Here is a 70,188-nt window from a genome sequence, read left to right as displayed (position 1 = left end):
CTATATATAGATGACTTTCATGTGAAGCATTCTTTGTCGTTTAATGTATGACTTCTATGTTTATAGATATTCTAGATATTCTGAACAAATACTTCATATTTTATTGTAATTCGCATTTCATGCTTAAATACAATCATGTGAAGTAAATTTTTAGTTTAAATAATATAATAGTATAATAATAATAATCAAAAACATAAAAACGTAGTTAAAATGATCGAACGTGGTGGACGATGAATTAGCAGGCTGTGGATACTACTCTACCGTATTGCATGCAACCTGTTTGTTGCTTTTATTGCGTTTGGCGTCTTTTGACCTACATTTTGTTTGTTTCCTCTTAGCTTGTAGTGTTTGTCAAATTCCAATACAAAATTCGCGATTGTTAGTACTTAGGAGGGATAGAAAATTATTGCCTGAAAGTAATCACAAAATAAAATCTTTATTGTGATTATATGAAAATGCATTCATGCTAGTTTTTGATAAACAAGTTTACTTCCGTTTTCAATTCATTAAATTGTCTGTGATATGGGCTTAAAAGTGCTTACTACTATTGGATACTACTTTGAAATCCAATTTAATGCATTTTCTGCACTATAGGTTTAGCTTAGCTTAGCACTTTGGCTTAACGTATATAACTTTGACTACATAAAATTTTTTTTTATTTCGGATAACAGATACATTTGAATTCTTCTCATTCGTTCTAGTAACGTTGGAAATTTTTAATTTTAAAAATTAATATAATTTTATTAATTAATAATTCACAAATAATTTTTGAAAAAAATATGTGTAATATAATAGTACAACTATACAATTTTGTATTTGTATTATTTATGGATTTTTATTATTTTATTTCATATTTCCAATCAAATTTCAACTTTGCCTATTTCGTTGTTCCTATAAACAACATTTTTTATCAAAAACACAATATTAAATGATCATTTTTAAAAATGCCTGTATTAAAGCAAAACGTGCTATCAAGTCTACCAAATCATTTCAATCAATCGGGTGATCAGTGTTTACCCGATGAAGCTCAAAAATCCCATATTTTTGTTGTCATTTGAACTGCATAATCCGGTAAAAACAACAAGAAACAAAAATATATCTAATCGATAAGACGCTACTCGCGAACGTTGGACACAATTCATGATAAATTTATCCCTAAAATCTAACATGTCTTTTGATAAAAAAAAAACCTGTGGCAATTCCCACTGCACAGCAAATCGCTCAATTATGTTTATCTATATCTTTACTTGGGTAAGCGCAATCTTGACTGGTTCTAATACCTTTGGGGCCAGCAGTGATTACGCATGGATTTAAAGCCGAGCCTAGTCTATACTCCGAGTCCACACCGTCTTGTCAAGCTTAATAAATATGACAAAAAAATACAAATTTTTAATTCTTAGCTGCTGGCTACGTTTCTGTTATCTTTATTATTGCTCAAAAATTGAAGCAACTAGATTACCTGTATTGATTTAAGATGATTTAGGATGTAGTCAACTTTCACTATAATCCGTAGTTCACAAATCACATTCAAAAATGTTTGCCATCTGTAAAAAAAAGTCGAGCCGTGGTACCAATAACGTCTGCATTTTGTCCAAGCTACGATACAATGATAAAAAAAATGCAGCAAAGTTATATAGAAGACTGAGAGAGATTCCCGTTTACTTTGTTTTCCATGCTGTGTGACTTCTAGAGTGGAATACCATATGAACAAGTAAGGCGGGCTTTCATCATAAATGAACAACTGCTGCACACAAGTAAGCGATGAAAAATATGTGAATAGTCTCGCACCGCAAAAATATCAAGACACAGAAACGCTGCCTATGTCGCAGTCAAAAGTATACGAGCGTGTACACGTATAACCGAAAATTATTGATTTTGACAACAGCGATGAAAATCGAAGATTGATTATTTTTGCCTCCATTGTGTGAGCCTACTGCCTGCCGTAAATGTGAGCATTATGAAAAATGCCGGCTAAGCGGTAGGACCAAAATCCGTAGCAGAATCCGTGGCATAGGAGAACGAAAAAGAAAAGATACATCGTCGAGTAGCAAAAATAAGTAACACCAAATTCTATGCATTTTCCGATTATTCAAACAACGCTCGAAAATAACATAGCACCCATTGAGCCTGGCGGCAATAGAAGCGTCGCCATGGAAGCTCCGATAGGGAAGGAAAATGGCGCACGAGACAGTAAGGCAACAGTAACCAATATTTTTTACGGCCTCTTCGACAAGAGCTTCTTTACCATCATTCATGCAAGAACAATGGAACGTAAAGCAGTTCACATAGATAGGAAGAACACATCCAGGGATGATAGACTTGCGCGAGCGCAAATAAACACGTGAGAGAAACGATAACGGTTGGTTTCGTAGGATTGTGCTGATAAAAAGAAGTACTCTTTTATTGCTAATATCGTTATTGTTCCTGTTGGTATTTCCAATGTCAACCGCTTGAGCCATTATGGCGCGGCAACCCATCGACAAACGCATTTCGGTGAGATGAAGCAGTAAAAAGAGTAAGATAGTAATCACAGTAAGGCAACAAGCGGATCTGGTAGACTTCATGTCGATGGCCGTTGTCTAGGGATAGCTCTACTTTTAAGTTTCTACTGCGGCTTCTGCGGATTCAATCAATCCGTCCTAAAAGCAGAAGGATACCATAGTCTCAGGATGACAAGACGTAAAGCGAAGTTTAAACAGTGACCACACGATAGAAGGGAACACAAGACCAATCATTCTAAGAGGCTTGTTCGAGGTCGCCTTTAAGATGCGCAGCATGGAGCTGTCGGATTTGGGCGAAAGATTCAATCAACTGACAAATCACAGGATCGATTTTCCTTTTTTTTTTTTTCATTTGTCTGTTCCATGTCCCCCCAGGTTTGGTGGCTATTTAGGTGACTACACCCCACGCATTCGATGCACTCGCTCTACTAAGCAGTAACAAAAACGCGCTGCCCGTGGGGCTAAGTACGTAGCATTCTCTTATCAGAGCGAACTAACAAGAAGATGATTAAGCACATTTGATCGAGTCACTATCCATCTACGGACACCTCCACTCCCTGTTCAAACTCTCATCCGAGTGCGGGTTAGCTCAACACTTTACCCGCACATTGTTTACCTCCCAACATTCCGCGCTCAGGTGCCCTAAGTACGTTCCCTATATTTCTTATCGTTATCCATACTTTGACCATCGAGTGTACGTAGCAGGTCTCGCAATGACTTATTTGTTTTTTTATTTCCTTTATTTTTTTAACTTGACAGGCCGTGTCGATTTGCGTGGACTAATCAATCAGTTTGTCAAATGCATCTTCATTTGTTTCACTTGCCTTCCTTTCCCTGACAACCCAATGCTTACCGGGCTGCAGACGTGTGTTTGCCATCACTTCAAGTACACACTACATTTTCTTTTTCTTTTTCTCGCATTCCCAATCATAGCCAGTGGACTTTAACAGAAGCCCGAATGGAATAAGAGGTGTTGGAAACCCTGAAGGATGTTCTTCTTATTTTTTTTGTTTCACTGGCCGATTTGGAGAATTGTTTGTTGAATTGGAATTGCCTACAAATTTTGCTACATATTCATACGCACATATACCACGGAAACACCATGGGGTCTAAAACGTTGTGTTGTCTGTTATCTGGTGGTCAAAGTCTAAAGGTTGTCCTGTAATCTAATATTGCCCATTCCGTCAAATATAGATCATCATCCAACAGGATTGCAAAATATTTGGATGTTTCCAACTACAACAATAAGAGCCAGCAAATGGAACAAAAGTTTGAATTACTTTTTAGATGTAATTCATTCGTTATTACACTTAACGTATCTGTCTTACAAGGTTGTGTAAGCTTCCAAATATTGATCGTACATTCGAGATTCAAGATCGATTAAAATATTATATAAATTTGGTGCAAATAAATATTTTGTTACCATCTTACACTGTAACCAACCACGAATATTCTGTTTATTGCCCTATTATAAAAACATGAACGGTACTTGAATGAAATCATGTTTGTCTAAGTTCCTAAAACTTCAAAATGCGTCCATGTTTCGAAATAAATCTGACAATTGTTCTTGAGACAATACATCGTTTTATTTCAAAATCTCGTTAGATAATATTGATCTCAGCACACAGGAAAACTATTTGTATGAAATATGATCCATTTATTATCGGACCAAAGATTTTTGAAGCATAGCAAAAGCTACGATTTGTATATTAGATATGAAAGAAACCAAAATCCTGCCTAAAATTCAGTATTATGACCATAACACAGCTCGTTCGATTTATTTACACGGCACTTAGCACCATATAATTCAACTAAAAATCAAAACCACTTATATGAAACAAAATTTGTAAGCATATGCTATAGTTATTTATTGAAGAAAGGGCATTATTTTAGTTTGTTTGTTTTTTTATTGTATCGTACTGCTAGAGACGGACACAACAGTATCGTAAGAGCCAAGCTAAAAAAGAACATAAATTCTTGCTTTAAAAATCCATCCCATTGACACCTGCCTCGGTTGCCCGGTTCACATTGTTGCCCTTGTCAATGATTCAAGAATACTTCTACTCACTGCTCACGACGCAAGACAAGATCGACAGTCGACGATAGTCCCGACATCACTTTTAGCTTACTGGATATCGAGTTAATTCTTGGATAAAGATAAATGAATATCAATTTTTGAATCTTCTTTTAATTTCCTGCTATCCTTTCCTCACCTACGTTTCCACCATCCGCTCAGTGACACCAATATCGATGTTCAGATTGTACCAAAAGTGCACCTGATACCATCTTACGCCATCACGGGCATAACACATTATGGGAGATTAAATGGACAAAACATGCTTTTGCCCATCAGTGCTTATGCACACCTGAAACTCGTAACAACAGTAAAGCTGATGTATCATTCAAATAAATTCAAATCATACATCACAGCAATTTGTAATTTTCTTCAATTTTACAGTCAAACTAGATATAACAGCTCATAACTAACATGTAATATACGTAGCAACATCTTTTAGCCGATTCACTCGAGCTTTAAGTAGTATAGTGCACATGCTGGCTACGAAGAATGACACACATAAAAATCAAACAAACATGTCAAAGAACCAAACATCGCCAACAACGAACTGTAGAAGGATGGACTCTGTAGACAAAGAATCTTTCCAGTACCGGTTTACGATATTCGATGGATCCGGTTGAATCCAACGGATTCAAATTGAATGTGTCGACCAAGTGTGTAAGCCGAAGATGGGTGCGCGCATATATTCCAACATGTCACTTTAGATTTCGTGTCCACTAGTGAGACGTGAGAATGACGTGATGTACCCATCGCTATTGCACCAGCCAGTCAGTTACGATATCAAGCGAGTGAGAATCAGCTAATCATAAGCAATCAGAACCCAGCGGGATAACCAGTTCGCTCTACGCCAGTTTCTCTTATTTGATGTTCCGTTTCCAGCATACCCGTTCCTGTGCGCTTGTGTTTCATTCTCTTCGCAGTCCTCCCGTCGAACTTGCCGTCTCGATTGTACCGAGCGGATTGATGCTGCGATCCAAGGAAGCTGTTTTTCTTTTCTTTTTTTTAATGTTACCAAGCATACCTTGGTTTTCTTTTATTTTTGGATTGACGCGTGACTTCTGCTACATCGAACCAATGTAGTCACTGTATTTTCGCTAATTGACCACTTCCAAGCGCTCTTGAGTTATGAGAACAATATTACGGACCCACTATGAGCTTTTTTTTAGACCTTTTGAAGACGTCTCATTTGTTTTGGATATCTTTCCATTCGATAGACAACCGTCGCATAAGCGTGCAACTTGCCACCTTGTTTATGCCGGCCTTCGTCAACCGGTCCAGTGGAGTATCCCCTTCTGCTAGTCGCCCCATGGTTCATTCCGTTGTCCACTGCCGTCTTGTGACCGATGAACAGTTTATCATTTGTATCCTTCATATCTTCTTAATTGAATTTTGTCCGTTTTCATCTCCTAACGGACAGCTGACGTACCACTTAGTTTGTTAATTACATATACAGTTGGAGGTGGAGAAATTCATAAGCGAGGTAAAGAAACAACACCAAACAATATTGATGTGATCAGTTGATGCTTTGCATTGAAACTTTGCAAGTATCCTCAATCTTCTCCTTGTGTATAATAGAACGAAGTGGAGAGAACACAATAAAATTTGCCATTCTTTTACCAGTCTATGAAAAGATGTGCAAGGCGATGTTATAGTCGAATAATGTTCGAGACGAGCAATTTTATATTCCACATGCATTTTTCATTCATACAATCATCTTTACAATTACGAGCAATTTTTTTCATGTATGAATTGACACAACAGCATTGGTTTTTATTATGCATCATCACTTTTTTCTGTGCTACTATTAACGTAACTTTTCGAACCCTTTCTCATCAGTCCATTAGAGCATCTTCCTTCTTTTGCAAACATTTTTTTCCTTTGTTTCATTCATACCTCGTTCATTCTCGTTGCGAAGATTCCTAAGTAAGAGATACCGAGACCCCTGTCATTTTCTGCTGAATGCACCAAGTTGTTTTTGTTTTATCTTCTTCACCCTGGTACGTATCCTCTCTTTCGCGCGTTACCAATCGTTCCGGCAGACGTACGACAGTTTGACGTGTTTATATGTTCAAGAGATCATCTTTGTCAATCTTTCACTACTTTTTATTTCACTCATTCCTATTCGCCACTTCGTTTGCTTCGGATATACCTTATCGTTCTTTTGTCTCTAAACTCAAACTGCTTTAAGGTATAATTACTTTCAGGTTTACTCTTCACTATATCACCATTCCGATATCGAGTAGATTTCGCACCATATTGAACGGACATGATTCTAATTGTTGACAATACGCCAAACGCACGTTCCATACCAGTATTAGGTCAGGGTGGAAAGCAATAAAAGGATTATTTTCTGTCTACAATTCGAATAGCTGCCAGCCGAAAATTTCTTCAAGGATCAAATTGTCGTGAAATCTTTTTTTCTTCGCAGCCCTCCTGTAGATACACGAAGTAAGGATTAACTCATGACGACATGTTTTCTGTCTTCTTTTTGATCATTAACCCAAACCCAACAAGTCAAATATGTGCTTTTGCAAAAAAAACTCTTCTCACTTATTAAATGTGTTACAGAATAAGCGAGAGAGACACAACCATTCAGTGATAACGAAAAGTAAAATATCCGTTGTTCTTGATGTGTCCATCAGAGACAGCATTTTGAGGTTTGTAAACTACACACATAAGTCAATCATTTCAAGGGTCAGGTAAGAGCCATCTTTTCTGAGAACAAAAAACTAGGAAACATTTCCTTTGGGAATTTGGAATCTGTGATGCTGTGCAACCGAACAGATACAGGTACAAGCAGATGGACAAAAAACTGGTAGACTGTCCATCAACTATCATAACAACTGTCACCGTGGTTTGATACCAATTTCCGGATATTTTATCATACCTCAGGTAAGTTTTAGAGTGGTGGAATCGTAGGAACAATGCACATAAATGAGATATTTCTATCGATCGATGCTGTACAGAGGAGATTACATCAATTCCACTGCGAGGATCAAACATCTGTTGGTGTTTTCGCCTCAATCAGAAACATTGAAGTGTAGCTATGAGAACATAATTATCGTCATTGAAACATTTCATAAATAAGTTTTTAATCAATTGTACTAACATACCATATCAAAAACCATATACCATATAACATGACAAAAGCATAAAAATGACATATGCCAATTATATACCAGCTATAGAATGGTATGCTAAACACATAAAACACATTAAGAGGGCAGTTTACAAAAAGAAGAAATTTTGATGTACACAAGTCATAGGGTTTTGTAATTTTCTGCTTTCTCTTTCCACTGACCTTTTATTGAAATAAAATGTATATATGTATACGAATTCGACAATGGAAATGACATTGTGCTTTAATTAACATATAGTATAGCATGGTTTAAAATACCTTATCCTACTACGCTAAAACTATCATCATCTACCTATCAACAAGCAGCGCCATTCGCACATTTCTGGTCGCACAGTTATTTTTTTTTCTCCATTGAATGTCGGCACTGTCAGCGAAACGAACACGGCATGGTGTGAAGCAACGGAAATAATATTAGCAGCAAAAATGTGCTGTCGTCTAAGTAACAACTTTATTCCCATCTTCGACGCGCTCCTGGTAAGAGCTACCTATAGCTATAACACGTCCCAGCAACGATAGGTCTGACCAATGTTTCCTGAGAACGAGTTTGGAAACTCCCATATGTACCTCTCCCCATCTCTCGCTCGTATTCCTTTTCGGAGAGCCGGGAACTGCACATATCAGGACCTGTACATGCACAATTCGCCACAACCATTGGTAACTGTTCCCCTCCGCATCTGCTACTCGTGGCTACTAGCATCCTTATGTTGATTGTCAGAAATGGATTCGCAGAGAAGGCGGATTATAAGATTGGATACGGCACATTCGTCCACCGTAAATACCATATTCTATTTGCTCCTTGGGGTCTCGGGCCGCTGCCTGTACCACCCTACTTTCCCTTGTCATCCAGCTTGTGTTGACTTTACTCATACGAGAACTTCCGCTGGCTATACTGGTTGGCGTTTTTGTTAGTGCTTCTGCTTCTGATGCTGTAGCGCGGTGCCACCGCTGTACACAACGGGCGTTTTAACCGACAACGCACAGGACTGAAATGGACATTTTCAGCGAGCATTGGAACCGATGAACGCAAAAAAAACGGTGGAGGAAAACACCAATCCATCTTTCGCTGTCATGTCACCTTCATATTCAAAATGCGTACATATTCATGTTGCTGTTAAGGTTGGTTCCTAGTTTCTTCTTTCTCACTATTTCGCTCAGTCGTTCGTTATTTCCAATGTTGCTGAATCTATGGCCTATCTCTTTCTGCCTTACGGCGTGCTACTACCGGCAGCATATCGCAGTTGGTTCTATCCCAATCTGTCACTCGTTCCCGTATCCACTCGATCTGTATAGCCGACGGCGTGTGTGTTTGCATGGTTGCAATATTTCGCACGTTCACATGTTATACTCACAGACTTGTCCAATCCTATCTCAACGCTTTGCTTTTTCAACTTCATCCCAATCCAAAATCTGTTCAATTCAGCACGCACTATTACACTCTCTTGTTATATACATGTCCAGAACTATCTTCAATTGTTGCATCGACGCAGCGTTAAGGTCTTTTGGAAAGAAATATAGCAAATAAAAATGTTCCTTTTTATTTAAGAAGCTGTAAATGCATATTTCGTAGACATTGATATTTTTTTATTTTAATCTGTTTTTCGTACTTAGAGAGGTGTACGATTGATACGTATATTGAACATCGAATGTCTGATCGATGGAAATGACACAACACACATGCATCATGGCGTTACTCTTTTGCACAACCTTTCGCAACTAGCAGCTCTTCTGCATGCACCACCATTTATCAGGAATTCTCGATCAGATCCGGCAGACAAGCTACCTGATTGGTCCAAACTCGAATCAACATCAAAACTTGAACGGAGCCACTTTACAGATAATTCCAATTATTTTCTTTCGTTTTGATCGTAATTGCTGATACCACTGCCAATCCAGCCATCCACTGAATGAATAACGGACAAGTACTCACATACTTCTCATTTAATGAATTGGGTGTTCTGCTTCCTGCATCTTATTCAAAATATCATTCTCCTAAACTTGGCATCTGTCTGATCCATCACATATACATCCGCGAAATATATTCACATAAAACCATGTGAGCATGTGCAACGAAATAGTACCACATCGATCTATCATACCGCTTATGATGAGATAACTGGACTTGTATCATATAAAGACCATACCCATGCGATGTACCCTGCTCCAATTTATATCATCTTGCAATGATTCCAAAGAGAGCAGCTGTCTGGATGATCACGCAGTGGTGCAGTTGGTGAAAAAATAACATTTTTTTTGCACGTAGCCATTGTTTATTCAGCATACCACTAAGAAACTAACGGTATCATCTTCTTCAAGAGTATGTATAATGTATATGCTAAATAGCTGGCAGATCGTACAACTCATTCAACTGGCGAAAAATACAACAACAATCTTGCTTTAGTGCAATTGTAATTCATTTATGCGATATATTATAAATACCTAATAAAATTCTGCACATTGCAAAACCTTTAATGGTAAAAATGGGATTTTACATTAAAAATAATCCATTCTACCGCATTGTCATTGAAATGATCTATTTAAAAAAGTGCATTTGTTTGTGGATCTTAACCAGAAACAATAAAATTATAAGAGGTTATTTATTAGTCAAGCCATTGAACAATCATTAATCAATTAAACTTCTGGTCAATTGAAGTATGATGAGTACAATATTTTGCGATTTTGATTAACATAGTAAATGATTCTCTATTATGTTTATGCTCTGTTTTATTTTGTACGTTAGTTTGAGCTTTGGAGCAATTATGATTGTTAGTTTTTACAGATTATATGCCAACAAAAACAAAACATACAGAAGCTGCATAAAACAAACCGAACGTCTTTCTTGAAACTTATTTATTTTTTACGAGTTGAAATACACCGCATTTAGCATGTATGTTTTAGTAAAAACAAGGGGGATGCTATACACGGGTTGTAACTTTTCAAATCTAGTTCAATTTGCGTATAATATGAAATTAAATTTTGTTTTTTTTGTTCAAAAACATTGACTTATACATTTTGCAAACACAATTTAATGCAATCGTTTTAAACGTGAACCTTGTTTTAAACACTCTTAAAATTAAGTTGGTTTTACACTTATGTTTTTGGCTCGTACCTACGTCGCCTTTAAGCAAGCTATAAGAATACTAATATTATCTTTTACAGTGTTCTTTACAAAAACCTACAAAAATTACAAATGTGCAAATTTGAGCTAACGAAGGAAACCAACTCGTTGAAACAAACTCATGGATAAAAATAACACAAAACATGTTTGCACATATACATAATTTGTCAAACGTGTACAAAATGTGCAGCACATTTATTTGCATAAAAAACATGTACGTTAAATTCCAAAGCGTGCAGAGTTACCAGAAGACTACAGCAACAAATCTGGATTTTTGTATTAAAATTGTACCGCTAATTATAATTCTTCAAAGTTCTCGTTTTTACAAAATGTGCCACAGAGTGTCGATTCTTTAAATGCGTGCAAAAACATTGTACAGCTCAATGTCGTGTAAGGGCTCCTTGATATCGGACCATTAAATTTGAACCTCTTTTCTGCCATCCAATCTAATCCAATCGCTGCAGCCATCACACAATAACGCTTCTGATTGGGTGACGAGCACCACTTTCTTGTTCCGCGGGACAGTAAACTTCTCTTTTCATCCAATGCCAGAAAACCGTATAAGAGAGCTCGCAACACATCACACTGAATGCAGCATATACGATCGAGTTTGCGAGAAAAAGAGCGTTCAGGGTGAAACAAGACCGCCACATTTGCTTGCAGGGTTCAACTTTTACCCAAGAGCGAATGAAAAGGCACTCTGATACCGCGCCAGTACGAAGAAACATCAGTCGAGAGATATATACGTTGCTCACTTCTCCGGCATGGCACTGTCGCGAGAAAGAGGAAAGGCGTCAACTTCGACGGGCACGCATGTGCTACGATGCCCCGATCGTTTACCGTGAATCGTTTTTGTGAAGTGACTCGTGACAGTGTCAGGTGTGGTTTTGTGCTCCTGATCTAGAAAAACCGTTGCGGCCGTTGTTGATGTTCTCGTTCGAAATGCGTGTACACGGGCAGTGATCATGAGTTGAGTTTTGTGCTAACACGTGCTTGCTAGTGCTTTTCAGTGCTATGTGAACGGGAGCGTTAGAATACCTCTACCAGAAGGTCTGGTAAAAAGATAAATTTAATCTGTCTCACGTTACCTAAGTTGCGTACCGCCAATATGATAGACATAAGTATGTACGGAAATCATTCTTCGCACACCAGTGGGTTTCAGAACAGTGATCTTGGGACTGGAGGCTACCCCTATTTCACAGCCGGACACCATCATCACCACCACTTTCACCAGCACCAAAGGCATCCTGCACCGGTCGGTTCGTCTGCAGCCGACGTAAATTGTTCACATCAAAGCCAGCAGCAGCAGCAGCAGCAGCAGCAACAACATCATACAAATTCCGCTAACAGCAGTGCGCATAATGGTAGCACATCTGCGAATCATAGAAACAGCAGCAGTATCAGTTGCAACTCTAGTAGCAACTCTACGGCGTCTTCTAACAGCGGCAATAGCAATACCACTAGTAGTGCAACCGCGAACTGCTCTAATAATACGCCCACGGTGAACATTCACCCGGCTTCGTATACTCACGCACCCCACCTCTACAGCCCGTCTGCGATCGAGTATGGCATCACTACCTCCAGCTCGCCGACGAACGATTTGTACTTCGAAAACGGCGATAGTCAAAGTGCTATTTATTACGGACCCGGGCATGCCACTGTTCCGGGCCCGTTCCAGGAGAACCGTATCATAAGCGCGGACAATGGGCTAAGCTACACAAACCTTGATTATGCCATGTACCACCAGGCACAGGCGCAGGATTGCGCAGACGCTACCTCCGGGTATGTTGCGCACCAACACGATACCAAATTGCATCTGCACCGCTACGGTGCGACCACCTTTTCTGGTGCTGTAACGGACGACGTGGTTGCCAGTGATCATCACCATCACCTTCCCCATAATCACCTTCAGCACCATCCACACATCGCCCTACCTCACCATCTTCCACATCCTCACAGCTCGGTTTCTCCAGGCATTGCGCCAGCTGGGGCCAGCGGATCAACTGCCACCTGGGGCCAACTGTACCCCGACGCGGTTGGTTCGCAACAGCAGCATTCGCATCTACAGCCACAGTCCCACAGTCAGCAACAGCACTCTGTTACACAGTGTGGCTCGAATGTTGCTACCTCTGGGAGCCTTCTCGAGGCCCAAGCTCTACTAAGCACAAGTGCTTCTGACGACGGAGACAGCAACAGCGGGGGAGGTGGGGGTGTTGGCGGTAGCTTCTCCCACCTACAACATCATACCCACCACCACCAACACCATCACCACCATCCCCACCATTCGCACCAGCAACAGCACCACCATCATCACCACGGTAGTCTGCCACAGCATAGTGGAATGCATGGTCAGCAGCAGCAACAACCGTCGCCGAATCCGCATTCGCAGCAGCACTCACAGCAGCAGCAGCAGCAACAACATCAGCAACAGCAGCAGCAAAATCAACAAAATGCACCGACCTACAAGTGGATGCAAGTCAAACGAAACGTGCCAAAGCCTCCAAGTAGGTATTATTTCGCAGCAAAATGTCAAAGTGTATTTACATTCCAGCCACAGCATCTGGATTATAACGATCCCTTCGGTGGGTTAGGGGCGTTTCGTTGTGCTTACCCAGCTTTGACATTTCCGTCGCAAAGCGATACATGTCCCAGCGGGAGCTGAACTCCCAACGGGTTAACCTCCGCTGTCGAATGTTGCTTCTTCGTTGTGATTTTTCCCTTCTCAACTCAACAATCACGCGCTTCGAATGCAGGCCGGCTGTTGGACAGCCGAACGACCGAATCGAACCCATGCTTCATGTGTCGAGCTTTTATTTTTTGTTTGCTGGCACAAACGTAAGAACGTGGTCAAGCTACCTTTCCATTGGACGCAGCTCCCTGCCTTTATCAGCGCTCCAGAATCCCTCGTAACGCTAGCACGGGGACCCCGTAAGGTACAATAAAAAATTCACAAGACACAAAAAGCGAAGCGAATGTCATAAATTATACACCAAAAACCTTCGATGCCGGTAACAACACACAGTAGCCTTACGGTAAAGGTGCCATAATTCAAAACACCCATACACCACTCACCTTCAGCACGCCCGTTATCGTTTGCATGCTGATAATGCACTTCAAAGCTGTAACATGAGAAACCAAACTACAAACACCAAAATGTGATTTTCAAGTGACGTCACGCTTCACCAATGTTTGATGATTGTACTCGCTATCAGACAGCGCTGGATCTCTTTTTCTAAGTCTTGCGGCCGTGTGTTTTGATACAATTGCGGACAAGATTGTAACGAATGTTCGCTATATTAGCACATGCGGAGCTCACAATGATCTAATGGTTGTTATCAAACGCACTTGATATGCAACACGCGTTTTACAACGAAGCTACAACGCGCATGTAATCAACTGATTGGCTGATTTATGTTGACTGAATAGTTTTACTTTTGAATAGTTGTTTCACATGGTGATGTATTGAAATAAAAAAAAAGAAACACCAAATATTAAATATCCTTATAAAAAACAAACACCAAAAAGCATGAAAAAAAGCATAAAATTTTTAACTAAAGGCATCATACGCATTAAAAATCATACACAATAATATGTGAAATACAGAGTCAAACGTTGTTACAACTGATTTGATCCGTGCTAATTAAAGTACGCCACAAGATGGGAGGTGAATAAACTAAAAATCGACCGCTGGCCACGGCACTGAGCCGTTGGAAAAGCACTGTTCGTACTTCTACCGTCTCTACGGTCGCGGCTCCTGGTGCGTGACTCGGGTCTGTCCCATTTGAATGAAATTGCCATTATTGTTGAACTGTGTAAGAAGCCAGGTGAACCCAGGGTACGTGTCGAGGGGAAGCCGTTTTCCTTAGCACCCCAAGGTCATTGCCTTAGCACCTCCAAGGAAGGCCGCATGGAGGTGACTAAAAACGAAAGTTAAATAAAGAACAAACACAGTCCGCCACGTCCTCGAGAGGGTCAAATAAATCCTCTCTGTAAATCCTTTATAGCATCCGCGATCGATTTTCCGGTTCGATGTAAAGCACAGCAGTCTGCGACATGACGAATACCAAGGTGGTAATTTACGTTCAATTGGACAAACTGGCCACTGTCAAAAGTGTCAAGCATTGTTGGGAGCAAACAATCGGCATAACGACAACGAGAGACCGCAATTTGAACGTCATTGGAAATGAAAACAAATATTGTTTCGTACAATGTCCCGCAATGATCAGCGTCGTCGTCCGTGTGCCATGTTGCTCATCGTTTTCAGGATCTATGGCTAGCTTAGTGCACGACTAAGCTGTGCTAGATGGTTTGAGGTGGTTTGAAAATCGCTGTTTCATTCGAGAAATGCTGGTTCAGATTATATGTGTGCATTAGCAAGTAAAGTATAACAACTTAACATAGTCTCGGCATATGTACAGCTATACATATCTAGAATGTGGCACGTACACACCAGCAAATTGATTATCATGATTCATCTGTTATGATATATTCTTCGGAATTGATTCGTTGCCCTCGGATGCAAAACATTCTATACGCGACCACTACATTCGTCCGACAAGCTGTCCAGTTCTGCTTTCATACGATCTATACGACGTCGTAACATGACACTATTCCTGAAGTGTCTGAAAGGTGTCGAATGGAAGCTATCTTTTAGGCGGTAACCGGTTTGCTCTTATTTACGTTTCGAGAACTGTATTCTTGCTGCACGGTGCACTGTCTTGGAGTAACACAACGCACCGTAAATATATACATGTGCAGGCAAGTTCGATTGTTCACCGCCAATCTGAACCTAGATCCTGCCTTGGGTCCGTCTAGACGTCGCATGAATCGCACACTTCCACGTATCGCATTGGCGGTGGCCCGTGGAAGTATAAATAGAAGATTTTATCACATCACATAATTACAATATTTTCACATCAAGTGACACGCAACGAATCGGTGACACCTTTCCCTTCGGTAGCGGCGCTTAGTTTTTAACACTCAAGTCCACCCCTCAAGAAGAGTGCAACGGGCAGGACGCAAAGAAACCTGTAGGTGGTTGTAGTTTTTTTTTGACTCCGTTATTCTTGCGACCCTCATTCCGATTACCTTAGCTGGCAGAGAGAGAGAATTTGATCCATAAAATAATTAGGGGCAATGTGGTGAATTTTTATTTTATTTTCATTCCTTACCGCACCGACCCTGTGAAACTCTTTGCTTCGTTGCCACGTGTCGTGCACAACACCGCTATCGCCAAATCCCCCACCAGGGATAACATTCGTTTTCATTCCTGTGCCGGTCGTAGAACGCGTTATTGGTGACCCGGCTTCGTGCCGAAGGCTCCATAAAGACTCACAAATAAAAAATAGAACGAAAACGCACAACTTAACTAAGACGGACTCACGAACCAAGTGGAATTGAGAGACGGATTTCCTTGACGCGCTTCTGAACGGTAGCCTGTTAGTGTGACTTTTTCTGGATACCTTTTGCTTTTAACTTCTTCTTTTTTTTGTTTTACTGAATACTATCCGCTAATGCGACACAGGACGCCAATCTACTTGATATGGCACCCTAGCCCAGGTGGTCAATCGACGGAGGGTGGATAGCGTGCCACGTTTTGGTACCATGGCAGCGTCGTTGGAATACTTTTTTTATACCTTGGGCAGGCTCAAAAGTCGATTGTTTCAATGGATGTGGAGCAATCCGAACTCCTAAGGGCAGAATCGAGAGCTAAAAATTGGTATAGGCTCGTACCAAAGCGGTTCCCTAGCGGCATTTATGGCATGAGCCAGCAAATGTAATTTGTAAATAACTTACTTACAAAACAATCTATAAGCCAATGGATTTTATTGAAAACAAATGTTACAGCCGTTCCTAATGTTACTGTCTGATATAAACAGACTAATGTGCAAAGAGATAAAATTTTTGTTCATAAAGCTGTCGACCCCAATACAACAACAGCTATAGTGAGCTTCTCCTCATTCGCTTTATTTTCCGGTTCTTGTTTCATAAGCTGTAACCGATAATTAATGATCCCATGATCAACGCATACGCTCAGATGATCGTTTTATCGCATTGACCAACAAGCATACTTGCTTGGCTTATCCAATGAAGGTCATTCCTGTTCTCGAACAGGAATGCAAAATAAAAATGAAAATTGAAACGAAAACAAACAAATCGATCACTATTTCACTTCTGGATTTAAATTTTAGAAATGAATTTTCAATCTGTACAATTGTAATGCAAATTTAGCACTAAATTTCTTTAAAGGAACATTACAGGCCGTTGTGATAAAAACACTCTGACTTGACACCGTAACGTAACTTTTAATACGACTAGAAGTAGATAACATATCCATGCAAACCGTAATCAAAAACGAAATATTGAATCATTTTTGTTGTCAATCGGTTACCTACCATTATCAGTTCAGCAGCAGTGTTTTCTAACAAAACTCAAACAAATATTGTTGCTTTGAATTCAAGCAAATCTCATCAAATCAATACCAGTTTGGTTTGGATGGAATTTCGACGAGAGTAACAGTAAATCTAATATGTACTGAAATGGAATAAACGAGTTTATTGTATGCCTTATCGAAGTTCGTCGATATTCGAGAATGCCGTAGCAAGTACCGTGACTACGAGCATGAAAAGTGCTAGCCCATGTTGCCTGTCATATGGCGAATTAATGTATTTGCCTAAACGAATTGGAACACCAATATCGTTTCTTAGTCTAGCAGCACAAAGACAATTTTCGACAGTCGGACAATGTGATACGTGCTTAATTCAATATTAAAATTATTTAAAACCGATGAATGAAAGAGAGAAAGAGGGAAAGAAACAGAGAGAAAGAGAGAGAGAAAGAGAGAGAGAAAGAGAGAGAGAAAGAGAGAGAGAGAGATGAGGGGTGGAAGAAAAAGATATAAAATGTACTAAACACTAAAATAAATTCAATGAAAAATGTTTAAAATTCATATTTTTATATTATATAAAAATATTAACTTAAATCGTTTGTATATTGCTAACTATTTTGAATTAGTAACGAGCTCTGCTTAGATGTAAAAATTTATAAAAAAAAATGTTTTTGCCTCAAACAACATCAGCCATAATCTCAGCTTATCCAATGCAAGTTAGAAAAAAATATCGATAATGTACAGTTGTGGTTTTTATGTTTAAATATTGCACTTCTTATTGAAAATAATGTTAGGTATTCTTATTCTATTCATGCAGCTATCATTGATAACATAGAATCAGTTCGATCAAGCGAAAAAAACCAAATAGTATAAATGAGAGACCATATTTCTAATAGCTTTAAACATACCTTGTTCTCTGATCGCAAAGCATAACAAGAAATACGTATCATTCGCGTACGGGGATGTGAAAAGGTTCCAGTGGCCACAAAATAGGTAATTCAACACCATACATGGTTTTGGTCTTTTTTTCCTAGGCGGACGGTGGTCATGAGCTGTAGTTTTATTTACATAACGTTATAAATGCCGTCACCGACATTTCAATGAGGACGATGAAGATCTTACGATCACATCACGTAACCGAAACGTTGGAAAACTATACCCCTTGCGCAGAGTTCGTTCCCCTCAACGATATCGAATAAACCCGGAGCGACACGCGACACGAACGAGTTTATTGTTTATCATAGATCGTCGTTCAATATCACGAGGCTTCACCAAGTCAAGTGGCTTGTCGTTATCGAGACTGAAGCTCGGCTTACCAGAGCCCAGAATCTTCCACATTGTACCGCCACGACCAAAGGCCACACGTTCGATTTCTGCAATCCTTTTAATTTCGGTTCGTTTCTTGCACATGGTCGGTCCTGCACATCCTCATCTTACCTATTATGAGCCACATTGATCTAACCGTTGCGCCATCGTGTTGACTTAGCTGAGCGCACAGCCTCAAACTATCGATTACCGTTCAAATAAAAAGCGCTTTTAGGGGTCCATCTTCACGCGACCACGGGATGCTGTTTGCGCAAGCTGTATATAAGCTAAATTCGAGCTCGTACCACCCTGGTACAGCGCTCTGTCAATATACAAGATGAAATTCCATTCTGGTCGCTCCGCTGCCAATCAAACCAATCACCAATCTTACCAGGCATACCTCGCCTTGATGAAAAGCCGGCGGGAAACAATGCGCAATTTTACTGGCGGAACGTTTTTGTTGAAGAATTTGTGAACAAAATACCACAACGACGTCGTCAAATTTCTAAAGTGCATCGAAGCTCATTCGCATTGCTGTCGAAATGGTAACATTGGAGCTACATTAGCATGTTAAATAGCACGAGCAGCGATAGCGTTTTCCTGTAAGCTGTTAAATGCCCGTAAGCACTAGGGCTCTGGCGCGATCCCATTATCCTACGGAAGCCTGCTGCCAACAACACCCGACCGGTCTTCGATGTAATCCCGACTTTCGCCAGACACCGCCAATCTCTCACGCCCTCCTCTCCTATTCATCACGATTGTAGAGTATAATCTATTAATTAAGCCTGTCAGTCGCTGCACACTTGGGTCGTTGCGGCCTGTCTGCCTGTCGCCCTGTAAATTAGCGCTTGTTTTAACTTCAACAAGTTCACACCTCCGCCATACACCCTTTTGGTTGGCCTTTGTTTATTTATGGATTGGCCAAAAGTGATACTATGATTCCGAGACATAAGCCAATAACGGCAAACCTATGAGAGCAAGATATGATGAACTACCAGTATATTTTCATACGATGTTTCAATTCATTCGAACAATGGCAATGGCAACAAATTTATGACAAATGACTTAAAAGAATTACTTTGATCGCTAGCTCAAATTTCTAAGTACACTGTTTACGTTTACATACATTTCTTAAATTTATCTTTGATACATAACTGCAAAATATCTAACAGATAACAACGAGCCCAGTATTGTGTAGAATCAACTCGCTGTCAATTGAATTGTTAGATTTACTTGGCCTAGCTTATTACTACAATTTCTATATTTCTTTACTATAAAACACAACATGCAAGGAACCGTTGACTAAATGCTATTACAAATGTATGTGGCATTTTTCCCGAACAACGCTACTGCACATGGATTTAGTCAATGTTTCGCGTGCCACTCTTCTATATCTATTACAACTAGCCCATTCAAAACGATTCGTATAGGTTTAAACAACACCAACATGCTTCACTTGTAGCTAAAATTTTTTTTGTCTATGACGAATCCTACATGTTTCATTCGACCACATCTCAATGTCTGATACGATAACTTCGGACGAATGTACAAAAAATCCAAAATGCTCAAAATCAAACGATTGGAAACAGTAGCTGCTGGGCTTATCAAAAGGTAAATGTTTATCACAAGTACTGCAGCACACCACATGTCTAAAGCACCCGTAGGTGTGCAAAGGGATGGGGAAAAAAGAGCTCAGCCATAGACAAGTAAAAAAAAAATACCTTAGCTTCCAGTAATCGCCCAACTCATACGCTACGACATGGGCAACGCTAGCGCTGTAATCGCGTCGCGTTGCAGTAGGACATAATAAAGTGTACCAAATATTTGATTTGCTTCCGATAGATAAACACAATACGCCACTGAGAGGAATGACAACAGAAATCCCATAAACGCTCAGGTTTTGCCAAAGTTACGGACTTCTAGCCAGCGTATTTGTTCTGATAGTGAATCGAAGGTATCGTAATGCGACTGTGAGTAGTATCGATGTTACTGCTCACTCCATTTGGTCTACGGATTGACATCATGTCAAGATAACGCACGCAGTGCTTCCTGCCCGCGATGTACGGAGTAATCGATCGAATACTGGTTACAAATTGAAAGGTCCCCTAAGAACTGCACCCTGTTGCTCGATAAAAATTAGATTGAGAGCCACACAAACCACCAGCGTTATACGAATGCATTGCAATCGTTTCAGATAAACTAAAAAATAATCACGCCATTAATATCACGAATCAAAGCATTCAGGGATGTGTTTCTGTCTAATGCAAAGTATTTAAAAAAAACTAACATTCGACCAAAACAAACTGCTACACATCGGCATTTGTTCCATTACATCCGTTTTTTTAATGATTTTACCGCGTCGCATTGACAAAACGTCATATTTAGGTATATTTTAAATTTACTTTTCCTAATGTTGTTCCTTTTCCTTCATTCGCTCTCTCTCTCACACACACACACTATCTTTTTCTCCCTCTTTTCTATCTATTTTATCATATACAGTGACCAAGCCCGTACCAATATCAACGCCACCGGAATATCACATCCCCGCACATGTTCTCGATCCTCTCCGAGGAGTACCAAACCATGCAACCGTAGGTAGGTATACAAGAATGGATGGTGTATTAGAAACATCAATCCGAATTCCATTTTCAAACCTTATATATCAATCAAACCAACTAACTATATAACATTTTTCTCTGCACGCCGTACTCCTGTCGTTTATCTTATTCGTCTCTCAAACCATACGATCAATAGTAATGTGTGCATTTTTTTTCTCTTTTTGGTCATATCATGATCGACCACAATTTTTCAGTAGCTCCTACCACTGTGTCGCCCCACCAGTCAAGCTTTCTGATGAACAATAACAGTACGGGCCGAACTAATTTTACCAACAAGCAGCTAACAGAATTGGAGAAAGAATTCCATTTCAATAAATATCTTACACGAGCAAGACGAATAGAGATAGCAAATGCTTTGCATTTAAACGAAACACAAGTAAGATTTAAAACGAGTTTGACAACATAGCTCAACCATTTTTTTTTTGTTTTCTTCTACCTTGCGAGAGAGGTTGAAAAACATAACCGAATGCAAATCAGTCATGCTTCACGTTTAAAGTCCATTTCTTTATCACCTTTCCGATCGAATTCGTACAGGTAAAAATCTGGTTCCAAAATAGGCGCATGAAGCAAAAGAAGCGTGTTAAGGAAGGTTTAGTCCCGCCGGAAGTGCAAAGCCAATCGCCGAAACACTCCGCCATCATCAACGATTCCTCATCCGTGGGCTCTGCAGCGACAACGGCAGCGGGAGCAATTACGACTGCCCCTGGAACTACGATCTCTTCAACCCTGAATGAAAGCAATGAAAATAGTCGCGAATCAACCACCATCTAGAATGGCAGATTTCCCAAAGCATACAGAGACTCTCTTTTTCAGTTTTCTATCCTATGTTTCTAGTTTTCATGCTAGACTTCAAGCCCAAAGTGTTCCAGTAAGGTTCAAATGTTTAAATACCTGTTTGTTTTGACTACTGTTATCAAAATGAAAAAGGACGGAGCAAATTGATAAGTCAAATTTAATCTAAGGACTTAATAACCAAACTCACCAAATTCAAATAAAACTTTGTCCTACATTCAAGCACTTTTATTCTATTTCTGGATAAGAAAGGCACAGAACGTCCATCGATCAGTTACGTCCAAGCGCATAACCTGTTACTAAAATGAATTTGTTCAAAATCTAGTAAAAATAATATCCGCTGTGAAATGACTTGATGCACACGTTCAATGGTATGCGGCTTTCAAGAAGCTAGCTGGTATGAATTACTACTGAGGTATTGTAAACATTAACAGAGTACAATATAATTGAATTATTTGTTTCGATACACCACATGCTAGTCTTTCGAAACGTAAGTGACTAAAACGTTAGCTCGATTATTCTATTATTTTCCATGCGAAATAAAGGAAACTAACTAGAAAACCAACACAAATGGAAACGGATAGCTTCGAAAAAATGCAATGTTCCTCTTTGCTAGATATTAAAAGAACCAAATGTTTCCTATTTGATAATAGACTTACAAGCAAACCCATGCACATGCGTCTATAATCATCTTACGGTGGTTTGTGATGATTGAAATGCATTTTTCTTCCTAAAATCGTAATACTATCCCAGGGCAAGAAAATGTGCTTTAAAAAGCGCATATAAACTCACTTTATTTTATTATCTTGCAACGTAAGATGCATTCGTTACAAATTCATAAACTGAGAAACAACACGAATTTGTTCGAATTCAGTTTAGCACTGGTTAAAAAAATGTTAACAATAAACAATATACACAGCAAAATGAAACCACTATTTGAGCCTATTCTAAGAAGATTCCTATCGAATACAAAGATAAATTTAAGATAATCAAAATCACATGGCTAACATAATATATTTTAGTAAAATCAAATGTATAAGAGTTCTTATTTGGTGTTGACACATTCATCTTCTGTAACATGAGCCTCGTTCAATACATTAATGAATTGAGTTCGAATACAACTAAAGGCAAAAATCCACAATAAACCATCAATATCTGCACTCTTGTTAAAATTTGCAGTAACTCTGGAAAACCCTAAACTATACAAGGAAAATGTTAAAATTGGATACTGATATTGATGATATTGATTGAGGCAGCTGCACACATTTGGTTTACACAAAACTGCAGGACTGCGAGTAAACAGCATCTTTTTCGCCCTAGCTGCTTTTCCCATCATTCAAATACATATAATTTTTTTAGCGTTAATCAAGCTAATTTTCACAAGTCCCTCTCCGAAAAATATCCAAGTACATAGCTTTTTCCTTAAATATAAAAAAATGTTAATATTTTTGTCCTTTGTGTTCTTCGTTGTGAAAAATTAATACTTTTAATATTTTGAAATTTTTAACCCAGGGCTGAAGCAAACCCTTGATGCGGTATAGGAAAAGAAAAAGAAATAATGAAAAGGCAGAGAAACCAATGCTAAAAGACGGGGTAGAAGTAGTGCCAATTTTTGGGGTTTTCCCAAGGCTATTAGAACAACTGGTGGATTGCCGTTTGTGGTTAGGGGCATTTTTGTTACTTTGGGGATCTTGAATGTCAGTTCAAGTTTAAATAATATGAATTTTTTTCTAAAATGATATTCTGCAACGATTGTTGCTTACAAGTTAATTTCATGGATAGCAAATATGTTTTAAGTTATTTGTAAGTTATTTACACCGTAAATTAGTACTTTTTTTTAAATAGCCGCACTTTTAATTTCATTCATATTGACCGAAATTGATGTTCTTCTCCGTATTTTGATAGTACTAAATTAGTTTCTTCATGTATGAAATGACGCAAACTAAAAACAATTCAAATAAACAGACAGTGAAATTTTTATTTTTGCATCAGTTATTGTGCCAATGGCATTGCGCATTAAATTCAATTTGTTAATTCAAATCAAACAGACTGCAAATTGTTTATTTAGTTATTGTTTTTTTACAAAAAAGTCTAGTATATTATTACACATTTATTTATTTTTATAAATTTATTAATTTTGTCTATTTTTTTAAATATTTTCTGTTTATTTGCAAAATTCATCAACATTGGCTCCAAATGTAACGTTAATCATTACGCCCTGTTATTTGGATATGCAACTAATTGGTAGTTGCTATTCAACATTATATAGAAATGTTAAAAGAGCATGTTATTGTTATTTTCATACTTACGATCATAATGAAAGTAAGGGAAAACTAAACAGTACGGTTGAAAAGTATTTATACCAAATGCACTGCAATTTTGCGTCTGAGTAAAGATATAATATCAAAAGATTTGATGGTATGCGATTTTTAACCTTTTTTTTCGTTTGGCTCCTCCTCTAGATGCCTTAATGTTTTCAACTCTTGCTGTTGAAACCGGATACCATGCGCAGAACAATAAAAGACCGGTAATTCGGTAGTAAAATCGACACAATTTTATTGAATGCTGGTACATTTGGTGCTTACAGCAGACAGTCTATGTTCCACGAAATATGATACTAAACTGATAACGGTGACAGGTTGAGCTAAAGTGTCAAACTTTACTCTTTTGGCTTTGCTGTCAGTACCGGTAACCTGACCTGTTTTTCTGCTAGGCTTTGATTGCATTTTTGACAGTACGCCGAGACTCTGTTTTGTGTTGTCAAAAATGGTGCATTAACAAAACTACAAAGTGCGAATTAAGGTTTAGATTAAAATAAGATACAACCGCTCATGGCTCAAATGGGTTGAAATTTATGCAAGGTGTAGGTCTTGAGTTAGATTCTTAGCTAATATCAACAATTCATTTTCAACTGTGGCCCAAAAGTTCTGCGATAGAGACGATACGCGCAAGCTTATCGATTTTTGCATCGAGTAGACACATGCTCTGAATTTAGGATTTATTCGTTTTCACAAGTCGTAGGTTTTGTTATTCCGGCTAAAAAATGGTACACTTTTGCAAATTATGCCAGTTGTTGCATAAAAATATGGACTTCATTCAGTGCGACGACTCAAATGTTTGGCTGTTAGAAACTGTGTTTTCAGTTAAGGTAATGAAAGGAATTATGTTGCGACGTTCAAAGTTATAGCTTTATTTTTCTTATGCCGGTTTTCACAGATAACACCATTTAATGGCCGTGTTGAACCCATCTGTAGCAAATGCATACGTAAATACAACAAGGTAATGAAGGATCTGAAAAAAACCAACAGAGGTTTCCCCGTTCCACGACAAGGAACTGAAAATGACAAGCAGTCCAACGGCGATGTAGAACAAAACATACAGCATCCAGACTCAGAACAACCCGCATCACTGAATCCGCATACCCAGCAGTCGGAACCGCATTCATATATGATAGATGATGAAAGTAAAGAGCTTACGTTCACAGGGCCGGCATCTGATCAAACCAACGGTAGTCAGAGTGGCAATAATGGAATTACGTTGAATATCAGTGGTGATGCTGCAACAGTCTACCGGATAAATATGGGAGATACACAAGAATCTTCCGATGAAGACACTTCAGATGGAAAGAGCAGTATCGCAGACGAGGATGACAGTTCAGAAGATTCTAGCGAGGACGAGGATGATGACGAAGAATGCTGTAGTGACGATACAGACGATACCAGTTCTAGTTGTAGCAGTACCAGTAGCACCGGAGCAACTTCCTCGGGAACGGGAACCAGCATGCGACTCGAGGAGCATATCGAAGGAACTTCAGGAGAACAAGGTCCCCTGTACAATTCGTATATGGAAGAACCTGTAATGCAAAACCTCCCAGAAGGTAGCCTTCTTCAAGGACTTGCTGTTGAAGAAGCCCAAGTTCCAGGAGAAGACAAACATTTTCCGGACAAAAATCTCATAACTGAAGATCTGGAACCACTTCAATTGGATGAACAGTTACCTAAAGTTGAAGATAATGCGGACCAGTTACAAATGCAGCAACACCAAATGCGACTACAGGAACAACAACAACAGCAGCAGCTTATGCTACATCATCAGCAACCGGATGGAAATCATGAACAGCAGGATCAACAGCAAAATGTAAATCAACAACAGGAACAAATACAGGATCAGCAGCAGGAACTACAACAGCAACCAGAGCTAATAGAGGGAACACAGCTCCAGCAAACGGAGAATGATGCAGAAAAGCAACCACAAAATGCTGAACTGGTCAATGAAGAACCGCCTAAAAAACCTCGCAAGCGTAAGAAAAGAAACGCAGGAACGATACTAACAAAAAATTTTGCATGTCAAGTTTGTCAGAAACGATTTTCCAAGGCGATCTATTTGAAAGTGCACACTCGTACACATACTGGAGAAAAGCCGTACGCTTGCGATATTTGCTTCAAAAGCTTTACGCAAGCTTCTAGTTTAAACACGCACAAGCGGTTGCATTTCAACGTAAAACCATTTGTATGTGAAATTTGCAACCAGCAATACACGAGTGCTGGAAATTACAAAGTTCATCTGCGAACGCACACTCAAGAGAAACCATACTCCTGCAGTTTCTGTGACAAACGGTTTAGCCAACATTCGAGCAAAAAGATGCACGAGCGAGTTCACAGCCAAGAAAAGCCGTATCCATGCCAGGTGTGTTTAAAGGCATTCAGCAACGTTAGCAACCTGACCGTACACATGCGCATACATCAGGGGCTTAAACCGTATAAATGTGAAAAATGCGACAAGTGTTTCGCACAATCGCAGACGCTGAAAACTCATTACATTTCTGCACACACAGACGTTCGACCGTTCCAGTGTGATCTTTGCCCTAAATCATATGCCACCCTCTCCAATTTAAATAACCACAAACACACGCATCTAGACGAAAAACCATTTGTTTGTGAGGAATGTGGAAAACGGTTCACTCAAAAATCTTCCCTGAAAACCCACGCACTTTCTCACAACACTGAACGGCCTTTTCCGTGTGACGATTGCACAAAGTCGTTCAACACGCAGGCGATGTTAAATACACACCGGCGAAATATGCATTGCGCCGAGCGGCCGTATCCTTGCACAAAGTGCAATAAATCGTACGCACAAGAGACGAGGCTTCGACAGCACATGCTAAGCCATGCGGATGTAAAGCCTCACCCATGTCAACTTTGTAGCAAGAGTTTCACGACCACAACCAACTTGCGTATTCACCAGCGAGTGCATTCTGGTGAGAAACCATTTGCTTGTCCTACGTGCGGGAAATGTTTCTCGCAGAGGTCATCGTTACGTACTCACGAGATTCTACATTTAGCACCTGAGTTACGCCCGGAACCTTCAACACCAGCCGGAGTTGGGCAAGGAAAAAAGAAACGAAGGAAAAGAATCGAATGTGGCCAATGCGGAAAAGGATTTACGTTACAGAGCCGGTATCGCAACCATATGAAACAGGCACACCAAAGAGACATGAATGAAGATGAAGAACGAGAAGATAAAATTATGAGTCTAGAAGCCTCCGAGGAGAGCGACAAAGAGACCGAAGAAAATGCGATTGAGAACAACGGGTTTAACGAAGAACAAGAACTCGCTACCAAGGAAACTAGCATTCAGTCACAGGAAGCCAGCCAATCACAGGAAATGAATCACAGGGATCAAGTACAGCCCAGCGACGAGGACGATGATGATGATTTCGATGATAACGATAATGACGATGGTGATGATGAAGATGACGATGACGATGATGATGACGACGACGACGAGGATGAGGAAGATATAGATAATGATAATGACGAAGAAGAGGATGAAGAAGAATTGAACAATACCAATGTTCCGTTGAAGGAACAGTTCCATTATGGTCAGATAATGTCCGAGCAAAATTAGCTTGTGTCCATCCCAACGGGCCCCGTTATCAGTTTGTATGATTTACCCCTCTCTGTATCTTTAGTGTATGTGTCAAAACGCATCTAGACAAGCTATTATTCATTTAGAACTAGTTAGTGTTATATATTGGCCAAGACCAGATCTTGATCTCTTAGCAATCAATAATCCCATTGAAACATTAGTTAAAGCAGGTTCCAATATAACTAAAACCCTATTTTAAGCTTAATCACCACGATCGTGGCCACAGCGTAAAAACGCGCTTTAAAATGGTCCGTCGTGCTAGGACGTGCAATTATTCTCATCCTCAAATGATCATTGGATGATTTCTAAAGAATTTCCTACATCTAAGGATGCGTATTTTGAAATCGGACAACCTTGGAATGTGTATCTAGTTGTATTTATTATGACAATTTTTATTTTAGATAAGGTTATATCTAGTAACATACACCTATATTAAAACTACATATGGTTTGTTCAATGGGAATCTGAAAGAATAGAAATCCGTTCCGTTGCAAAAGTAGTGAACAAACTTTGGATCCGAAGAGCTCCACCGATGTTCAGGGATAATCACGCAATCGCCATGAGATGATGTAAAAATTACTTTTATTCAATAGTTTTTAAGTGTACATTTGACCTATGTTTTTTCTGTGGGTAACCACAGCACACTGATATTATTTCGTTCAAAACTTCCTGAAGGCAAACTAGTTATAAATGATATCATTTGTTTATTATTTATAAACACTTCACAAGACGTAGTTTGCATCAATTGCCACAGGCAATGAATAGACTCCAATTTTTTTCGTATATACGGGAAACATATTTCATGGCAGAGATAATATTATTTGTGCAATATAAAAATGAACATCGTTCTTATATTTTATGTAATAATGTTTTATTTGCGTCATTATCGACGGACCATTGTGTTGTGACCCATGCGAAATTACTATGAAAAAATCTTCACCGTTTTACACGGTTTCACATGCGCTTTCTACTTGATGTGACCACCATCGCGAAGTTTCGTCAATAATGTGTCGACATCTGGTAAAACAGAGCCAGCCTGTCGTACCGGTGGATCTTCCACAGACACAACTTCGATGCGAGGGGAAGTATCAACGCCTAGCTCTTTAGGGGCGAGCTTTTTGATCGGTTTCTTTTTTGCCTTCATTATATTCGGTAGTGTTGCATAGCGAGGAGTATTTAAACGTAAGTCAGCACTGATCACTGCCGGCAGCTTAGCTTTAATTGTTTCCAATCCTCCATCAACTTCCCGTACGACCATTAGTGTATCTCCTTCTTTCTCGACTTTGGATGCAAAGGTTGCCTGGGGCCAATCCAAAAGCGCAGCTGTCATCTGCGCCGTCTGATTGCAATCATCATCAATTGCTTGCTTACCCAAGATGACAAGATCAGCTTTTTCATCTTGCGCCAGTTTTGCCAAAATCTTTGAAACATGAATTGGTTGAAGCAGATCGTACTCTTTTCCCGCCACTTCAATATGAATACCGCGGTCTGCGCCCATAGCAAGTGCTGTTCGTAGCACTTCCTGAGATTGGGAAGGTCCAACCGAGACGGCTACTACTTCGGAGGCGATCTTTTTCTCCTTAAGCTTCACCGCTTCCTCAACCGCAATTTCGTCAAAAGGATTCATCGAATGCTTAACACCCTCCGTGATTACACCAGATTTATCCGGTTTAACGCGAATCTGTGAAGGAGTAGATAGAATATTTCATCATGGTGAACAAGTCAAGCAATAAGATTTCCTTCATGTTTGAAACTCGTAGCAAAAATGTTGTGTAACGTTCGTAGTTATAGCATCTAAGGAATAGATCTCCACGGTCTTATCACTATTCATGATAATGCAGTTGTTGCCAGTGTCGATGCGTATCTGATGAGTTATCTCTCCAAGTCGTTGTCTAGCTCAACGATCAAAGTGCAACGAGGATTTCACTATGTTTGTGCCAAAATAAGTGCTTACCTTTACCGCATAATCAATTACACGTTTTACACCAACTAAAACACGCGACATGTTGTACCACCTGGATGTTCACAGACTATTAGAAGGACAGCCAAGTTCACTTGATTTCCAAATTGTTTCAATTAACTATACTGTCGTCGGGTGGTATGTTGGCACTACCGGGCAAAGGTCTTTTTCTTCTATTTCTTCTTACAACACGCCGGCGTACGTTCTCCTACAAGTCATCTACCAACGAACAAGATGTATTTTTTACCACGGAAGTGTTGATAGTTCATGACAGTAAATCTGCATGAATATTACAAATAGTTACATTTAATTTAATTTATGTATCATAATTTCCTATTGATAAAATTTATATTCCAACAATTTTATAAACACAACACACCCGCTAAAAGCGTCAAATTTGACAAATATGCTTTTAAAATAAATCGCGCTGTCAACTCGGAAGCCGTTTAATGATTTATTTCGCCACATTACTTTTGTGCAAGTTTGTTTCGCGATCCTGTACTCACCATACCATATGATGATATAGCATAGCTTAGAATGCATAAATTACTAATAAAATAAAAAATGCTAATATTCGAAGACCAAAATAGACGCGGCACTACCTTTTTTCCGTTTATTTAACTGCGACAGATTTGACACACGCATAACTCAAATTTACTGTGACGTTCACTGTGCCAATTTGTGTTTTCATAGAGTATGTGCAAGTGTATATGCATAAGCCAATGCTAAGTGGAGTTTTTTTCTCTTTACGATTGCCGTAGTTAACTATCATACACAAACTTTGGACACCTCGTATCTAAAGGTTACGAAAAAAAAGTTAAAACAATTGTAGCAATATAGCACTTTGAAAAGAAAAGATCAATCTGATTCTATTCTAACAGATTTGATCATAGTGTTCAACGTTGCGTTTACTACTTATCAGTTAGTTTTCACCATTAAATGTAATCTCTATTAATCAAACACCCATCAAACACACCAGCTTCATTGCTTGTTTTTGTGCACAAATGCGATTGTTACAATGGCTAGTACAGCTCCGTTGGTAATGCGCTTGGTTGGTAGCTCAATAAAGATTGCGCATCGAGCAGGCGGGATTATTCGCGATGTCATGTGCCGTGGTGATCTGGGTATTGTCGAGAAAGGAAAAGACGATCTTCAAACCGAAGCCGACCGATCGGCGCAACGTTGCATAGTCGCATCTCTTACCAAACTTTTTCCCGATGTGACCATCATTGGAGAAGAAGGGCCCAGCGATTTAAATGTAATTATTAGATTGTTTATTAGAGCAGAGGATTATTTCAAAGCATGTTTTTATTTCAGGTGCCAGAAGATTGGTTGATTACGGAAAGTAATGTGGAATTTTTAGAAAAACATAAATGCCCTGAACCTTTCGTCGATCTGAAGGAATCAGATGTAGTGATTTGGGTGGATCCGTTAGATGGCACTAGCGAATACACCCAAGGCTTCCTCGAACGAGTGACGGTACTGATTGGTATCGCAGTCAATGATAGAGCTGTCGGTGGGGTAATACATCAGCCTTACTATAAGGCTGATTCCGGTGATGTTGGTCGCACTATCTGGGGCTTGAAGGGCTGTGGTACTGGCGGTATTTTGCCTGTATTGCCGCCTATGGATCGTTTTTGGGTAACAACGACTCGATCACATTCCAACGGTATCGTACAATCTGCTCTGGATGCTTTGGCACCTGATGAAATATTACGTGTTGGTGGTGCGGGTTATAAGGTTTTGCAGCTACTGGAAGGCAAGGCGCATGCATACGTGTTTGCAAGTGCTGGATGTAAGAAATGGGATACCTGCGCGCCAGAAGCAGTTCTAGAGGCCAACGGTGGAAAACTTACCGATATGCTTGGACGACATTATCGATATGGTAGGGATGTAAATTTTCCCAACAGCAGTGGCGTATTAGGCTCTGTGGCAGGTGTATCACACGATGACATTCTTTCAAAAATACCAGTTACTGTTAAGCAGGCAATGGACACGTCTTAATATAGTTGATTTTGTTGAGATAATCAATACTTTATTTTATTTTTTATGTCACATTAAAGTTTTGAATCATACATGAAACACCATACTATATTACTGTGCTCATTATATGAAAGATAATCCCTTCACTAAGGTTGTATTTTGGTATCCCATACAAGTTAAGTAATATTTAAAACCACATATGATGTACTTGTTCAGTCATGTCTTTGCAGACAAATGCAATAATCACCGATACCGAGATGGTAAAATCGACTCCAATGATAGCCACAATATTTGAATATCCCTTAAAACTACAAACAGATCGTTCTAGTAGAAACTATTTTTTCTGAGATATCTAATCCGTTTACACCATATTTAGATTCACATTGCACCAAGAATATTTGTATGCATATATATGCATAATTTCATTATAATCGCGTTGCTTCCTTCTTATAGTTTGGAACGCGCTGTTAGTTGCATCAAGGATCGTAGTTCTCGTCTCAAAATTTTGCCACTCGCATTTTTAGGTATCTCGAGAACAAACTGCACTCCCCCGTGCAATCTTTTTGCTGGAGAAGAACGCACCGCCACGTACTGTTTCACGTCGGCTTCTGTCAGATCAACGCCAGGTTGTTTGACGACGAAAGCCAATGGAAGTTCCCCAGCTATCTCATCTGGCATTCCAACAACACCAACATCTTTAATTTTTGGATTAGTCAATAAGATAGCTTCAAGCTCTGCCGGTGGTACCTGGTATCCTTTGTACTTGATTAACTCTTTCAATCGATCAATAATGAAAAAATCACCATCCTGATCATAATAACCAATATCGCCGGTGCGAAGCCAGCCATTTTTGTCGATTGTTTCTTCAGTTGCTTCCTTGTTTCCGATATATCCTTTCATAATTTGAGTGCCCTTGAAATATAACTCTCCTGGCCGATTGGGACCTAGCAACTTTCCCGTATCAGGATCGACCACTTTCGCCATTGTTCCAGCTTGCAGTTTTCCAACACTACCTGGTTTGTTGCAATCAGTAGCTTGTATAAGCATTGCGAGAGTTGTTTCACTCATGCCATACCCTTGAAGGACATGTTTAACGCCGATTCGTTTTTTTACCAAAGACTCGGTGTCCCTGCTGAGCGGTGCGGCACCGCACAGTAACGTGTTGATGCAGCTTATATCATAACTGTCGACCAGCGGATGCTTCGCTAGGAAAACCATCAAAGGTGGCACAATAAACACAAAAGAGCACCGATAGTTTTCAATGCAACCTAAAAACAATCCTTCCTCAAACTTTGGTAAAGAAACGAGCTTCAACTTGTTGCATATTACATTGATCAACGTTAAACATCCGAATGCATGAAACCACGGTATAACTCCAAGTACAACGACAGGTACCTCAAATGATTCCTCTAGTTTAGATAGCAACCATACGCTCGCCATCACATTCTTCTGCGTTAGCTGAACTCCTTTCGGTAAACCTGTTGTTCCAGAGGAACACATAATGAGGGCCACATGTTCATCTACATTCGTCGGTGCTATTTGAAAAGAATGCGGATTTTTAGCGCTTGTCCTTGAAATAAAATCCTCATAAAGCTGTACGTTTTTTCCGAAATTATTTTCTTCTCCGAATATAAAAATGTGTTCGATAAAGTGACGATTTTTTTGTGCTACTGCAATGACCCGCTCCGCAGAATGTGGGGAAACAAACAATATTTTCGGCTTCGATAAATTTAGTGCATGATCGAATTCGCCTGAAATAGAAAACAGATTTGAAAGTATTGCAATCTTTACGAAAAATTTAAAAAACATTATCTTCTTCGTTTACAATCATGTTCTCTTTGGTCTAAATGAGTATTTACTTCTCAATTGGCTAGTTAATTATCTTATCTATCACAGTGTCATGGTGCTAATCCGCGATGATATCAATGAGCAATAGAACATCACTGTTATCTCGAGTCTTGTGCCAAAAATAATTGGTGCCTGATAAGCGATTTCGGAGTCCCAATCTCCCCCTTCCAATTTACTTACGTTCAGTGTATGTAAGATTGATAGGAGCAACAGCAGCGTTGAGAAAGAACGCTGCGTAAAGGACAACCGGAAATTCTAAGCGGTTTTCACTGATGATTCCCACGACATCTCCCGGCTGCAAGCTTGTATATTGCCGAAGTTCTTCTGCTAAGTGAACTGCATTCTCTAATAACTCGAGGTATCGCAATTCGCTGGAATATACACCGTCGATCTGAAAATTTGTAACCAAAGCAAAATGCGATTGTCTTTAATCAGATTCAAAAATTCATTACGGCCAAAGTCTAACTTTAACAAATGTACACAACAAGCAGAAGCAGTTCAAAGAAGAGTAAAGGTCGTTTAACGTAAATAACTAAAATTCTTACCACCGCGACACTATCACCATGGCGCAATAATCGTTTCATCAAAAACATTCCTAGAGAACCACATCCTTCGGTAAGATTGTTTGGCTCAGGATCACCCGAGAGAACCAAATTATCACTGCTTTGTCTGTCCATGACTTGGTTTGCAATAAGCTATCTGTTATTCTTTCAATGCTAGTACTTCGGCAGAACTAAGAATTTGAAACGGAGGGTTGTTTTGAGGCAAACAGAAATGCAATGCTTGACATTTCGCCGACAAAAACAATTTGACACTTGCCATTTCTGTTTAGGACTTACGGTCATCGTTACCGATCCCGTAAATAATTGAGGCCTTGGAGCTTAGGTTACAGATTGATACATGAGAACCCAAGAAGCTGGACTCTTATAACGTACCGTAATCAATCCTTGGCAAAGATGAAGTAGTCACTTTTTCTGTTGACAAGATGTGTTTTCTTACATCATGTTTGTTTTTATAAATTTTGAATTTACTTTTAAATAATGCAACTGGCTACTTATGTCATGTTAATTTTATCCATTATTTAAAAAAAATACTCGATCTGATCACAATGCATTGCAATGTGTTCTTCAACTGGAAAAGTTGAAATATCTGCTTTGGATATGAACCACTGGTACTTTATCCCAAGAAATCAAACGCAATCTTTTTTGAAAACTAAACAAACTAGTTTCGTTCCGGTTGATGTTGCTTTTGACTACGATCTTTTTGGAAAAATAGGTGGTCATTATTTATGCGATTTTTTTATGGTTTTGCTGATCTCAATAGTCGTTTCGAATATTGATGACTCTGTTTCACTTTCAATTTCTCTCTGTTATTGCTATCTGCAATCATTCTATATTTTTCACGAATCATGCGAATGCAATTATTCTTTATTCCACAGATTCCTTCACCTAACCCTTATAGTTTTGTAACCTCTTTTTCCTTTTTTCCTTGGCTACATCATCATGATTTGATTTTATTTCAATCCCTTTTTGTCGTCATCACTGTCAACCTTTTCTTCACATACCCTTCACACATTTCAATGAACCCACTGGCCAGTCAATCTTTCGACCTATTTTGTTAGGTTTTCATCACTCCAATTAACAATACTTACTTACTTATCAGGCGCTACAACCGCTTTGCGGTTTTAGCCTGCTCGAAGAGAAACTGGAACCGCTCGCGGTCGAGCGCCGTCGTCTGCCAATCGTTACACCCGGCCTTTCTGGCGGACGCATCCACGCCATCCCAGTTTGGGTTTATCACGTCCATGGCCTACTCTGTCCATGTAGGCAGCCTAAAAGTACTTTACGGGCTGGGTCGTCCGTTGCCATTCTAATGACATGGCCAGCCCACTGGAGCCTGGCGAGTCTAATGCGTTGCACAACAGTCAGACTATCGTACAGTTCGTAGAGCTCGTCATCGTATCGGCTCCTCCATTAGCCTTCCACACATATGGGGCCAAAGATCCTTCTGAGCATCTTCCTCTCGAACGCGGCTAAGAGGGTTTCGTCAGCTTTGGACAAGTTCCATGTCTCAGAGACGTATGTGAGCATTGGAACTATCAATGTTTTGTATAGTTCCAGCTTCAACCGTCGCGACAGGTTTTTTAAGTGGAGAATGACCTCAATTTCTTGGTGAAATTTTCGGCTTTGGGCAAGGGAAACGGTGTTGGAAACTCAGCAGTTTGTTGAGAAGAGGATTTCATTTTCAGCCAACGTAGACGTCTTTTAACTTTTGTGTTATTTTATTTTTACACTAGCTGATAAACTCGATTTCATTCGGGTCGACGTAGTTTTAGGAAACATAAAGGGTCATTTTTACGTATACTGGTGTAATTCAATTTTTGGTGTGTGTATATCCTTTATTCTCATTTAGTTGTATCCATTGTCTTTACGTAATTCGTAGCTTCGTCTTTCAAGGTTTTTTATTTCATTTAATTCATCTTTCTCTGTTGATCTTGACACATCTTATCCAATTGGCTATACCTTGCTTTTTCAAACTGTCCTGCACTCCTTTTTTAACAAATCTACCGTTTAAACCATCTTAGCTATCAAGGAAAGGATTATATATCAAATCCTTTCTTCTCTGTTTGTTTCGCAGCTAACATTTCTCTTCATAATCTTCGCTTCATATGATCAACCCGTTCTTACCAAAAATTAAATTTGCGTCATATCAATTTATTTGCATAACAATGAGGAAAAGTAGCATGTGGTTCCATTTTGAGCATGTATGACGATCAAATTCTTTCTACTTTTCTCTCTCTTATTCTTATTTCGTCACTGATGCTGCCTGGAAACAATTTTTCATTTCTTTTATATTTCATCACGTAACACAACACAATTTAAAATTGAATCTTATTGAATAAGGGCATAGCGTTATGTACAACAATATGTTGAAAAATAATTTACACTTTTAAATTTTGACATGCGTGGTTAAATCAATGTCATTTGTATTCAACGATTTTCAATTATTGCGAAAGGGAATGTATTTAAGACCCCCTACTGTTTTATCCTTTGAGGGGGCAGGAGGGTTAAGCTTTTTACAAACAGATTTATAAAAACATGTTCAGATAAATTGGTCATCGTTTGAATTTTGTATAGTTAATAACAGACCTACATATTATTTCATAATAAGGGCAGCGAATGGTATAGAAGTTTTTTCTTCGGGGTAACTGAAGCTTTAGTTTCTGCTCGAAAAGTTAAAAGGAGCATGTTTGTCGTATTGCGGATATTTCGGTCTTCATTTTTATTTTGCCCCCCTTTTTTGTGGTTGTGTTTTTGTGTTGTATTTTTGCCCTCTTTTTTGTGGTTGTATAGAACCCTTCCTTTTTCTTGATCGGGGCTGCCGAAACTTTTGATTTTTTTATATATATTTAAGCGATTTAAGCGTATAATATACACTTTTGGGAGGGGGGGGTTGTATGGGAGCCCCCCTTTGTTCTTCATTGAGGAGGCTAAAATTTTGTCAATATCAGTTTTAAGTAATAAAACATCTACGTACCAAATTTCAGCCAAATCGGACATCATTTGCATTTTTAAATGAATAGTCGTGAATTGGGGTTGTATGGGAGCCCCCCTTTTGGGGGGCTCTAAAAAAAATAAAAAAATCAAATGCATAAATCCGAGACCATCATACACCTATGTACCAAGTTTGGTGCAAAACGGTTCAGTGGAAACCCCATTGAAGCGCGCACATAGGCACACACACACATATATATATATATATATATATATATATATATATATATATATATATATATATATATATATATATATATATATATATATATATATATATATACATATATATATATATATATATATATATATATATATATATATATACATATATATACATATATATATATATATATATATATATATATATATATATATATATATATATATATGTGTATATATATATATATATATATATATATATATATATATATATATATATATATATATATATTCATTATATATATATATATATACACACACATATATATATATATATATATATATATATATATATATATATATATATATACAAACATTCATTTTTATTTATAAGATTGCACATTTGAGCATCTGTTTTTCTATCGGCGCTTGAATTTCTCTTTAAAAAAATGTCAAGAAAGATTGGTTGATACAGTTTTGAGCATATTTAAATTTAGTGGCTGCATGGGAGCTTCAATGTGCCATTCCTCACTATTAATAGAGACCAATAAAAAGCGAACGTGGCTTATTTCAGTTCGTGTTCTTGACTACTTCCTGACTGGTCTTGACTGTTCCTGACTACTTTGACCGTTATTCGTTACTAGGATTACAGCCGCTTTTTTAGGCACCACGTCGCGCAAGCATTGTTTAATGCTTAAGATACTAAAGGGCGAAATCGAAGCACCACATGTGCTAAAAGATATTAAGCTATAAGCACCTGAACGATCTTTGTCAAGAAGGCAGCTAAAAAAAATAACGCGATTAAATGGCTATCTCGCAGAAAGTTCACTATGGCCTGCTATTTGCGCAATATACATAAATACGGTACTCAGTTAGATTTCGCCGGTAGAATCCGCGAATTCAAAACAGAACTTATTGTTTAGTTTGGGTAATAGTGTAGCATATTGAATGGCGGTTCTTTGAAATATTGCTCCGTTGGAACCTGTATGTGAAACAAATAAATAAATCGATTATCATTAGTATTTTGAGTTACTTTTTCAAAAAATAATGCGTCCCTTTCTCATGTGCTCCCATGAGGGAGATGAGTAGAATTGACTCTATGTATTGAGAAAAAAAGGAATACATTTCAAATGACACAGAAGTCATTTATAGTTTATATCTTTTTTAAGTAATACAAGAAGAGAGATTACATGGGAGTCCGCTTTTCCTCTACACTGTAGGCCACTCTAAGTAACGAGTAAGAAGTTTCCTTAATAGATCAATTTAGAATTTCTAATTTTGATCACTCATCTTTTTTTTCGCTCTTCCAACAGAATTAATTGGCTTTTTAATCTGTTCTTTCTACCCAACCCGCAAACCTAACGCTTCTTTTTCTTGCCTATATCATATCATCTGAGAGATTTTGTAACACCCATTATTTTTTTCTCTTTTTTCCGAATTACTAATTATTGAACGACATACTCTTCCAATAGTACGATACACCCACCCGTTCATAGCAATTTCTTTCTACTGAACCTATGGCCTCTCTCTAGCCATGTAAAACGTTAAACGGTCTGTCCATACCTCATACAGTCTATCGAAACACTTTATTCATTATCCTAAATGCTATCTTACAATCTATTCTATTCAATTTTTTATGCCCGCGTTGCGTCCTTTTAGTGACGTAGGAGCAATTTTTTGTAACTATTTAAATTTGTTGAAACCACATTGAGGAATATATTTCATATTCTCGTTATAACATGTTTAACGATGAGTTTTAATTATCAATGTATTTTAGTGTATTAACCGACGAGCGAAGTTAGAAAAGGAGTTGGCTCAACCATTTGTAGGCGTCTTGAAATTGAGTTTTTTTTCGAAAACGAGTATCTTTTTACCCTTTGTGATGTTAAATCACACGTTTACCATTGGTTTTGAACGACTGTTTAGGTTTTTCGAAAAGTGATATATTTTAAATTTTGTACGCGGCGGCTTGGTGTTATATCACCGGTCGGAATAAGATACATAGTTTATATTTAAGGACCTTTTATTCAAAATCAATGCATTTTTTCATTTTTCACAAACCATGCGTATCTTTCTGAATTTATAAAACATACCCGTAAAATTTTCTCAATAATACATTTTTAACATATTAACATTCGGTTGGAGAGAGTGAAAGTATAAAATATGCTAGATTATGAAATAACATAAGAATGTGTAAACATTATTTGATATCCAACTAATCATGCAGTAAAATTTTACAAGCTAGCAAATTTATCTATAAGTAACTAATTACTGAAATACAAAAACCAACTAATCAATCATAGATTAAATTGTTCGTCATAATGGGTATTAAAAATGGCAGCCTTTTGAAACTATTCATAGAAGCTTCCAATATATGGAACAATTATTCATTTAAGGTTCTTGCACAGTAATGGAATTTTCAAGCAGATATAAATAAATGACAACTTTCCTCTTTATCATAACATTTCCATTTTTTCTTCTGGCTGTTGTGTAGAGTGATCATATATAAAAATATTGTCCTTAAAATGTAATATATTACGTATGATAAAAGATAACGTTCCTTTCATTCCTCATAAAAAATTACACACTTGCAAAAAGTGTTATTTATAAAACTTAATACATCTTTTATATTTCGATACCTTTAGATACATCATCAAACTGAGAGCCAATCATTAGCCATCATCGTCTTCCACCTCAGCTTTGATGCTACCAATTGGAAGTAGCATACGGTCACTCGAATTCAATAAGTCTACTTGCTCGGGTCCGGGATCAGATATTATATCTAAGTCATCATTAACAGTCTGGATATTTTTCTTGGCCTTTACCAATCTTGGTGTTATCCTTTTTTTAGTAAGCCCAGCTTTTTTGGATTTCTGATTCTTTCCCGTTTTCTTATTAATGTTTGAAGGCCGCCTTTTATTTACAGTGGTCAACACTGCCTCCTTCGGTGGTCGATATTTTTCTCCAATATAACCGGAACATTTAACAGATCCACACAAGCAAATGCGTTTGCTGTTACCCAAACTTTCCAAATTATAGTTGAAAGTTAATTCTTCACCCTGTAAAAAAGAACACAATCATTTAAACTGTGGTTGAATAAACCAATTTTCAATCAATTTTTAAAATTAACTCCTTCACAGTTTTGCCCGAGCAGTGCTCGTTTGATTAAACTTTATTCTTCCTCATTTGCCTTGCGCGCATTTATTTCTTCACTTTTTATGAGAATACATAGATTTTCCATGAATATATGTGTTGCGATTTTTTACTTTTATGTTTAAATCGTAAAATTTTTGTAAATTACTACAATTTTTTGATGGAAGGAAATGCCCACCAGCCATGGACTATGCGAAATTATAGAATAAGAATGAATGAATTATGTATTTATGAACTAGAAATTTAGTTTTGAGAACAATACAGCCAGGTCGTCAATATAAAAAATTGAACTCTTTGACTAAAGTTACGAGAGTGCAAAGTTTGTTGTTCGTGCAGAAGCAAGTGCGGTAAAAAGCTACACAAAGAAACTAAATATTATTATAAGACATTTAATGGTATTACTTATTCCAGGCAAAAGAAAATTACGATGAAATTTAAATTATGTTAAAATAAAAAAATAGAATTCATTGATATTAAAAAACAATCAAGCAATTTTTAACTAATTTTCTGAAACTCTGAGTCAATTATCATTTTTTTAGCATACAATCTCAACAAAAAACAATCAAAACTTTTAATAATAAAAATAAATTAATAAAAAAGGGTGACAATTTTTTGACCCTTTTTTTCAAAATTGAAGGACTGTGAAGGGGTTAATAATACGTTCGGGTCAAGTTAATTTCACTATGAGCTCAAATATTTTCCTCGCGCAAAAACCATTTTCAAAAATAAGGGTAATTATTTTAACCAATACCACGCGATTTTAAAATAATGAAATATTGTCTTTAAACAGACAGTTCCTTTTGATATTATTTATGAAATAGAAGAACAAAATGAACAAAACCTTGGACAAAAATCAATATGATCTGGGAAAAACGCTATGGGCGCTCAGAGAAGTAAACTCGCCATCTTTTTGTGGGACACGCGGTGTAAACGTGTTAAACAATTAAATAATCTCTTTTCAACTTACCGCTTTTATATCCTTTATCGCAAATAAGCCGATGACACGCAATTCTCCTATCGTCCATTTCTGAGTTTCACAGTTTGGCTCGCAAGAGTGATTTATGAATCGAGCCACGTTTCCTTTAGGACCAGCATCAATCGTCATGTCGGGTTCAACAGTGAAGAAATAAAAATTCTCTTCTTTTGACGATTGCATCGCCTTGATGCGTCGATCAAATTCCTGAGAATTTATTACTTCGCCGATATACTCAATAATGAATTGACCACTTTGCAAATCATCAAGCGCAACCAAGCCGAATCCTTTATCAACAAAATAACGGACTTCAAGTGCAGGATAAATGCGCTTGGCAAAACGTTGGTTTGAACAGCGATCCTTTGCCGGACAAGTATTTGAACTACATTCCATCATAATTGCACGATTTATACATGATGACGTCGGACCACAGGGATCATCATCTGTCGGTTTACAGTGACAAACGTAGTCTTCTGACGTATCATGCTGTCGACTAGCGAGCGGTGGTTTTAGAGGAGGAATATAACGATTCACCATAATCTTTGCATACTTTGTAGGGTTTTTCTGATTGTGTTTCCTGTTCAACTGAGGCGACTTCTTCATTGTTTCTAAGATCTTGTATATTTGCATTGCCTCGATCATTGCACGACGATATTTTTTTTCTATATTGCCTGTTTTTTCTCTTCCCAAATTTTCAGAGTCTTCTTTTTTATATAGATACATTCGCCTTCGATTCATCCACGCCATATCATGGGAATCGAAAAATTTCACACATATACTGGAAGGATTATGTTGCAATAGTAACATCTTTTCTGGAATTTTTGGAGGAGGTACTGTTATTGCAGGCCACCAGCGAAACTGACCGTATTTGGCAACCACTATCTCATTATATAATGGCATTCTTCCAGATTCGCATTCCTCGCAGGAATACTTTCCATCTGGTAGCGAGACTGGAAGGCATTGTCGATGGAAAGATATCGGACACGTCTCGCAGCAAATTAAATCTCCTCCGTTACAGCACAAAAAACACCAATTAACATTCAAGGGTATTTGTTCCAGGCTATGCTTAGGGCAGATCAACTGAGATGTGGTAAGTAATTCCGATCCAGCCGGTACGCACGCCTCATCGGGATGATATGTAGCCGGACATTTGATACAGCGGATTAAGGGAGCTTTCGTCACTTCCGCTGTTCCTCTAGCATTATTTGACACACACGTATGGCAAACGTGACAAGGACAAACAATTACTTTTTCTTTTACCGTACGATACTGGGGATACAACTGCAAACAGGAGATATGATACTGGTGAGTACAAGCGATGTCTATGCATTTATATTTCGTTTCTGCTTTAATTTCGTCGTTTTCATCATTGCATACGAAGCATTTCTGCCAGCTTAAAACGCTTTTATCATTTGGTGTAGAGCATTCATCACAAAGAAAACGCTTGTCGGCAATAAGCTGCTGCATGGTTATATGTCGCATAGGATCGTTTGTCAAGCATACTAAATGCACATGGCGACGACACTTGGTACATTTTGTGACATTTTTAGGACGATTACAAATAAAACACACAAATCCTTTTTGAACACCTTTAAATAGATATTTGCGATCAAGCTGATAGATGAACTTTTCTTCTAAACTTTGTTCTTCTTTTTTAATACGAACCGGAGGAGTCGACAGTTTTGAACTGGCGTTGTTGCCATTGTTCAATGTCAATTCTTGAAGGCCTAATTTTTCATATGACTTCCGCAACACTTGCATTCGTTGTCGACTGACAGTACGTTGAGTACCACGTCTTGGATCTTGCTTAAGACAACATATCATTTGCACATATTGTTGTAGCTTTTCTTCGACGTCACGACTTGTGTGCCCATCAAATAGATAAATCCGGCAGAACATGAGAACATCATTGTATTCGATTTGATTGAAAGAAGTTGATTTTATAGCATGTGCATCCTGATGAACAGATGTTTCATTATCATGATCTACATTTTCATCCAGATTGTTTTGTTTTGCAGACGTCGAGATTTTCATCTTTTTTGCTTCATTTTGATCATGAATTGTAGAAATAATTGGAAGTGCATCATAGGCCGGACTTTCTGGCGAATCAGAACGTTCTCTTTTTATGGCAAATCCCAGTTGTGTAGCAGATTGGGTTGAATCGTGAATTTTTCTACCATTTTCTAACCGCGAACGGTTTTTTGATATATTTAAACGCGCCTTATCCAGACTCACCTTTGTATCGAATTTGTTTAAACGCTCCGCAATGGGAATTACAGTGAATTCTTCTGCAATTGCACAGGCTCTGTACCATATCTTTGACATTTTGGACCTTATTGCTTTTCTCATGTCCTTCCCGAACTCCAAGTTTTTGATGCTATCGCAGTATTTGTCTGTTCCTTCGAAGGGTAGCATGCAGTTTTCTTTTATGGAAGCTATCAAAGCTGAACCCTTATCACTAAAAAAGTTCACTTCAATTTCCATTTGTTTTTTAACGCTATTACCCATGCTGTTCTTATTCTTTGGTCTTGTGCGCACGATGCATGGCCAGTGGAGTTTTTTCTTCGATAGTGAGCCCCAACATATGTCTCCTTCATTGTACCTGCAATTCAAATCCATCGAGGCATTGTCGGCATCAACACATTCCAGCATGCTATGATTTTTACTGTCGTTTGCATTAGCATCAAGGTCTAAAAATCCGTTTTCTTCCACTTTGCCCACCTCGAAACTCTCGTCCATGTGAATAATTTGAATTTCTTCCATACTCAGCAACTGCTCATCCCTCTTTTCTACCGCAGGCAACATCATTCCAAGGCATTCATTTAGCTCACTCGTTTCCTGCTGAATACTGTATAATTGCGTGTTGCTTGAAACATTTGTTAATATTTTAGATACAGTTTTTGCCGCATCGTTCATTAACGGCGATGTCAAATTGTTAGAGCCACGATCTATTTGCTCAATTTTTGATTTTGCTTTTTGAGGTGAATTTCCAACGTATCGCATCAGCTCAACAGGGACATAATCAATATTTTCCTTCTGCTTTTGATGTCTTCCATAGCGACTGACTCGTCGATCTTCATCTATTTTAATTTCAGTCCATTTGGGACTCAAAGTAGTCACAAGTTGTTTCATAAGATATCGGGTAGGAGATCGCAGGACACTATTACTATTCTCATCGGTTTCTATTTGACCTCCATGGGTTTGTTTTTTTACATTTTTCAATCCTTTCTTTCCGTTGCTTAGTAACTGCTTTGCTATTTTCTGCCCTTTTGGCGTGCGTTCCTGAGATTCAACACGTTTTTGTGCAGCGGCAGGCGAAAGTAATAAAGTTTCATCATGACTGGAAGTTTGTGCTAGACCGAACATGAAATAATTTGAATGCTTTTAGTTACAAGTTGCTATTGTAATTAATGTAATGTTCTCACCTTTTGCCCTATCAATGTTGAATTCCGTGCCATTTCGTAATGGTATTGCTTCTGAAGTGCTGTTAGACATAGTTGAAGCCAGCAACGAAGCTTCAGCTTTCTTCGAAATTGATTTGGTATTATTTCGACGCGTAATTCTCGAAACCTTTTGAACAATTTTAGTTCTCATTTCCATCTTTTTGATCAACCTGAATGTAAACAAATTGTATTCATCAAAGATTATAATAAACTTACGATACTGTTATTTACTGGATGCTAGAAAATTTATGTAGAAATAATGACTACTAAAAGATTAACCATAAAATCTTTATTTTCATCAGAGTACCTTACGCCAATATTTCATTACGTATGGCGTTCTAAAGACCCGCCAAATTAGTTCTCAATTGATGCTAGTGACGGATATGCCAATAACAAACTTGCAAGCGATAAAAATTATGCTGTGTCTTGCTGGTAAGCAAAATTACGCGAAATCTTCGAAACTAATGTGACGAAGCAACTTTTCTCATTCTTATTCGCGAGGGCACAACGCATTTCAACATGGAATACTTACGATTCACGAATCCGACCCTTTCTCGGCATCTTGATTGAGGCGTCCTTTTTATGCGATCCCAAGCTGCTTGTCATAGAAGGCAACGATTTCCCACCAAACTTATGTAAGTAGTCAAAATAAAAATGGTGAGTATAAAACCAAACACACTAGAAGCAACACAACAATGTACACAATTGCAAAACAAACTGAGACCATAAATAATATAAATCAAGAAACACAACACAAAATATATGCTCCGTTTCCGCGCGCCGGAATCTCAAATGATGTCAATAGCTGACGCTCAATGATGAAAATCTATTTGACAACATCCCGGGCCAAGGTTTTTATAGCAAAGTTGTGTGTCGAATTTTAAGACCACCATGCTAGATAACATTGATTTCTGTGGCTTTTAAGCATACTTTCGCTTTTGATTTATTAAGTGTTAAGTTTTTGTTGTTGGTAGTTTTCATATTTCTCTTGTTAGGATTGTTTATGAATTTAAATGTTATAAACATGGTTTTTAAACAGATATTTGAATACAACAAGATGGCGACAAATTGTATGATACGAATTCTTCAGCATTTCATTATACAATCTTTGTATTCGTCTTGATTTTTTAAGTGTTAAAAAAATATTTCAACAATTAGAAAAATGCTTTTGGAGCATTATGTTAAAAAATCAAATGTATCTTGCGATGTCAATATGCCTTGGAAGTTGTCCCCTGGTCCCATGGATGTTTTGGCAACCAGTAGATAGATGATAGCCCGGACTATGAGGATAAGGGTAATCAACTCAGCTAATAACTGCACCTACACGAGTGATTGGAATACAACTGAAATACACCACAGAGTTAATTTACACCATACATGTGAGACTGTAGTTTGATTGAAGTCCATATCAATTTTCACCAACAACTAGTATAAATGTCCAATCCTATGTCAATTTGGCTTATTACAACAAGACAAACCAGGTGGTGGTTATATAAGCAGAAATGGTCATATGTAACTAAGGAAATGTAGGGACATACATTTGTAGCAAATTTATCCACCAAGAGCAGGATTTCAAATATAAAAAGCTCTGGCCTTACGCTGTTTTAGTATTACGCGACAACACTGAGAGTAGCGTAATTCGCACACTTAATTGAGACTTGTTATATATGTAGGCAAATGAACGGGTAACTTTTTGTCGCATTTAGTTAAGATTAATTGTTACATAGTGGCTTATATTTGTAATGAAATTACGGGAAAGCTGTGATGTTCGATTATAGTTTAGATAAAACAAATTGGAGAAACATCGCTTTAGTATAGTACCAGTATTTAGTAAAGTACCAGTTCCTTGTCACTAGCACACTGCCATAAGAACGTAATCAGTGAGCCCGTTGCATTCTGTAGGGCCACACAAAATAATAAAAATAAGGAGCGTAAAATGCGAATTGAAAGTGAAATAATTCATGGACCGATTTCTACTTTTTAAATACCAATTAACAATTGCGATTGCATTCCCGTTACTACTGTAAATGCAATGTAACTTCTAGTTGCTAAATTGTAATTTTTCAATGTATTACCCTTTTTTATGTTACGTTCCATTTTTCTTGCAAATATCGCATTACGTCATTATATTTAAAGAATAATAACAACACATTTATTTAATACATAATTATAGTCAAATCGGACCTATCCACATCAATCGTAGTCGGTGGTGGTTCCTTGTTAATGATGTAAAATCGCCATATGAGTAGGCCTTCATTAACACCGTGCAACAAGATTGGTACAAATAAAATCCAATAACTTGCTCCTAATGAAGCTAAACCAGTTGAACTGTATGGTATTTGTATGGTGAGCGTATCCGTGATGGCTATATTATTGCTAAGAGTGTTTCCAAACAAAGCCCCCCACATTATCATGGTAAGTGTACCAGATGCTATAGTCACCCCATTCCAAATGTACATTCCAAAAACGCTGAAAATTGGCTCCACCGGATTGAAAAGCACATTTATAATGGAAAAACTAACTGACAGTGCTGCAAAACTTATAGCTATTCCTAAAAAAACTACAGTTGAGACCCAAAGTCCCGTGTTGATAAAGTTGCTGCGTTCGAAAACTTCTTCACTTTGTCGGGTATATGACAACATCATTTCATCGATGTACAATTTCGTTTTTGAAGTTCGCGCTGGGCAGTCCAACGGGCGTAAGCCCTTTAAAAGTCTTAAAATCTCATCTGATCGACTTTCCTCATCTGCTTGGCAGCTATATGCACAAACATATTCATGATATAGACATGTTACTAAAATAATAAAATAATAAAAAGTTATCACAATTAGGATATAAGCAATATAAACTATTATAAACATATAATGATCGAATAGATATTGGATGACAGTGAGCCAACCGTTGAATAGATGTATCTTACATGCCAGATCGTAGTATCGTGGATTGCGCAGAAAGTTTTGTGTTAAAGAGCCTGCAAATAATCCGTAGTTTATTTCACTATTTTTATAAGCATCTCTTTCGTAAGCTTCAGCTGTAACCTAAATTGAAAAGTATATCATGTATTACATGTTATAAAATTGAATGGAATTACAGTATAATACCCAATAAGGAGTACAAAGTGCAACTATGAGAGTGGCCAACGAAACACACGATAGAATAAATGTAGCAAATAAAAGGTTCCATTTCGTTTTGGCCATTTTGGGATGATTATAAATTAAAAATTACTTGTTTCTTCACTTCGTGTAAGCCTTTAGTATCCTATTCGCATTTTCAAGTGAATCACTTTAACGTTATATTTTCTGCAAGTAGCGATCTCATTCTTCATATCTGTAAAACTGAGTCATATGTGTCGAACGAAAAAATGATGCTAGCGGTTGGCTGTTAGCGCACTTGTGAGAATCTGATAAGAGTTTAATTGGCCATTGAGCACTGATAGCGCACTGTTGTGTTGTAATACACATAGGGTGGATCATACGGCTTTTCTTTTTAATATTGTGTAAGATTCAATATTTAAGTTGAATTTTTATAGATTCCTGTTTATGATGAGTATAACTATACTCAAGGCGAAATCTTTTCATTAACCACTAAAGAACTGAAAGATTTGATTGTTGTATCTATTTTTCTACTACAAATGTTTGATTTTATTTTGATTTGTTGTGAAGAATCACTTGATTGAAGATAGCAACATGTTTATAACAACATTCATTCGTTGGTAAGAAGTAGGCTGCTAAAAAGTCATGCATAATTTATACAAAAATTTTATACCTGTGTGTATTTTATTTTCGTTCTGTTGTGTCTGTTAAGTGTTAAACTGTGTATCACATTTTACATTTGTTTTTCATCATCCTCACATCCTCCTTTGTTTAGAATACTCACAAGTGGTAAGTATCAGTATGTGAGTAGCAGAATGACCGCAATTTGGAACATGTTAGTAAACGTTGCATGTAGGGAAATATGATATGAACAAAATGAGTAGGACAACAAGATGACAAAAGAAAATTTTTAAAATTCTCATATTTTACAGTTTTTTTTAATTTTCGGAAAAAAAGAAAAAAGTTATTTGAGTAACGATTAACTCGGACTATATGATAAAGAACTGACTATATGATAGTAGAAGACGTAAATTGTCAAAAAATTGTTAGAAATTGTAAACCAACAGCAGAAAATAATTTGAACAATTCAGAGTTTTGCCTTTTTTCTCTATAACGCCTTGAATTTTGTTGGAACAATCTCACGAGCCTATGTCTAGCTGAAGCAAGGACATATGTATTGTTCTTTTGTTTAGTTATGATTCATTATTTTAGAAAAAAAAAACAATGTGCCACAACGATTTTATATTAATATTGAATTTTTAATTGAATTTATTTTGGGACAAGAACACCATTAATCATTCGTGCATAAACTGGGTGTTTACTAAGATCTCGACCGTTGTACCATTTCCAACACAAACAATGAATAACGGAGAATGTTCATTCTTTTACCTTTCATCACCAATCTAGTATTTTATTTTTAGCTGCACAGCTTGCTTGTATAAACCTTCAACTCTTAGATGGCAAAACTGTCATTGTGACAATAAAGTTTTTACGAACGACTCGAACGAAAAAATAGAATAAAATTAAGCAGTTGTTACTGTAAAACGTGATATTTATAACAAATTTATTAATCGTTTATCTGTTCATTGTTACGGTACGCATTTGTAGAATAGCTACGTATATTTGTTTAGGTTTAGTTGTATGAAGGTAAACGATGTTCCGGTTGTAACACATGTCGTGCTTCTGGTGTCAATTTGCGTAATAGTTTGTGAAATGCTAGAACGTGAATAGAATAGGATCGAGGACTACTAAAATAATGCACAAGGCATTCGAGCTTCCTACAATATAATTTTTTATCTAATATTTTCAATTTGTTTGTTTACAGCTTGTACAAATACTACTTCTATCATGGAAGAATATGCGCGAGAACCTTGTCCTTATCGTATAGTAGACGACTGCGGAGGTGCCTTTGCCATGGGATGCATTGGAGGTGGTGTATTTCAAGCGATAAAAGGATTTCGCAATGCTCCATCAGGATTTAATCGTCGACTAGTGAGTATCTACAGCTGGATCATTACAACAATATGACATCATTATGTTTTATCAATCTTGCAGCTAGGAAGTTTAACTGCGATTAAAAGTCGCTCGCCTATAATTGCTGGTAATTTTGCCGTATGGGGAGGAATGTTTAGCACAATCGATTGCACGCTGGTACATTTCCGCAAAAAAGAGGATCCATGGAATTCCATTATAAGCGGGGCGGCCACAGGCGGCATCCTGGCTGCTCGAAACGGTGTCCCGGCTATGATTGGCAGTGCGGTGATCGGTGGAGTCTTGTTAGCTTTGATCGAGGGTGTCGGTATAATGTTTACTCGTATTTCTGCTGAGCAGTTTCGAAACCCAACTCCCCCGACGGATGATCCTTCAGTACTCGGTGATCCTGGTCAACAACAAATGTCCTCAGCTACTCCTTCTCCTTTCGCTTTCGGTCAATCTGGACAAAATTATCAGTAAATGAAAGGTGCAAGATGCGGCAGCGATGCCCAAGAAGTAGGAATTTCAGTTATCGCCCGTTCATCAGATTCTATTGATATCAAGCCGGTAGTTCAACGTTGTGGGCTTTCAGGATTAATGTAAATGTATCTATTAATTTAAATTGATGAGTGAAAGCATGACTGAGTACTGTTGTCTGAAGTGTTTTATTTGTTTGTCGATCTCATTCATGCGGTTGATATTATGTTGCTTGATAAATCGTCAGTCAAATTACAAAGGCACGAAGACAGTGGTGTATGCACGGATAATTGTGAATGTAGATTTGGAGAATTCATTTCAAGATGGATTAGATTGGGTTTCTGCAGAACAGCTTAGCGAAAGATCATTTTTGATGATAGAATTTCTTTCTTGTGATGTTATTTGAAAGTAAAATAACTCAAGAATGATTTTTGCTAGTATTTGTAGCAATTAGAGGTGTGTAGTGCGTCATTAATCAATAAGGGCTACTAAAAAAAAGGAATTATTTTGTTATAACCAATCAGTTCCGGCGGTACTCCGAAAGTAGACAACTAATCATAATTATAAACAACGGCTAGTTCATGTACATATAATTCAAATCTTCAATACATTTTGACAAAAACAATAAAAAAGTTGTATCTAATTGTGATATGGTGTTAAAACGAACGAAACATTCATCAAACATTTTACTGCAAGGCGTTACTAAGAACACATCCAGTAAAGTGTTTCGCTTACTTTTAATGCTAGCCATTCTACTAGAAGATTATGTTGGCTTGGTGAAACCTAATATGATAAAATCATTTATATTATAATTCTTTAGCCTGTTTCTCAATATCTCTGTCTATTTCATGTTTTATCTCTCACCTACCCAATTATTCCTTTTTTCATCATAACTAACATTTCCTCCAATACATTCCTCTTTTTTTGTTTGGATATACTCATGATATACTCAGTGGCTGTAAATATTTGAGGACTCCTAATTACAGTCGTTCTTGATCTAAGACTCCTGCAATAAGTAACGAGAAAATAAATTGAGCCAGGCGTAGCAAACGATTTCCATTAATATGTAAATCATACGAATGATTCCAAAGGTGGATCTGGTGTCACATAAATTGACTGAGATCGAGCAAGATAATTTCAAAAAATAAGTATGAAGTGAAGCTCAACATACTTTTTAAGATAATTTTGATTGCATTAACGCTAAGATCGCATGGTCCTTTCGGCTACATGGGCGAAAGCTTTTTGGTTTCCATACTGTATGCTGTATCCTCTTTGTGAGGCGTAGCTTTATTTGAAACCCCGTTTTAACAATTGTCGGATCAATAATTGGGCTGGATTGATCCAAAGAATACTGCAAAAGTGCCCCAAAATACGAACATGATGGGCACATAAGAGTTTCTATAAAAACCCAGTAAAGTTTGTTAAAAATGTACAATAATATACTTATCATTCATTTCAACAGTCATACTCACAACCAAACATCTATCTGAATAAAAGACACCAACTGAAACATTTTGTTTTATTTTTCAAAACACTTTAATAGACAATTCTTTCGTAAATCAAACTACACTCATTATTAAGCTCGATTATTTTTACATTCATATATTTTTGTTCTTTTCTCCCTGCTTATTGACTATACCGTGTATATACAAATTGAATGCGTGTGTTAAGCAAACATGCGCCCATTGCTGGTCGTTAGCTTAACCCGTATTATGCACGGGAAATTTCGAAAAACCGGACATAATCAATGGCAACGTTTGAAACATAATTGAGTGCCTTCATTTCATTCTCTAATTCGGGACGCGATAATTGTAAGTTCCATGTCATGATTCACAAAGTTCACCAATATTATGCAAGTGAAATAAATATCTATCACCAACCCAGCCGCTGACGAACATCGCCAAATTCCCAGCCCAAGCTCAAACAGAGGTGAAGTTTGGCCATGTTCATCCCCTGGTGATAAGATCGTCATTTCGGTACTAATAATGTCACTACCGATGCCAAATTATATTGAAGGGAAAAGTACAAGCTGCGAGAAAATATTCAAGCGAACGATAAAATTCGACGATAATACTCGATTATCGGCTTACGCCTTAATCCCAACGCCTAAAAACGTATGCTATGCATCGCGTGGCACGCAGCATAGTACATAAGGGATGATTTAAGTTCTCAATGATCAAAATGTGTTTTTATCGCAATCGGCGCAAATAGTTCTTTTATGTATACATTACTGTTAGAAAGTACAGCGTAAACGATATCATCTGAGCTGTTTTAAATCTCCGTTCAAGACCAAAGAAGTCCTTCATCTCCAGACGTGGCGAAAATACGGTCGTTCAGCATCACCAACAAAATGGCTTTGCGTTTGTGCGCAGTGATTCGAGCGGATCAAAGCTAAATGAAATAAATTTGCTAGTTTATCCGTAATCTAAGCGTTCAACGGAAGAGAAATTTTAGTGCTACCGTTAAACAATTTCCGTTTAAACTGCGTTGTAGCACCAGTGGCGTCATTGTCCGAAATAGCCGATGCGGCAGCTGCTGCCGCATTAAGAAGCAACATTTGGCCGATGTCGTCATTGTTCGGGGCCCAATTTCGGTCCAAGCTCATGTTATCATCATAGCTATCGTCGATTCCACCAAACCTGGTATCGCCTTTGCGTGTGCTCGTAGATTGTCCTTTTTTCTTTTGTCTATGATCTCTTCTACGCTCGTTGGGAGATGCAATTGCGGCGAGAAGACGTTCATCACCGACAACCAGATCCTGCTCCGTCGACGCTGGCGTTTTTGGGCTGAAATTGTTGAAAATCATGATTGAACCTTCAATCGATTGGATCGAATCGAGGAACCCGATGATTCGTACTCATAGCTTGTGTCAACCGATGTTCCTATGGCGCTGTTGATCGAATCCAATTTAATCGTCGGTGGATCTGCTCCGAACAAGCCTAAGTCATCGTTGAATATTAAAGATGCCGCTGGCAATGCCGGTGGGGAATGTATCACCTTGCTAAATGTGTTATAAATGTTCTGTTCGGCGAAATTTTCGCGGTAAAAATGCCACATTATGAAATGATCCTGTGTACATGGCATGCATGTATGCGGTTAGATGGAACCGTACCTTTTCCGGGAGAACTCTAACCAAAGCCCACCGTTCCGCGGTGGTTAGAGCAGCCGGGAGTGGATTGGATTGGTCCAGCAGCGGCTGTGGTTTAAACTGCAACGCTCCTGATCCTTCATTAGAAACTGTTCGTCCCGGTGGGCTGGCTCGTTTGCCATGTGCTGCAAGACGCGTTCATAAGAGTGTGTTGATTCAAGCTGCTGCAACGTCACCGATATGTACTGCAAACTTACCTCCCCAACACGAATGGCCATAGCTGAGACAAGATCCTGCGGAACAGGTAATACGAATCAGGGGAAGTGTGGAAAGATAAAGCATTGGTTAATTGGATTCGTTTTTTGATCACTTATTCGTGTGAAGAATATTGATAAATGTGTGGGAAAATACTGCCCATGTGAACGTGGTATCCCACTGCGTCGATGGTCACGCGTGCAGCACGAATTCCCTTATTAAATGTTTGAGCAATGTTAGACCACTAGGGAGCATCTTATGATTGTTTACCACCGTCAAGCTAAGCAACACCATCACGGGATAGCTTCATATGGAGTCTTGCATGGATTTTTGTCGCTGGCCTTTTAGAGCTATATTCAATAACAATTTTCAATCACTTGCAAGTACTTAAAACCATTGTGTAATGTGCCCAAATAAACCAATGGATAGTAGTTAAGACAAATGTCAAAAATAAAATGTAAAAACAAATATATAACGAAAATTGGTCAGAAACATCTCGCTTCCTTGGGCCAATCAATCCCAGGAGGACAGTGTTCTTTATTTAATCGACGTTCCAAGTTAAAAATCCATTCAGACGCAATATGCGTGTTTTTCTTTATGGTATTTTTTCGATTTAGTAAGGTTTGTAGATTTCGTAAAAAGATGACGCACATGGGTCTTTAAAAACTACGATAATGGACAGATGGGTGGTATATCCGCCACCAATTAGTAAACAACGTGAATTTCGTTGGCTGTGGCCATTGTGGGAAGGGATATTTGAGCTAGTATCAATTTTCATTTCAAATCAGAACTACAATTTTCTTATGGACTAAATTTTTAAACAGATATATTTTTTAAAAAAGACAGTTTTATCAGTGATGATTCGAATAATTTTTAAATTAAAACTTATTTATAACAGCAGTGTGAATGATATACTGCACTATGTTGGATGGTAGTAAGTTTTAGCTCGAAAATAAGATATATTTTCACTGTAACAACACGCATAGCTGTTGTAAAACCACAAAGTGCACATATGTTACTAAATAAAAATGCATGTTTTTCCATAACAGCAAAAATGTAAACGGCATTTTCTGGAGCTTTTTAAAAAAATCCATCTTAAGATGTTCAGCGAATGTTTGGCTATAAAATATAAGCTAACACACAGTAAACATGTTACCTTTTTTGTGTTTCCAACGATCGAGAGAAAGAGAAAACATTGCTACTTTAATGTCACACATCCCCCATTGGTTACCAAAACAATGACAAATTATAATCCAACTCATGGTCACGGGAAAAAGAAACAATACTCTTACGCATTTACATCCGTTTTGTTTATTCTCATGAAAGGCTTTAAGGTGGAATAGAAGTTAAATGTGATTTAGTTGGCTTTATGTGCTTATGTTTGCTCTGGCACTGAGTAAACTGTTTGGCACAATTGTGTACTTTTAGTATCCCTTAACCCCTGTATCGTGTTAAAATTGAGCTGGATATTTGGAGATAGCAAGGATAAAATTCAGGGATTTACATTGGATCGTATAGAGAGCTATTTGAAGATGTCAACACCAGAACGTTCCAGCCATGGACTACAACATAAATGCAACAGTACGACCCACATGACGCAACGTTTGCCATCGAACTCATGATGTTGTGAATGCCTTTCTGGTTGTGGGGCAAATGGCAAAGGATGTGCCTTTGAGCGATTGTTTTACGGAGGCTTTGGCACTCTGTGTGCTTGATGCATTGTCAACGATGCGCGACTTATCATCACAACCCTTCAGCGTTGTTTTACGTACCACATCGAGAAGGAAGACACGTACAATAAAAGAGTAACAGAGTTTTTTGTAAGGTTTGGTTGGTTAATCAACGAACATTCTGTTATATCGAGAGCTTAGAAAAAGTAATTGTGTGTGCTTTGAATTTTTCTTTTGAATTGAAGAACATTCCTATTATGATTGGTAGTGCTAGTGGTATTACCTAGACTTTTGAATTTAATCTTCTTGTATCAGTGTGATGAAGCTGTTATTTCTGTAGGTCAGATATAGTAAACTATAGAATAATTTCTCTCTAACAGCGTTAGAATATGAAACAATCATATTCGATTGACTAGGTGAAAAGATATAACATATGCATTTAACGAGTTTATGCTTGAGTGATAACTATTCAAAATTTGAATTGGTTAACAAAAGCGTTGTAACGTTGTAAATTTGTTTACTATTTGTTAAACTATTTGTTTTGAAGAGCTGTATAATTTTACGAGTTTTTTTCTGTTGTGTTGAAAAGAGTCGAATAAAAATCACATGGTTAAACTACGAATACAGAAAATAATACAAGATTCATTTAACATTGAAAAATTTGATTTTCAACTTTTTATTATGATTCTTATTTGTTTTCAATGAAAACACCATAAACTTCCCAAAACCACGACTATTTACCATACCATATTTTATACTGTTTGTTTCATATTGTTTTGAAATAAAAATGTGATTGAGTCTATACTACTTAAGCATACCACTAAACTAAGTCAGATTTTTTTGTTGTTGTTACTTATCTTCTCTATAGATGGCTGTCTAAAAACATAACTTTGTTTAGCTATCATTTGTGTTTATGGTAGTAATTATGATAGGGCATAAGGGTTAACTTATAGCTTTTCATTGAAACAAATTCAAATATTATGAATAGTAAAGCAATTACCTTTAACGTTGTCTAAACATAGGCACGATACTACGATCAGGATAATACAAATCCGAAGTTTGGTGCCCAAACGACACTTGCAAGCCATGTTTGTTAACACTTTGGTAATATGATTGCTATATAGTAATACAACCCTTTTATATTTGTGTGTAACAGCAATTTATTTTCCAACACAATTTTCTAAATTTCTCCGAGAGCACGAATATCCTAATTTTTTCCAAGTTATTAGTATTTCGCAATTTCTTCTACCTAAGGGCTGAATATCATTTTTAAAACATTTACAAAATTTCAACAATTATACACTCATCACTTAAACCAATGTATATGCACTAAAAAAGAAAGGGCGAAACAAACCTGGATTATCAAAATCACTACACAGACTACCAAGGAAGGCCAGTAATACCCCAGGAGATAGTGAGCTATCGCGTAGACGCACTGGGAGTCACTGCGATTTTCTCATGTCGTCAGTCCTGTTTTATACTGCCAACAGCCGAAAATTTACAACTCTATCGGCACGTAGTATGATACATCTTATTCTGCTCGTTGGTACCGAATAGTACGCGGTTTGAAAAGTAGCAACATGCGCACACGTTGTTTCCGTTTAGATAAAAATGGGAAATGTTTGCTAGTGGCAACTTTGGTAGTCTAAAATTTTGAAAATATGGAATTTTTAGCGTTTAATATGTTCAAAATCACATAAAGTAGTATGCTTATTGATAGAAAAACAGGAACGTTGTTTATCCTAATTTTTATTTGTTTACGAGGTTGATTTACAGCATGTTGTATAAAAAATATTACAAAGTTTATTTTTAATAAAGCGGAGATGTATGGATACTTTTAAATATAGCAAAGATTGATTGATAATTCAATGGCATTGATAAATAGTTTTACAATGACATAGTTTCTAGAACTAATAAAGAAATATCGAATGAAATAAAAATAGTACTTTTTGCTATGCTTTTCTGCTTGGTAGGTACAATATTACTTAAAATGGAAAATATCATAATTTGGTAAAACATGGATTAAAAAAAAGTTCTGTTTGAACTCCTAGTTATAATAACTAGTACTTTGTAAACTGCTATGCTGATTAATAATATAAACAATTTAATTTAAGTGATATGTATTACCGACATTTGATTTTGAAAGTAGTTATAATTATGAAAACCCAGTTTTACAGCTTCATAATTAATGTATGGGTTATAGCGTATTATACCAAAGCATCATATAAAAATATATTAGTATGTACATATATTCGAAATACATACGTATTATAAAAATCCTATTTCGCGGCATTGACCTATACAACGGGGTTATTGCGAAGAAATAAACAAGTCACTATTCCAAATACGGCATTACATGAATAGCAGTTCGATCACTACCAATCATAAAATTTATTACAATGTGTTACTGAACGGTCAATGTATCGTGTATGCTGAATGCACTATAAAGCATGCCGCTGATAAGAGAATAGGGAAGTAAGATATGGTAGTGTAGAAAAAATGGAGTTTTCTGTTTAGTGTTTAGCTGAATGATGAATGAAGCAGACTGAGCATGAACTTGCATTAAAATATTTAGTAATATTAAAAATGTCACTAAAAGAAACCATAAATAGTGCTAGTTTATCATAGCAGTATATGTTGATGTTCAAAGAACACCATTATTGATAATTTACTGTAGTGTAGGAAGGAGGAACGATTTGTGTTATTATGTTTTCAAAACATTTAATATTTATCATTTCTTTGAAACTTCAATTTAGCACGAAAGATGAAGAATAAAATGTTGAAGAATAAAACGCATCAAAAATAACATGCGAATTTCTTTAGCGACTCCCAGTATTGCACAGCCACGTGATTGGCCTTGACGGAGGAGAGCGCCTTTCTTTCGTCCCAGTGTTGCGGTGATATACATTCCAGGCGATTGGAAAAAACACCTGAGACCATTAAATATACCCAGGAATATTCCTGTTAACAATTTGCTTTATCCTTTGCTGCCCCGGTTTATTGCAGGATCGAATGTAACATGTTTAACACTGGCTAGACTATATCAATTTAGGCTTCTTAACGGATGAGCTAGTGAAGAAATAGTGATTCAAAAGCGGGAAATTTATTATTGCCAAAAGTGAACAGGGCATACAGCTGATATTTACGACGATGCGAATTCAATGTTATAGCCTAAAGATTGATACAGGGATGAGTAAAATCTTTCCATTCCCAAATTGTTTCCTTTAGCTGTTGCCACAGGTGAATCGGTTTGAGAGCAAAGGTACATTTCCGTTTCGCATGCTATTAGGATCATTTATGTCGATTTAAGTGAGACCAGTTTCAGGACGGAAGGAAGCAAATGGACAACGCGAATTAACAATCGTGCATAGCTCAAAATGAGCTTCACTGGCGTCCTAAGAGGGTAGCGTAGGTTGATGGAACAACCCATCGACGATGGCAATCAACATACATTGCCTGGTATAGTGACGTTAACTGAAAATAAGCGATCGAAAGGTGTAGGGGTAATTTTATTGGGAATTGCTGATGATGGTGGGTGAGATTCAAACGAATTGGCGATACACTCGGTGCGCGTAAATATTTGGTTTGCTCTGAAGAGCACCATTATGGGCAGATTGTGCTTAAAAGAGTCTTTCTTTTCACATGAGTTTACGGGTGTTTTGTTGCCCATTTTATGACGGTGAGCATAGTAGTACTGTGCGAGGAAAATATGTTTGTTTTGCGTGGTACTGGTTTCGCTGCCATCAGTGTTCTTTCCCGTGTATTGTAATTACGCCAAGAAAAGTTGATTAGATTGAATTTAATTCAAAACTTGAAACGAAAAAAATTCAAAAAAGTAATTGAAAATTTTGGTTACAAATTTTCAATTTATTTGATTCAATTTGAATTGATACTATGAAAGTGATACACTTTGCTTAAAACGTACGTAACGTTTCCACTACTAGCATGAGAATAATTAATTCAATCATGAATAAATGTTAAGGTATTGTAATTATTAATAATGATAATAATAATAATAATAATAATAATAATAATAATAATAATAATAATAATAATAGTAATAATAATAATAATAATAATAATAATAATAATAATAATAATAATAATAATAATAATAATAATAATAATAATAATAATAATAATAATAATAATAATAATAACATTTCTCTTACCAATGATACCAATATACCAAGTCTTATTATTCAAAGTATCATCTGAAAGCCGTATGGCGTTGAAGAAATGTACAACAATAAAGAATTGAAAGAGGCTCGAACTTTCATATTCGTTTTGTTTATTAGTTTCAATTACTACCATTTTGAATCTCATGCAGATCTAGTTTTCTCTGGAAATTATTATTTTGTTTAACATCTGTTAAAATTCGAATGTTTAAATTCCATATCATTGCGAAGTGGAGTTTTTTGCATTGGAGCTTTAGAAGTTTGATTATTCAGATAATCTTACATATTGGAGATGTCTGTATGCTTTGTCAAAAGTAATAGTCAAAGTGAAAAGGAGTCTTACTACTCCTGAACGAGTCCTTTAATTACGATTGAAAATTGCCATCTTTACTCCAGATTGATATTCATAAGATCCATTTGTAGCTCGTATCAGTAATTTATAACTATAACAAAAGAAAGGTTAATAATAGAAAGGTTGTAATAATAACTAAAACATGTATGCAGGGGCGATGTACAGATAGGTGAACGTACTTTTGAAGACGTTCAAAACTTCCCCTATCTTGGGTCAAAAATCAGCACCAACAACTACATTGAAATTGAACTGCGCACGAGGGTGCTGACAGCCTATCGGTAATATTACTGTCTGAGAAAACTTCTCCAGTCAAAATATCTGTCGCGACGGCTGAAGCTGAAACTATATAAATCATTTATGGTTTCAGTATTCACTTACGCCTCTGAGACATGTACTTTGATCAAAGGTGACAAAACCCTCAGGTAACAACAGATGACTCTAAGATGGAGTGATAGCGTGCTCTCTAACTAAGATGGAGTGATAGCGTGGATGCGTCCACCAAAAAGGCCGGGGCTAGTGATTGGTAGACGATGGCGCTCGACCGCGAGCTTTTGTTGGAACCGGTCAAGACCGCTAAGCGGTTGTAGCGTTTGATAAGTAAGTAAGTAAGTAATAACAGAAAGTATATTTGGATAAGGAACTTGTACCTGGGATAAATTCAGCTTCTTTTTAAACTGTATTCCAGGATCTGTTAGTACAAATCTTCGATAATTCTTATTCATATTCCGGAATGTAATCATGAAGAGGATTTACCATTTACTGTTTATTTCAACATTTATCTGACGCTATTGATGGCATATTTTGCATATGGCAAGAAGAGATTTTGCGGAAAGATGAGAAACTAACTGCTCGCGTTATGAAGAATTGGAAGAAATCGGTACGCTTGTAGTAGTCGAAAAGGTGTTTCAGGCGGAAACAGCTCTTTTTAGTGGCAAGTTTTGCCCGTACAGAATGCATCAGTACGGCATAAGTAAGAAATATCTGATAGCCTTCTGGTGGGAATATAAATAGAAACAGGGGAAGGACTTCATATTGTCCAGACGTATTCAAGAAACGATCAAGCTCAATAATAACGCGCCCTTAAGCGGCGCTCAAATCTCCAATGCATGTTGAGAAATAAAACCTACAGCATATAAAATGTTGTTTCCGAAATGTGATCCTCTTGTTCAGTGACACTTTTGAATTGCAAAATTACAGTTCTCACGCTCGTCATCATATGTTCGAAACGGGGTTGGCTTTAGCTCCATTGTCCTGAAAGTCAAAATTATCGTCATGAATGTCATAAACGATAAATTATTTACCTCACCAATAGATAAGATGTCACAGTTTACGTGAGTACAGTAATGACGAAAATAGATTGATCCAATTTGTAGCAGCAAGTCATCTGCTTGTAGGAAGTATCACATTTGCGTATCGGTTGGCCACTATCACCCCGATTGAGTATTTTAAACTGTGCCAAATCTATACTTTACAGAATACGATCTAACTATTTTTTAGGTACCTACACTACCAATGTAAACGCCACGCAACTGGCATCGCTCCTACTAGTACAAATAAATTACATAGTTTTTCTGCGCAAATACAAAAACCGACATAGCTATCATCGTGGGTGCTCTTTCCCTTCTTCGTGGGAGAATAATAACGATGATCACATGTTTGCACTGAAGCATATGTATCTGTCGGTTCCGATCGTGCTAGTTTTTGAACGTAATCGAATGAACAAACAATCTTCCATTCAATTTGTTTGCCAGTTACCTGTAGCTTGTTTACGATGGTTTGTACCCAGCCTAGTGGCTTGCGCTATTACATCATCTGTTGAATAGACTTAAGAATAAATTTTTTTTTTTAATTAAATGGTTGGTGAAAAGTATAATGGCAACCAACTAAATCTTTTTTTTCCGGAATCTAGAGTATCAATAATGCTTGGATACCATTAGTCTGTAAAGCTCCGGTGCCTCTCATTCTCGGGCGAACAAGTTTGGTTTGGACATAACATCGTCATTGCCACACTTTGGATAACATAAGCCACTACGATTTCTAATGAAAAGCAAAATTAATGTAAAGATGATCCTACCTCACCAATCGCAGATTGCGTCTAAAGAATTTTAGAATCTAAAAGATATCTCGGAGGAGAATTTTTGGTCCATTGATATTTCTTATGTTTGTTGATGGTGTAATTTTAGATTTACCTGCTTAGACCAGACAGACGTAGCACGCTTTTAAAACGAAGACGACTAATAGCTCTCTTTGAGACCTGGACAAATACTTAAAAGTCAGGAATTTGACTGTAGCTGTTTCGTAGCCAGGTATATTCTGGAGGGACCGTCGATCTGCCAAAATGCCCAGCATTGGTAGACAATTCCAATGAGGATATTGGAGTCTAGCGGTGACATCGTTCCTTAACCGAAAGAAGATACGACGACAAGTACAGCTACGACACGGTTTGATACCCCACTTAGGACGCAATACTCTTACGCAGTCTTCCCGAAGCGGTGAGGTCAAGTTAAGGAGAGGTTTATTGAGGTCCCATAGTTCGTATCAATACGTGAAACTTGTCACCGATCAATGATTGTAACACTCCCCAACAGCCAAACTGAGATTTAGTGAAACACCATTCATCATATGGCATGCTGTTTAGGATTGATGCCTCGCATCAACCATGGCTCCAACCCTCACGTGGGAGGAGAGTTGAGAACCATTTGAAGGTTGTGCTGTTAACAGAAAATAGGATATAATGATCTTTATGATCTATGGAGTGTATAGAAAGATTTGAATAAATTTATAGTTGGTGGTCTATGTCATAGATTTTCTTTTGTAGCGTCAAGTTATAGGATAAAATTAGCCTACGTTGATTATTGCCTTTTTTGCATTAAACAATCTTTTGATAAATTGAGAATTTATTATTTAATGTTTCATTATATAATTTGTAATTTACCATACAATTAAAATTAGAATACCACAAAAAAAGGTTGATAAATATGAGCTTTTTATCAGACACAACTTTTATTTTGGTGAAGCCGACGGTGAGAATATTGAAAGGTGTAGACGTAGCCTAATGTTTTCAAAAGCATATTGGCGGAGCACACATTACGAACACCGGGTTGAGATTATTGTACAGATGATAAAAACATTTCCGATAAGATTCATGGTTGCATATTCGAAAAACACTATAATAGTATATGTTCAGCTTATTCATAATAAGCTTCTTGAAACATTGAACCTATGATACAAAAACATAGAGAATAAAAATAATAACTATTCTGTTTTATAATTTTTGTTTGATATTTTTTGTTGAAACATCAAATTATTTAGATAATAATTCAACGAAGAAAGCTTCTTAAAAACTTATCACCATACTACAACACTACAATTGCTTACTGATCGTGGCCTGCTGTAGAAAAAAATGAAGTCACAGGCAATTGTGCGCCGTCTTCAGCCAGCAAATACTAGTTCCGGCCATTTGGCTGGTACAGCAACAACTAGATCTGTTCAGGATCGTCCAATTCCATGCCAAAGATGTGGCCAAATCCTTTTGGGCCTATTTAATTTGACAGGGATCATTTCTCAAAGGTGATAGTGAGTCCTGGAACTATTTGTGTTATGTACAGTTTGTTTTCCATCCGTTCAGACAGGTAGTTTGAGCTGAGAGTTGTAGGCTTTATTTTTACGCAAATATATGCAGGTTTTCAAAGATAGATGATATTTCAATCGACATCAAAGGTATCTACGTATTTGTACATTAGCCCAGTGTAGATTCGCATTTGTTAGTAGGTCCGTTGGAGATGCTTTCAACATTTTGATTTTTGCTTAGTGTTTTGTTTTCGTTTTCAGTCTTTTGGTAGCTAGACTTAACGTGAATCCTTTCGAGAGCTGCAAATCAATAATGACTTTTTCTGCAGCGAATGACAAAATTTGGATTGACTTAAGGAACATGGTCCCTAAGGTTTGCAGACCTGAGACTCGTATGGCACTTTAAGGCGTAGAATAAGCGGCAGACAAGACCTTCTCCTTTCCGAAAAAGGCACGGAGAGTTTTTTTATTCACCTTCACCTGACATGTGGCGTTGGTAATGACAATTTTAACATGTCAGGAAACCTTGGCCGTGATTCCTAACCTCGTGATTAGGTTTGCTACATCATTTTAGGTCTCCAGCTGGTGTCAGATGTAATAAATTTCTAAGGAAGTACAAATAATACAAATACTGAAATGTAAATGCATCTAATAATACACATTAATTTCCAATCTTAGGCTTCTTTCAATTGAATAATTTGACAACGGGAAGTAATAATCCTTTTATTTCATATTTGTTTTATTGCTCTTCATTTGCTACAGTAATCTAATGAATTTAACATTTACAGCCTCATGAATATGTATTACATACTAGCATTATTTCTACATACAGCTCGAGTGCTGGGGTAATGAATGGAAACAGCATTTTATAAATATATAATTGTTGAGGTGCTGTTTTTATCGTTCATAAAGGTTAATAGAATAACTTCATGATGGCTATACTACAATGATGTACAATTCACGAACATGATTAATTATGGCAAATAGGCAAAAAAGTCTGAAAATATTGATGTTATGCTGTTGTAAGTATTGATAGACATGAAACAGGTGGGAATCAGATAGTATTAGTTATTTACAGTATGTTGGATTGCTTTGGGCTGCCATAAAAATGCTTCGTTTGAATGGTAAATGCATAAACAATGAGAAGGAAAGTTTGTTTCTCGACCACACAATCTTACATTTCTTTAGAATTGGAATAATGAGCTAAACTAGCATCTTTTATCTATGGCAAAAGATGAATAAAGCATGTATAAACTTATTTCCTCATATTTTGGGCGCTGTCTAAGCAATGTAGTGCTAAGTATGCTTGAAGCGGAAAACAAAGATTTATAGACGAGCAACACTCTTAAACGCGCTCATATGCCTAGGGCGGCTTTCCTCTAGGATTTAAACGGACATTCATCAATGCATCACTGCAGTATGATTGAGATTCAGACTTTTTGGAAATCGCAATCCGTTGAAATCATTGAAGTGAGGATTGATTTTCGGTATGAAAATCTCTCCGTTCAAACCAAACTGCGGTCTTGCTACGTTAGGGGGTGGAAACGTTTTCTCACCACTATTTAGCATGAAGAATGGATTAATGGGTTTGCTACTGTCAATCATAGGAACCGGCTCGTAAATATATGGTTGAGAATATTTGCCGTAGAAGTTTTGTACAAATGAGGAGTACGATTTGACACCATCCGAAGATAGTGAGGAACTAATTGGTAGGGATTTTTCGTATGGACCCAATGTAGCGGATGGTGGTTTGTACAGGTTGGAATTCTGAATTCTTTCGTAGGTAGTCCTAGGTGGTGCGAAACGATGTGCATGAGAAGAGATTGCAGTTAGGCGCTCGGGTGCGTTTGGCTTGACAACACCATCGATTCGTAAAATACGGGTATTGAACTCTTTGGAATCGAGATTTTTCAAGAAAAAGCGATGGAATTTCGATGTTAGCACGTATAGAGCAGTATTGTCACGATCAGGTGTTCGAAGATCCGCAGCAAATTGAATTTTCTGCTGATCTTGGGCGAGAATACTGAAAAGGGAAATACAAATTGAATTTTCGCATTTTTTTTTTGTATATCTATTATCGTACTAGCTCGATAGGATTAATCGTACATAGATATAATTATTATAGCATTACCTGTGCTCGTTTGATCTCGGATTCCAAGAAGCAACAGCTGTTTCTGATAAAGGCGAGTAATATATAGTTCCACCATGTGGTGCTACTGCAAGACCGATACCTTGCGACGATTTTCGCCCGACCAGCTTTACGGGTAAATCTTTTCCAAACGGCAGTGGTCCAGCACGCAAAGCATCGGTACCGACCGAGAATAGCCTGTGCGAAGCAGAAGAAATAATAGGAATGTAGGATGTCTAATATCTAGCCGAACGTATGGTGCAATTACTTACCGATCTGTTGCTAGCGGTTGAAAGTATAGAATACTAGTTTCTGGGTCGAATGCCAGCCCAACCACACCGTCCATAAGAGTGAATCGATGTTCGAGAATTCTCGACTCGGCGAAATCGGGGTCTGGATACATGGCTGGGTGAGACAGGCGCCAGGTAAGATCCTTTCCGCTATCGTACACTACGATGCCAGGCGCAACTGTATCAGTAATGTAGACGAACACATCGTCGCAATGGCGATCTGACCGCGACGTAGTCTCATCGACAATAATGTTTGTAAAGAGCGACTCTCCACGAACCACTTCTGGGGGAAAATCGATCCTCCTCACCACTTGGTCGGTGTGCAGATCGTATACAAGTATTTTTGGAGGGCAAGTGATGTCGAAGTCTTCTAGCGAGCGTGAAACGCCTGCATCCAGTGCCCACAGTCGGTTGCAAGAGTCGATTCGAATCCGGTAGACTGATACAAGGCCAATGTCCGAGCAATTATACTCGTTAGTACCGGCCCGATGGTGGTTCCATGAGGGGTATGCTTGCAGTGTAGGAGAGTCCCCGTGGCTTCCTCGTGGAATGGAAGAAAGTGTTGCAGGCACTCCAGAAAACAATCGTGGTGTTGCGATGAAGATACGATTATACCCAACCTCGATCCCGGTAGCTACCACATTTTCCGGATTGAAAACGTCTTTGTTCGACACTGGGTAGTCCCAAGGAAAGTTGTAATTTAGCAGGTTCCACTGCTTAATTGTTTCAACCGAAGAGAAGTGTGTTGCAGATATCTGGATCGGTGCACTGGTACCAACCAGCATTACTAGACACCATATATGTAACATTTTCACTATTCTGTCTTTTGTCTCTCTGCGCAGTTTGCAGAAAGCTAAAGAAGCGCAAATACGTACTGCACGAATGAAAGGGAACCTTATTGAATCTCTTTATGCACCCTGCAAATCAAAAAGTAACCTTGGTACATATTGATCTTTCGGCGGCCTAAATTGAAGCAGTAGATCATCTGTTCTCAGCAAATGAGGCATTCAATCTCAATGAATGGAAAATAATCGCCTTGATCGTCGACGAAATCGTCCAATTTCGGGCATTTAGTGGTTTAGACGAATGATTTGTGTGAGCAAGTCTGTAGTGTTGTGTAATAATGTGATGCTTTTCCATTTGCCAAGCATCGTGTCATGCTTGCCCATGTTCGTCAATGCTTATGGGCTAAAAAACTCCTTTTCCGATCAATCTTTAATCGGGTTAAATACAGGCAAGCAAAGAGAATACTGCATGTATTGCAATAGGCCGAGGGTGTGTTACGAAATATATTGTAATTAGCATCAGCGTTGCACCGGTGATTCTTGAACGCACAAGAAAATATATGTATGCACACTATGACTAGTGACGGGAAAGTATAATAATTAAGCCTCAATTAGTTACGTGCGTAGCAGCAGAGTTTTAGATAATTGCCCGAGTAAACATGAATGCAAAGTTAGGTATTGTTTGAAAGGCAGTTTTGGTTGGTAACAACATTGGTATTAAAACAGTCTTCACGAGGATTTGTGCAACAGAGATGTATATGACGGTATGGTTTTTTTTAACTAGATGGTTTATAATCAACCATGACGAAGGTCACTTATATCACAACCATACTTAAATGTCACAATTCAGGATTCCATTGTACTTGCACGTCACTCGGGTGTGTTCAAACGTCCATTTGTATACGTATCCGTATGGATGATGAGATGTAATGGCTTAGTAAAGATTTCTTCACATTTGGGGTTCATTATCGTATATCCGGTTTATTCCCATGTATTTAAAATACACACAGTCTGTAAGGATAAACGTATTTCCTAATTATAGGATTGAATTATTTGCCAGTTTCCTTTTGATTCTTTCGTTATTTACTATTAAACTTTAGTAAATTTTTTAATTTAAGCACGGAAGGAAGGTCAGAGTATTGTTTCACATGTATAAATTATGGGTTTTCTAGCAGATTCAATTTCAAATGCACGATCAACACCAACAAATATTCCGTTAATAACTAAAGCGTTTCAAAGCTAAACTGTTAGCAAATTAATGTGTACAATTTTGAATTTCATCGAACCTACTAATGTTTGGAACAAAAGTATAATATAAAAGCACACAGCTTGCAAATACATAAACAGTCACACACAAACACACCTTAGATTTGTTTGGCCCAGAAATTGCACTCATTCAACCCAACGCTTCAATTCCTACTCGAAACTCGCAATGAACCGCTTTTTATTTTTTTTACAGTTCAATTGTTTTCCACACCAACGCAGTAGAGAAAAGCTTGTTCGGTGTTGATCGTGGGTTTGGTGACTGCAAACGTACGCGTCGCGTCTGGTCGCCAGACGAAATGAGACTGAACGGGTGAGCGCGAGCTAAACATCAGTTTCAGCATCATTTGCTATTTGTGCTGGTCGAATGTCGCTACCACCACCGAACGCATCGGAGGCTGAATTCAGAGATCAATCGAATGGGTATGTAAAATCGTATGCACTCTTTTCAATTCAGTTACAACTCTAGATCATAAGAATGAATAGTCATGAATTTTGTTGAATTTAATCTTGACAATAAAGAAAATTTGAAATAAAGTTTATCAAATAAATGTTTATTGCATTTCATGATACATGTTTATTTGTGGTTTAATTTCGTACAAAAAGTACTATTTAAAGGAATTGATTTCGCAGATATCAAAATTGTGTTGATATTACAGTTCATACGACTGTGGAATCCTCTAAAGTATGTTCATGCTCTCCAGCAATTTCCCGATATCCGATCACGTAAACCAGTTGCGAACAGTATTGTGATTTTCGATGAAAAAAAAAATTACAGGTCACGTTTTCTCTGTATATGGATCTGAAGCATGTGTTTCTTTTCTCCCCGCAACTAGCCAATGCAATTTGAACCTGTGCGGGTTGCATTGCTGAAGAGTGCTATCATTTTCCAGACAAGAATATTGCATCTTATGGAATACGATAGCCAAATGAAAAACGAGTTTTTGTATACGTTGAAAGCATTCCTAGACGCTCTGGTATGGAGCAAGCGAAAAGATTTTTAAAGGTGAATCATTCACATGACCACATTGAAAAGCGATGATAGCGATGGCACTTGGAGAAAGCGAAAGGAAGTGAATGTGCTCTTATGGATTTTTGGTATCATGACGAACAGCTCCAGTACGGATAAGACGGAGGAGGATGCATGTTTATGTTTGTAGTTTTGTGTACGTATTGTTTAGTATGAAACTAATCGTGACATTGAACTTTAAAATAACCATTCCAACATAATTTGAAACACTAATTGTGATCGCTGAACTTTGAATTTTGTTCGTATTTAAGCAGTTTAGGAGATAAATACATTCAACAGAGCAGTAGCTTTGTCTAGGACAGAAATTGAACATTTCCTACTCATTGTCGGTGAACCTTGGAACAGTTCTCTATTACTGTTTAAGTATATTCGACGCCGCAACAACAGCAAGCCTGGCCTGTGCCGAAAAAGTGCATGGAACAGAATGTCGGCGAGATCAGCTTTACGCTCGTTAATTGGATGTTTTGCGATCAAACGAATGCTTGAGGGACGTAGTTCTCAGAAGCCGATTGGCTGAGAGGGAGTGTTATAATTGGCATTTCAGTATGTCCTTTGCCTTAAAGCAACGAATAATGGCAAGCTACGGTTAGTTCTTGAGCAGCATTTGTGAAATAAACGTATTAATCAATCACTTCGAATTCTGGTATGGATTTGATGAATGGTGGTGATGGTATGAACCAATAGATTAACCAATACGAAGTTTATTACGTAGATATTTAACTGAAAATAATTAATTTCTGAAATAGTGTTGCCATCATGTTAGTTATATACATGATTTCGTTATGCATGGTAGAAGTGTGAAAGAAATAAATAAGGCGTTTTAAATAAATCGCCCAATTCACCGATCGTCGTCGGGCTAAAAATATGTCTTTCGTCGCATGTGCTTTTCGAATAACTTTCACTGTTTCATGACACCGGCTCATGACACCGGTTGTGTGGCTGCTCAACAGCATAGCGTCGATTACGTCGTTCGGTGACCGATGACCAGTTAACGTACGGTCACCGTAGTCTACAGGCGATAGCCTTCGAAACATTCTCCTAGCTCTATTGAACTGCTTCGTATAAACAGCGGTAATTGAATAATGGGTTGAAAAAGC

The 70,188-nt window shown here is 37.7% G+C and overlaps 10 protein-coding genes across 10 annotated transcripts; 4 read left to right on the top strand and 6 right to left on the bottom strand.

Annotated features, from left to right (window-relative positions):
- Positions 1-11,940: 11,940 nt before the first annotated feature.
- LOC128730296 (homeotic protein labial-like) lies at positions 11,941-21,914 on the top strand. Its single transcript, XM_053823335.1, has 5 exons — positions 11,941-12,087; positions 12,154-13,336; positions 21,025-21,120; positions 21,341-21,519; positions 21,678-21,914. The coding sequence occupies exons 1-5, from the start codon at positions 11,941-11,943 to the stop codon at positions 21,912-21,914; spliced, it is 1,842 nt and encodes a 613-aa protein (XP_053679310.1).
- Positions 21,915-25,382: 3,468 nt separating this feature from the next.
- LOC128724675 (zinc finger protein ZFP2-like) lies at positions 25,383-27,929 on the top strand. Its single transcript, XM_053818399.1, has 4 exons — positions 25,383-26,432; positions 26,520-27,110; positions 27,414-27,675; positions 27,907-27,929. Exons 1-4 carry the CDS (start codon positions 25,383-25,385, stop codon positions 27,927-27,929), a joined length of 1,926 nt encoding a protein of 641 aa, XP_053674374.1.
- A 558-nt stretch (positions 27,930-28,487) lies between these two features.
- Positions 28,488-29,959, bottom strand: LOC128730327 (electron transfer flavoprotein subunit beta). The gene is made up of 2 exons (XM_053823369.1): positions 29,818-29,959; positions 28,488-29,544 (listed from the first exon to the last, which is right to left on the bottom strand). Exons 1-2 carry the CDS (start codon positions 29,866-29,868, stop codon positions 28,831-28,833), a joined length of 765 nt encoding a protein of 254 aa, XP_053679344.1. The 5' UTR covers positions 29,869-29,959; the 3' UTR covers positions 28,488-28,830.
- A 645-nt stretch (positions 29,960-30,604) lies between these two features.
- On the top strand, positions 30,605-32,050 carry LOC128731594 (3'(2'),5'-bisphosphate nucleotidase 1). Its single transcript, XM_053824725.1, has 2 exons — positions 30,605-31,081; positions 31,141-32,050. Exons 1-2 carry the CDS (start codon positions 30,842-30,844, stop codon positions 31,825-31,827), a joined length of 927 nt encoding a protein of 308 aa, XP_053680700.1. The 5' UTR covers positions 30,605-30,841; the 3' UTR covers positions 31,828-32,050.
- Positions 32,051-32,175: 125 nt separating this feature from the next.
- Positions 32,176-34,331, bottom strand: LOC128730879 (uncharacterized). Its single transcript, XM_053823965.1, has 3 exons — positions 34,200-34,331; positions 33,835-34,045; positions 32,176-33,557 (listed from the first exon to the last, which is right to left on the bottom strand). The coding sequence occupies exons 1-3, from the start codon at positions 34,329-34,331 to the stop codon at positions 32,254-32,256; spliced, it is 1,647 nt and encodes a 548-aa protein (XP_053679940.1). The 3' UTR covers positions 32,176-32,253.
- Positions 34,332-40,038: 5,707 nt separating this feature from the next.
- Positions 40,039-44,991, bottom strand: LOC128724664 (nuclear receptor binding SET domain protein). Its single transcript, XM_053818389.1, has 4 exons — positions 44,922-44,991; positions 44,417-44,849; positions 41,491-44,344; positions 40,039-40,429 (listed from the first exon to the last, which is right to left on the bottom strand). The coding sequence occupies exons 1-4, from the start codon at positions 44,989-44,991 to the stop codon at positions 40,043-40,045; spliced, it is 3,744 nt and encodes a 1,247-aa protein (XP_053674364.1). The 3' UTR covers positions 40,039-40,042.
- Positions 44,992-47,095: 2,104 nt separating this feature from the next.
- On the bottom strand, positions 47,096-48,233 carry LOC128720090 (uncharacterized). Its single transcript, XM_053813736.1, has 3 exons — positions 48,041-48,233; positions 47,860-47,977; positions 47,096-47,733 (listed from the first exon to the last, which is right to left on the bottom strand). Exons 1-3 carry the CDS (start codon positions 48,134-48,136, stop codon positions 47,096-47,098), a joined length of 852 nt encoding a protein of 283 aa, XP_053669711.1. The 5' UTR covers positions 48,137-48,233.
- A 1,280-nt stretch (positions 48,234-49,513) lies between these two features.
- Positions 49,514-51,085, top strand: LOC128730611 (mitochondrial import inner membrane translocase subunit Tim17-A). Its single transcript, XM_053823684.1, has 3 exons — positions 49,514-49,625; positions 49,857-50,023; positions 50,087-51,085. Exons 2-3 carry the CDS (start codon positions 49,880-49,882, stop codon positions 50,483-50,485), a joined length of 543 nt encoding a protein of 180 aa, XP_053679659.1. The 5' UTR covers positions 49,514-49,625; positions 49,857-49,879; the 3' UTR covers positions 50,486-51,085.
- Positions 51,086-52,907: 1,822 nt separating this feature from the next.
- LOC128731958 (uncharacterized) lies at positions 52,908-56,583 on the bottom strand. The gene is made up of 5 exons (XM_053825117.1): positions 56,496-56,583; positions 53,828-53,863; positions 53,595-53,755; positions 53,340-53,503; positions 52,908-53,268 (listed from the first exon to the last, which is right to left on the bottom strand). The coding sequence occupies exons 1-5, from the start codon at positions 56,581-56,583 to the stop codon at positions 52,908-52,910; spliced, it is 810 nt and encodes a 269-aa protein (XP_053681092.1).
- An 8,413-nt stretch (positions 56,584-64,996) lies between these two features.
- Positions 64,997-66,822, bottom strand: LOC128724652 (protein yellow-like). Its single transcript, XM_053818378.1, has 3 exons — positions 65,996-66,822; positions 65,727-65,921; positions 64,997-65,618 (listed from the first exon to the last, which is right to left on the bottom strand). Exons 1-3 carry the CDS (start codon positions 66,820-66,822, stop codon positions 64,997-64,999), a joined length of 1,644 nt encoding a protein of 547 aa, XP_053674353.1.
- Positions 66,823-70,188: the final 3,366 nt, after the last annotated feature.

The sequence above is a fragment of the Anopheles nili genome, chromosome 2, assembly GCF_943737925.1.
Source record: "Anopheles nili chromosome 2, idAnoNiliSN_F5_01, whole genome shotgun sequence".
Classification (NCBI taxonomy): Eukaryota; Metazoa; Arthropoda; class Insecta; order Diptera; family Culicidae; genus Anopheles; species Anopheles nili.
Note: the sequence above shows the minus strand (reverse complement) of the source record. Positions and strands in the feature narration are given on the sequence as shown.

Excerpts from the sequence above, each read along its gene's own strand:
- LOC128730296 (XM_053823335.1), top strand. The coding sequence starts at position 11,941 with ATGATAGACATAAGTATGTACGGAAATCATTCTTCGCACACCAGTGGG. Across the intron at positions 13,337-21,024 it reads AAACGTGCCAAAGCCTCCAA|TGACCAAGCCCGTACCAATA; the intron begins GTAGGTATTATT and ends TATCATATACAG. Across the intron at positions 21,520-21,677 it reads TGCATTTAAACGAAACACAA|GTAAAAATCTGGTTCCAAAA; the intron begins GTAAGATTTAAA and ends GAATTCGTACAG.
- LOC128724675 (XM_053818399.1), top strand. The coding sequence starts at position 25,383 with ATGATAGATGATGAAAGTAAAGAGCTTACGTTCACAGGGCCGGCATCT. Across the intron at positions 26,433-26,519 it reads ACAAGCGGTTGCATTTCAAC|AAACCATACTCCTGCAGTTT; the intron begins GTAAAACCATTT and ends CACACTCAAGAG. Across the intron at positions 27,111-27,413 it reads ACATGCTAAGCCATGCGGAT|GCACACCAAAGAGACATGAA; the intron begins GTAAAGCCTCAC and ends CATATGAAACAG.
- LOC128730879 (XM_053823965.1), bottom strand. The coding sequence starts at position 34,331 with ATGGACAGACAAAGCAGTGATAATTTGGTTCTCTCGGGTGATCCTGAG. Across the intron at positions 34,046-34,199 it reads ATGGTGATAGTGTCGCGGTG|ATCGACGGTGTATATTCCAG; the intron begins GTAAGAATTTTA and ends ACAAATTTTCAG. Across the intron at positions 33,558-33,834 it reads CAATCTTACATACACTGAAC|GCGAATTCGATCATGCACTA; the intron begins GTAAGTAAATTG and ends TTTCTATTTCAG.
- LOC128730327 (XM_053823369.1), bottom strand. The coding sequence starts at position 29,868 with ATGTCGCGTGTTTTAGTTGGTGTAAAACGTGTAATTGATTATGCGGTA. Across the intron at positions 29,545-29,817 it reads TAATTGATTATGCGGTAAAG|ATTCGCGTTAAACCGGATAA; the intron begins GTAAGCACTTAT and ends ACTCCTTCACAG.
- LOC128730611 (XM_053823684.1), top strand. The coding sequence starts at position 49,880 with ATGGAAGAATATGCGCGAGAACCTTGTCCTTATCGTATAGTAGACGAC. Across the intron at positions 50,024-50,086 it reads CAGGATTTAATCGTCGACTA|CTAGGAAGTTTAACTGCGAT; the intron begins GTGAGTATCTAC and ends TCAATCTTGCAG.
- LOC128731594 (XM_053824725.1), top strand. The coding sequence starts at position 30,842 with ATGGCTAGTACAGCTCCGTTGGTAATGCGCTTGGTTGGTAGCTCAATA. Across the intron at positions 31,082-31,140 it reads AAGGGCCCAGCGATTTAAAT|GTGCCAGAAGATTGGTTGAT; the intron begins GTAATTATTAGA and ends TTTTTATTTCAG.
- LOC128724664 (XM_053818389.1), bottom strand. The coding sequence starts at position 44,991 with ATGTCTAACAGCACTTCAGAAGCAATACCATTACGAAATGGCACGGAA. Across the intron at positions 44,345-44,416 it reads TCTAACAATTTGACATCGCC|TATTCAGCAGGAAACGAGTG; the intron begins GTTAATGAACGA and ends GCAATTATACAG. Across the intron at positions 40,430-41,490 it reads CGATAAAGGATATAAAAGCG|GGTGAAGAATTAACTTTCAA; the intron begins GTAAGTTGAAAA and ends TCTTTTTTACAG.
- LOC128724652 (XM_053818378.1), bottom strand. The coding sequence starts at position 66,822 with ATGTTACATATATGGTGTCTAGTAATGCTGGTTGGTACCAGTGCACCG. Across the intron at positions 65,922-65,995 it reads CAACCGCTAGCAACAGATCG|GCTATTCTCGGTCGGTACCG; the intron begins GTAAGTAATTGC and ends TGCTTCGCACAG. Across the intron at positions 65,619-65,726 it reads CCGAGATCAAACGAGCACAG|TATTCTCGCCCAAGATCAGC; the intron begins GTAATGCTATAA and ends TTCCCTTTTCAG.
- LOC128720090 (XM_053813736.1), bottom strand. The coding sequence starts at position 48,136 with ATGGCCAAAACGAAATGGAACCTTTTATTTGCTACATTTATTCTATCG. Across the intron at positions 47,978-48,040 it reads CACTTTGTACTCCTTATTGG|GTTACAGCTGAAGCTTACGA; the intron begins GTATTATACTGT and ends TTTTCAATTTAG. Across the intron at positions 47,734-47,859 it reads ACGATACTACGATCTGGCAT|TAACATGTCTATATCATGAA; the intron begins GTAAGATACATC and ends TTATTATTTTAG.
- LOC128731958 (XM_053825117.1), bottom strand. The coding sequence starts at position 56,583 with ATGGCTTGCAAGTGTCGTTTGGGCACCAAACTTCGGATTTGTATTATC. Across the intron at positions 53,756-53,827 it reads TGGCCATTCGTGTTGGGGAG|CACATGGCAAACGAGCCAGC; the intron begins GTAAGTTTGCAG and ends CGCGTCTTGCAG. Across the intron at positions 53,269-53,339 it reads TCGGTTGACACAAGCTATGA|CCCAAAAACGCCAGCGTCGA; the intron begins GTACGAATCATC and ends CAACAATTTCAG.